Raw genomic sequence first — 72,089 nt, forward strand, 5'->3', positions numbered from 1 at the left:
AATTCTTACAATTTAGACTAAGTACCAGTCAGGGAAGAAGCAGGAAATTCATTAAGCATGCTGCACATAATTCACACAAACAATCAAGACACGTAGACATGTTGTATTAGACTAAACATGATAGCTACACATATTGGAATAATTCAATTAAGAATGGAAATGGATTAATATTCATTAAAATGGTATAACTCAAAATAACAGGAAAACATGTTGCTGCTCGGTAAGAAAATCGGATTTTATCACAACTAGCCCATGTACGTACTCGTCACCTCACGTACACGACTCTCACATAGCGCAATAGTTCAAAATCTTAAGGGGATTTCCCCCACGCAAAGTTAGGCAAGCCTCTTACCTCGAACCAAGCTCAATCAATCGATCACAATGCCTTTCCCACGAATATCCGGCTTCGAATGGACCAAATCTAGCCAAAAGCAATTACCTATCATAAATAAAACAATAATAGACTCATCTAATTAACGAAATTAACATTTTTACAAAAATTTCGAAATTAACTCAAAAATCACATGTGGGGACCACGTCTCGGAATTGGGTAAAAGTCATAAAATACGAAAGCCCGTTCACTCACGAGTCTAACCATATCAAATTTATTAAAATCCGACACCAAATAGTCCTCCAAATCCACAAATCAAACTTCCAAATCCTAGCCTCAAATTCCCAATTTCCACCTTAAATACACACTAAATAGGTGGGAAAATACACGGGGAAGCAAGATTATTGTTCAAAAATAAGCACAAGGGACTTACATCAAGAAATCTCTCGAAACGACCAGGCGGGTCGTTACATCCTCCCCCTCTTAAAACAATCATTCGTCCTCGAACAAGCATAGAGACATACCTGAAGTGGTGAAAATATGATGATAATGGTTGCGCATATCCTGCTCGGTCTCCTAAGTCGCCTCCTCGACCAGCTGTCCCCTCCAATGAACCTTCACGGAAGCAATGTTCTTTGATCTTAGCCTTCTGATCTGCCTGTCTAAAATAGCCACTGGCTCCTCAACATAGGATAGATCCTTGTCCAATTGAACTGAGCTGAAATCCAACACATGGGACGGATCGCCCATGTATTTGTCTGAAATCCAACACATGAAATACTGGATAAAATCCTACTAGAATGAGAGGAAAGGAAAGCTCATAAGCAACCTCCCCAACTCGACGCAACACCTCAAATAGACCAATGAACATTGGGCTCAGCTTGCCCTTCTTTCCAAACCTTATAACTTCCTTCATAGGATAAACCCGGAGCAGGACTCACTCTCCAACCATGAATGCCACATTGCGAACCTTCTGGTCCACATAACTCTTCTGGCTGGACTGGGCTGTGCGAAGTCTATCCTGAATCACCTTCACTTTTTCCAAGGCATCCTGAACCAAGTACGTAGCCAATAATCTAGCCTCACCGGGTTCGAACCAACCCACTGGGGACCTACACCGCCTACCGTACAGAGCTTCATACGGTGCTATCTGAATGCTGGACCGATAACTGTTACTGTAAGCAAACTACGCAAGTGGCAACAACTGGTCCCAAGCTCCACCAAAATCTATCACACACGCACAAAGCATATCCTCTAATATCTGAATAGTGCGCTCGTACTGCCAGTCCGTCTGAGGGTGAAATGTTGTGCTCAACTCAACCCCTAGTACCTAACTCATATTGTACAGCTCTATAGAACTATAATGTAAAATGCGTACCCCGGTCAGAGATAATAGATATCGATACGCCATGAAGCCTGACGATCTCACGGATGTAGATTCGAGCTAGTTGATCGGAAGAATAGGTAGGCATCACAGGAATGAAATGAGCCGACTTCGTTAACCTATCCATAATCACCCAAACTGCATCAAACCTCCGTTGAGTCCGTGGGAGTCCAACAATGAAATCCATAGTGATCCGCTCCCATTTCCACTCCGGACTAACTTCTGAAGCAATCCACCTAGTTGCTGATGCTCATATTTAACCTGTTGGAAATTTAGACATCGAGCCACATACTCTACTATGTTCTTCTTCATTCTCCTCCACCGGTAATGATATTTCAAGTCCTGATACATCTTTGCGACACCCGGATGAATAGAGTACCGTGGACTGTGAGCCTCCTGGAGAATCAACTCATGCAAACCATCCACATTAGGCACACATAGCCTGCCCTGCATCCTCAATGCACCATCATCTCCAATAGTGACCTCCTTAGAATCACCGTGCTGGATCGTGTCCTTAAGGATAAGCAGATGAGGGTTATCATACTGACACTCCCTGATACGACCATAAAGAGAAGACCAAGAGACCATACAAGCCAATACTCGATTCGGCTCAGAAATATCCAATCTCACAAATTGGTTGGCTAAGGCCTGAACATCCAATGCCAATGGCCTCTCTGTTGTTGGTAGATATGCTAAACTCCCAAAACTCTCTTCCCGGCGACTCAAAGCATCGGCCACCACATTGGCCTTCCCAGGGTGGTATAAAATAGTGATATCATAATCCTTAAGTAACTCCAACCACCTCCGCTGACGTAAGTTAAGATCTTTCTGCTTAAACAGATGCTGCAAACTCCGATGATCAGTGTAAATCTCATAAGGAACACCGTTCAAATAATGCCGCCATATCTTCAAGGCATGAACAATAGCTGCTAACTCACGGTCGTGGACATGATAGTTTTTTTCGTGCACCTTCAGCTGTCTAGACGCGTAGGAAATCACCCTACCGTCCTGCATCAACACCGTGTCGAGACCAATCCGTGATGCATCACAATATACAGTATAACACACCGAACCTGTAGGTAATACCAATACTAGGGTTGTAGTCAAAGCTGTCTTGAGCTTCTGAAAGCTCTCCTCACATTCCTCTGTCCACCTGAACGGAGCACCCTTCTGGGTCAGCCTGGTCATAGGTGCTGCAATAGATGAGAATCCCTCTACAAAGCGACAGTAATATCCCGCCAAACAAAGAAAACTCCGGATCTCTGTAACTAAGGACGGTCTGGGCCAACTCTGCACTGCTTCAATCTTCTTAGGATCTATCTAGATCCCCTCACTCGATACTATATGACCCAAGAATGCCATTGAGTCTAGCCAAAACTCACACTTTGAAAATTTTGCATATAACTTCTTTTCTCTCAAGGTCTGAAGTGCAGTCCTCAGGTGCTGATCATGATCATCCCGACTCCGGGAGTGTACCAGAATGTCATCAATAAATACAGTGACGAATGAGTCAATATAGGGCCGGAACACACTGTGCATCAAGTGCATAAAAGTTGCTGGGCATTGGTCAGCCCAAAAGACATCACAAGAAACTCATAGTGACCATATCTGGTCCTGAAAGCAGTCTTTGGGATATCCGACTCCCGAATCTTCAACTGATGATAACGTAAACGTAAGTCAATCTTGGAAAACACTCTGGCCCCCTGTAACTGATCAAATAAGTCCTCAATACGAGGCAATGGATACCTGTTCTTCACTGTGACTTTGTTCAACTGGCGGTAATCAATACACATCCGCATATCACTATCCTTCTTCTTCACAAATAAGACAGAAGCACCCCAAGGTGAATCACTGGGCCGAATGAGGCCTTTATCAAGCAATTCTTGTAACTGCTTTTTCAACTCCTTCAATTCAGGAGGAGCCATACGATATGGAGGAATAGAGATGGGCTGAGTGCCCGACAACAAATCAATGCCAAAATCAATATCTCTGTTGGGCGGCATGCCCGGAAGATCAGCTGGAAACACATCTGGAAAGTCCTTCACTACTGGAACTGACTCAACTGTAGGGATATCAATACTGACATCTCTCACATAAGCTAGATACGCGTCACACCCATTCTCAACTATTCGTTGAGCTTTAAAAAAAGAAATAACTTTGTTGGGAGTATACTCTAAGGTACCTCTCCACTCTAATCATGGTAAACCTGGCATAGCCAGTGTCACATTTTTAGCGTGATAAACAAGAATAGCATAATGGGGCGACAACCAGTTCATGCCCAAAATAATATCAAAGTCCACCATGCTGAGCAATAATAAATCGGCTCTGGTCTCAAAACCACTAAGAGCAATCAAACACAACCGATACACGCGGTTCACTACAAGAGAATCTCCCACATGAGTAGATACATAAATAGAGGAACTCAAAGAATCCTGAGATACGCCCAAATACAGGGCAAAATAAGAGGACACATAAGAATACGTAGAGCCTGGTCAAATAATATCGACGCATCTCTATAATAGACCGGAACAATACCTGTAATGATAGAATCAGAAGCAATTGCCTCTGTATGAGCAGGAAGTGCATAATATATGGCCTGGCCTCCTCCTCTAGGGTGACCTCTACCTCCCCGACCTCCACCTCGACCTGGTTGAGCAGGTGGGGTGGCAGCTGGTGCTATAATCATAGTCTGAGGACCCGGTGGAGCACGTTGTGGCTGAAAAGTCTGTAGAGGTGCACCCCTCATAATCCTGGGGCAATCTCTCACCATGTGGCGAGTTTCGCCACACTCAAAACAAGCTCTGGGAGGGCGTGGCTGCTGTGACTAGCCACTAGGAATACCCCGTGCAGGAGGCACGCTAGATACTGGCGGTGCATAATAAGGCTCTTGGGGTCTAGAAGGATCTGGAACACCGCTGGAGGCTGGAAGAGCTGAATGAATGGGGCGGCTCACATAACCCCTACCATGGCGAGCTGCTAGGGCACGAGCTCCAGAATAATAACCAGCCTCTCGAGACCTCTTGGCCTCCCTCTCATCTCTATCCCAGACAAACATGCCCTCGAATCTCCTGGCAATACCCACAACCTGTTGATAAGAAATATCCATCTCCAATTCCCTGGCCATACTACTCCGGATGTTAGGATGGAGACCCTCAATAAACCGTCAGACCCTCTCTCAAACTGTGGCAACTAAGGTTGGTGCATGTCGGGCCAAATCACTGAAACGAACTGCATACTCTGACACAGTCATAGCACCCTGGCGTAGCTGCTCAAACTCCGCGTGCCACGAGTCCCTGAGGCTCTGAGAGACATACTCTCTCAAAAACATGTCCGAGAACTGAGTCCATAGGTTGCTCCTCTAAGCTGGAATGTGGTAAAAGAAACCCCACTCGTCTCCGCTACGCCCATAGTTCGGAGAATATGATGACACTCCTCCAGAAAACCCTGAACATCATCTGTAGCCAATCCGCTGAAAGTAGGTGGGTGGTACTTTTTGTACCTCTCAAGTCTGAGCTGCACCGCCTTAGAAGCTCCTGCCCTAACCTCGGGCTGAGCTGGAGTTACCGGCTGCATTGGTACAATCTCTGGAATATGGTCAACCTGAACCCGCTGCTCTGGAGTACCGGCGACGGGATTCTGCGCTCCTCCCGCTGCCTAAGAAATGGCAGGAGCAAGTGGAATCAATCCAGCTTGAGCTAAGATGTTGAACATGCTTATAAACTAGGTTAAAGTCTCCTGGAGGGCTGGTGCAGCAACATGTATCTCAGATGTTTGCCCTCCAGCTTGAGCTACTGGGGGCTTCTCTGTAGCAGCTCGTGCGGGTGCTCTGGCTGCACCACGTGGACGTCCTCGGCCTCTACCCCGGCCCCGACCTCTCGCGGCTCTAGCAGGGGCACAGGTGCATGTTCATCAGATCCACTTGTACGTGTCCTCACCATCTGTGAGAGAATAGAATACACAAATTTAAAATCTCTGAAGTCAACAATTTTCGCACGACAAGGAATCAAAGTAGTGAAAGTTTCCTAACAGTTCCATAGCCTCCCGAAGATAAGTACAGACGTCTTCGTACCGATCCGTGAGACTCTAATAAATCAATTTGTGACTCACGACACCTACGAACCTAAGGCTCTGATACCAACTTGTCACGGTCCAATTTCCTCTCTGCGTGACGTCGTAATGGCACCTAGTCTCTACAACTAGGTAAGCCTAACACTTTGCGGAATAATGAAATAAAAATATAAATTTAGCCAACTATTTAAAAATACACAACAAATCCCAAAAATCCGGAACATCGTGAATCACAAACTACAGAAGGAAAAATCTAGTGTCTCTATACGTCAGAGTCTAACAAGGAAAAATACAGAAGATGATGGACATGAGAAAGAGTAGAAGGGGACTCCGAGGTCTGCGGCGGCAGATATACCTTAAAGTCTCCAAAGTTGTCCCGGCTCACCGATATTACGACTGATAAGGTGCACCTGGATGTGCACACGAAAAACATGTGTAGATAGTAGCATGAGTACACCATAATCAGTACCCACTAAGTGCCAAGCCTAACCTCGATCGAGTAGTGATGAGGTCAGGTCAGGGCCTTACTGGTAAATATATAATAAAAAAATATAGAGTGTAATACTGCAATAAAATAAAGTCTGAAATTTAACAACAATGGAATTATAGAAGGTAACAGCTCACTACACAGAAACACAACAGGGGAACTCCCGAGATACCGTCTTGTAGTCCCAAACATAAATGAGTAGGGGGATCTCCCGGAATTCCATTCCGTAGTCCCAAAGTAAATGTGCAGGGGGATCTCCCGGAATACCGTTCCATAGTACCAAAGTAAATGTGCAGGGGGATCTCCCGGAATACCGTTCCGTAGTCCCAAGGTAAATATGCAAGACAGGGGAATCTCCCGAAATACGGTTTCGCAGTCGTAAAGTAAATATGCAGTACAGGGGGATCTCCCGGAATACCATTCCGTAGTCCCAAAGTAAATATGCAGCGCGAATGATAGAAATACAACTATATCACGAAGTTCTTACAATTTACACTAAGTACCAGTCAGGGAAGAAGCATGAAATTCACTAAGCATGTTGCAGGTAATTCACATAAAACAATTAAGACATGTAGACATGTTGTATTAGACTAAACATAATAGTTACACATATTGGAATAACTCAATAAAGAATGAAAATAGATTAGTATTCATTAAAATAGTATAACTCAAAATAACAGGAAAACATGTTGTTGCTCGGTAAAAAAATCGGGTTTTATCACAACTAGCACGTGTACGTACTCGTCACCTCACGTACACGGCGCTCACATAGCACAATAGTTCCAAATCTTAAGGGGATTTTCTCACGCAAAGTTAGGCAAGCCACTTACCTCGAACCAAGCTCAATCAATTGGTCACAATGCCTTTCTTACGAATATCCGACTCTGAATGGCCCAAATCTAGCCAAAAGCAATTACATATCATAAATACAATGCCTTCCACTTCTGCGTACCTTGCGCACTTGCGAACAGCCTTGCGCATTTGCGGGCATCGCAGATGCGGCCTTTTTCCACGCACCTGCGACCCCTGACCAATCCACCCAACTCCGCTTCTGTGCCAATTTTCTCTCACCTACGGGCAACCTTACGCAAGTGTGATTACAGCAGAACTAGCGTAGCACCAGAAAAATCTTCCAAGTCCAAAATAGATCTGATAACCATCCGAAACTCACCCGAGGCCCCTGGGACATCAACAAAACATACCAACTAATCCTAAAAGACCATACGAACTTAGTCGAGCCTACATATCACATCAACTAACGCTAAAATCACAAATCACCCTTCAATTCAAACTTAAAGAACTTGAAACTTCATATTTCTACAACCGATGCTGAAACCTATCAAACCACATCCGAATGACCTCAAATTTTGCACACAAGTCATATTCAACATTACGGACCTACTCCAACTTCCGGAATCAGAGTCGGACAGGATATCAAAATTTCCACTACCGGTCCAAATCTCCAAAAAATTTATTTTCGCCATTTCAAGCCTAAATGAGCTACGGGCCCCAAAAACACATTCCGGACACACCCTAAGTCCAAAATCACCTAACGGAGCTAATGGAACCAATAAAATTCCATTCCAGAACCGTCTTCACACAGTTCCGACTACGGTCCAAATTCTAAGACTTAAGCTCTTATTTAGGGACTAAGTGTCCCAAAACACTCCAAAACTCAAAACCAATCATCCCGGCAAGTCACAATAGCAGAAATAGATATGTGGAAAGTAGTTAATAGGGGTTCAGGGTTCTAACTCTCAAAACGACTGGCCGGGTCATTACAATATATTGTGTGTGTGTATGTGTGTGTGTGTGTATATATATATATATATATATATATATATATTGGGTGTGGCAGCATAGTCACATTGTGTTGGTATTGGTATCATTGATGCATTTTCACCCGCATATATTGGGGTGAGGTAGTATAGCCGCTTTGTGTTGGTATTGGTATCGTTGATGCATTTTCACCCGCATACATTGGGGTGAGGTGGCATAGCCGCTTTGTGTTGGTATTGGTATCGTTGATGCATTTTCACCCGCATACATTGGGGCGAGGCGGCATAACCGCTTTATATAGGTTCTTGGTACTGTGGTTATACCTCCACCCACATACATTTGGGTGAGGCGGCATGGCCGCTTGAGTAGAGTTATGGTATTGTACTTACACCTCCACCTACATACATCGGGTGAGGCGGCGATGTCGCTTTGTGTGAAGAAGGTTACAGAGGATCTCATCTTAATTCCTATAAATGTTATTGATAGCTCTTATTAAGCTTGGTATTATTTAAACGGTTATCTATATTATTCTATTTCTGCCTTGATTCATCATATTCATATTGTATTTCTAAATTCTTAAATGGGTGTTTGGTTTTCATACTAGTACTATTCGACGGTACTAATGTAACGACCCAATCGATCGTTTTGATTGTTAGAACCATGTTCCCCTAAATAAAACTCCCTGAACATGCTTTTATTAATTTATGACACGCAGGGATGGTTGGTTCGGGATTTGAAAGTGTGTGAGTTGAAATCGGAACACTTGGTTCCTTAAGTTAGCTTTAAATTGACAAGTTTGACTTCGGTCAACATTTTCAGAAAACGACCTCGGAATCGGGATTTGATGATTCCAATAGGTTCGCATGATGATTTTGGACTTGGGCATATGTTCGGATCGGGTTTTGGGGGACCCGAGAGCGTTTCAGCGCCTAATAGTGAAAGTTGGTTCTTGAAGCGTTTTGAAGTTCTTTAAATTTGGTTTGGAGTAGGTTTTGGTGATACTGAGGTCCGAATGGAATTTTGAGACCGGGAATACTTCCGTAAGGCCATTTAAGACTTGCACGCAAAATTTGGTGTCATTCCATGTTGATTTGATAGGAATCGGACGAGCAGAAGTCTTTTTAGAAGTTTTTGAATTCATAAGTCAATTCATGCATTTTGGGGTCCGATTCTTGGTTTTTGATGTTATTTCCTGATTTTGATCACTCGAGAGAGTTTGTATGAGATTATTAGACTTGTGTGGATAGTTGGTGTGGAGACCCGAGGGCTCGGGTGAGTTTCGGACGTTCGGAAGGAATGAAAATACATCAGTTTTCTGGTGTTTCTTGGCAGCAGTTGCAGGTCTTGCAAATGCGAGAAATTGTTCACAAATGCGAACCTCGCATTTGCGATAAGGGCTTCGCAATTCTGAAGAAGCCCGACCGAGGCAGTGTTCGCATTTGCGACACATTTGGTCGTATTTGCGACCTCAGCAGCTGAAGGCCAAGCTTCACATTTGCGAGAGTTGTGTCGCATTTGCGAACCTGGTGTCACAAATGCGACACTAGAGGCCTGTGCCCAGCTCATTTAATGCGCGACTTAGGCCATTTATCTCACTTTTTTTTCATCTCTTGGGCGATTCTTGGAGCTTTTGGAAAAGGGTTTTCACCTAGCACTTTGAGGTAAGTAATTCCTACATGACATGAGTTACATACATAGATTATTGGTAGATTATAACATGTAAATTAGTGAAAACCTAGGTGTTTGACAAAAAATGAGATTTAACCACGAAATTTGTTATGGAACTTAGTAAAAATTATATATTTATGTTCCTAAGATTATGGGTAACGTTTCCATCCAAAAAGTTTCGGAATCCGGGCACGTGGGCCCAGGGTGAATTTTAAGAATTTTACCATTTTGGATAGGGTAATTTATTTAATAGATGAATTTTGAATTATTGAACATATATTAATTATTTTATATAACTTTTGGATAGTTTCGGATTTTTCGGCATCGAATCGAGAATTTTACGTGACGCGATAATCGGAAAGTGAACTTTGAGATGAGGTAAGTCTATTATCTAATCTTGTAAGGGGAAAATTACCCCATATGGATTAAATTGAATAATTGTTGCTAATTGTGGGAGCTACGTACGCATGAGGTAACGATAGTCCGTGCGTAGCTACTATTAATGCTAAAGTCCGGATAGTTTAGGACTCAAAGCATGAATTACTTGTGTACATTGTATTCCTTGTTTAATTAATATATATATATATATATATATATATATATATATATATATATATATATATATATATATATATATATATATATATATATTTTGAATTGTTAGATAAAGATATTAAAGGATGAAAATCTCATATGCTTGATTTTCTGTTCAAATCAATTAATTGTTAAAAGAAATTGTTCTCCTCCCGAATTCATCTCATAATAAATATACTTTCCTTCTGGAGGTACATAAGAAAATGTTCTCCTTTCTTGTGGAGCGGACCGAACGCCTCGGCAGGATAGATGCATCTATGGATCGCGCCGCACGTCCCTCGGCAGTATACACGACACTCTGGATCGGGTCGTACCTCCTCGGCAGAAATCGTGCTTAATAATAATAATAATCACACAATACCTTAATAGTTTATTGTAACTTGTGAAGCTAATTGATAAATTTGAAATCTTTGGAATTTATTGAATTATTATTCCTGCTTGTTAAGAATTATTGTTATTCCTGTAAATGAGACTAATTGATAAATTTGAAAATTTATTGGAATTGAAGAAATTTAATTAATATATTGAGAATTACTGCATTTGAAGGAATTTTATTATTTCTACTGGTCAATAAAATTACTGTTAACTCTGTGAATCACGTTGATATAAATATTTTTATTTCATGATTATTTAATATTATTGATCCATATTGAGTGTCAAAGTCGGTCATCTCGTCTCTACCTCTTCGAGATTAGGCTTGATACTTACTGGGTACACGTTATTTTTGTACTCATACTGCACTTGCTGCACATTTTATTGTGCACGTACATATATGTCTAGTGGCCTTGTGGGCCCAGAGATGTGGTTAAATATTGTGGGGACATATGTGAGCTGCATTCTGTATTACGATCTCCAGCCAACAGAGTCTCCTTCAAGGTTAATATATTTTTCCTGTCTAATTTGTATTCTAGACATATGTTGTATTTTATTTTTAATTCCCTAGTAAATGCTCGTGCACCTATGACACCGGGTTTTGGGAATGGTTGTGAATTGTTTAAAAATTTAGTTGTTAAAAAATATTTATCATTTACTCTATGAGTTTTATCTTTATTATTTCATTGAAGATATTTTGATTTCAAAAATACTAAAATGGGTAATTAAGTGAAGTTTGTATTGTTGGCTTGCCTGACAGCGGTGTCCGGCGCCATCACGACCTTAATGGATTTTGGGTCGTGACAACTAACGTCCCTTTTGCCGGGGGTGCTACATCTTTAAATGGATTCAGGTGGTTCCACAACAGGAGATATTGATTAGTGATAGCAGTGCACCTTCTTTCCAGCTGACTTGGTGAGCCCCACTTCATTCTGGGGTCATGTATCTTTTGTTCTTTGTGTATTCTGTTTGAGGTATATCCGTGGCCTTGTTGCCGACATTATCATTGTCACGACCTAATTTCACCTATAGGTCGTGATGACGCCCAACACTACAGCTAGGCAAGCCAACTTAATAAATTAGGCATATATTGACAAAATTTAAAACCAAGAAAATAATAAAACCCAAATTCTACCAATGTGTGTGCCAAGACCTGATGTCACAAGTGTAGAGCATCTAGTAGATTATACAAAACCTCAAATACTGTCTGAAATAAAAATAGAGAGAATGAAAAACAAATATAAGGAGAGACACTAGTAGTTGCAAAACGGCTCAGAAAGGCAGCTCACCACTATGACCCTGGATAACGTGGGTGTAAGACGATAGGTCCCTTACTAGTACTGGCCTCGGGTCCTGCACAAAAAGTACAACAAGTGTAGTATGAGTATGTAAATAACGTGTAGCCAGTAAGTATCAAGCCTAATCTTGAAGTGGTAGAGACGAGATGGCTGATTTTGACACTCACTATGGGTCAATAATAATAATTGAAATACGATTAGAATATTTAAATCATCATGATTCACAGAATTTACAATAATTTATTTAACGAGCAGAAATAATCAAATTCCTTCAAATGCAACAGTTCTCAATATATTAATTAAATTCCTTTAATTCAAATAATTTCCAATTTATCAATTAAATCTCATTTACAGGAATAACAATTAATTCCTTAACAAGCAGGCATAATAATTCATTAAATTCTAAGGATTCTCCATTTTATCAATTAGCTTCGCAAGCTGAAATAAGCTATTAAAGTATCGTGTAATTATTACTATTAAGAACGATTCTTGCCGAGGACGTACGACCCGATCCAGAGTGTCGTGTATACTGCCGAGGGACGTGCGGCACGATCCATAGATGCATCTATCCTGCCGAGGCGTTCGGCCCGCTCCACAAGAAGGGAAGACATTTTCTTATGTACCTCCAGAAGGAGAGTATATTTATTATGAGATGAATTCGGGAGGAGAACAATTTCTTTTGACAATTAATTGATTTGAACAGAAAATCAAGCATATGAGATTTCCATCCTTTAATATCTTTATCTAACAATTCACAATATATTCATATATATCAAATAATAGTAATTAAATAAAGAATACAATTTACACAAGTAATTCACGCATTGAGTCCTAAACTACCCGGACTTTAGCAGTAATAGTAGCTACGCACGGACTCTCGTCACCTCGTGCGTACGTAGCCCCCACAATTAGCAACAATTATTTAATTTTTAATCACCTATGAGGTAATTTTCACCTCACAAGATTAGATAAGAGACTTACCTTGTCTTGCTCCAATTTAATCTACTAGAAGGTCTTTTCCACGATTATCCAACTCTGTCTCGCTCGAATCTAACCAAAAATATTTCGATACAATCACTAACAATTATATGAATCAATTCTATAAGAAAATACTATATTTTTAATAAAAATTCCGAAATTAATTAAAAATTAATCTGTGGGACCCACGGTTCGAAATCCGGCGAAAGTTACGAAATATGAACACCCACTCAAACACGAGTCTACCCATACCAAAATCACTAAATTTCGATAACAATTCGGCCCTCAAATCCTCAAATCTATCCAAGAGGGTTTTCAAACTTTTCCAACTCAATTCACCAATTAAATGATAAAAATAGTGATGGATTCGGGTAATTTAACCAATATTGAGTTAAGAACACTTACCCCGTTGTTTTCTTTGTAAATCTCCCAAAAATCGCCTAAATCCGAGCTCCAAATCATTAAAAATGGATTTTCAGAACTTATACACTCTGCCCAGTGATTTCTACTACGCGATCGCGTAGCACACATTTTCTGCCCAAACATTAACCCTACGCGATCGCATCAAGTCCCACACGGTCGCGATGCACCAGGTTCTGACTCTACGCGATCACATCCCTCTTCACACGATCACGTAGCACAAACGCGCGGCCCAGCTTCCTTTCAAATTTCCCCTACGCGACCTCAAACAATGACACACGATCGCGATACACACACTGGCCAATCCTGCGCGATCGCGGACGTGTCCACGCGATCGCAGTAAACAAATTCCCAGTTGCCCAAATTAACCCTACGCGATCGCAACCTCATTCACGCGATCACGTAGAACAAATCCTCCTCTGCCTAAATTACTCTACGCGATCGCAAACTATCCTTATACGCGATCGCGTATAAGGATACCAGAAGAAAATACCAGCAGTTATCAGTAGTGTTCCAAAGGCCAAAAGTGATTCGTTAGTCGTCTGAAACTCACCCGAGCCCCTCGGGACCTCGACCAATTATACCAACAAGTACCAAAACATTATACGAACTTAGTCGAACCCTCAAATCACACCAAACAAAGCTAAAACCACGAATCATCCCCCAATACAAGCTTAATGAAACTTAAGATTTCCAACTTCTTCATTCGGTACCGAAACCTATCAAATCAAGTCTGATTGACCTCAAATTTTGCACACAAGTCATAAATGACATAACAGAGCAATAAAAATTTTCAGAACTGGATTCCGACTCTGATATCAAAAAGTCAACTCCCTGGTCAAACTTCCAAACTTAAATTCCTATTTTAGCCATTTCAAGCCTAATTTAATTATGAACTTCCAAATAAAATTCCGAACACGCTCCTAAGTCCAAAATCACCATACGGAGCTAATGGAATCGTCAAAATTCTATTCTAGGATCGTTTTCTCAAAATGTTGACCGAAGTCAAACTTAGTACTTTAAGGCCAACTTAAGGAACCAAGTGTTCCGGTTTCAACCCAAACACTTCCAAATCCCGAACCAACCATCCCCGCAAGTCATAAATTATTAAAAGCACATACGAGAAGTTTTATTTTAGGGAACGGGGTTCTAAAAGTTAAAATGATCGGTTGGGTCATTACGATCGTTGTACACTTCTTTATCTATAGAGGCTCCGTAGACATAGTCTGGGTTGTGTATTGGTGCTGGAAAAGACAAACTATGTTATGTTGTGGTTGTGTTACTTGTCCCATTTGAGACTTTAAAAATGATGAAAACTATTGGTAATGAATTGGTATTGTAGACATGATCACGTTTTTGTCTAAGTAATGAAATTATGCATTATCTTCATTCGTGGATGAGTTTGGGTAAAAGGAAATCTAACATGCTTTCTCGGTCGGGTTCACTCGGTTGAGTGCCAGTTGCGCTCTTCGGTTTTGGGGCGTGACAACGACGGTTTTGGAAGATGACAGAGTAACCTTTTTTTATGTTTTGATTTAAGTGGAACTCTTTTATATACTAAAATACTTTAAAATATACAAAACTATTTCCCACTCATTTGATTTTCTTACAATTTGACAAAAAAAAAATTTTATTCGATAAAATAGAATTATAATCGAATATTTATAATTTAGTATGAGCTAATATTAAGAATTTATCATAAAATATAATTTATATCTTTTATTGCTGAAAATAAATAATTAAGTATTTGGAATAGCTAATTAGATATTTTTTTAAATTCATCACACAAGTAAAAGTATCTTTAGGTTGACGAAAATCTTGGCTTAAATAGATATATTTCAATAAAAATGATCACCGATGATGAAAGAAATTAGAAAATAAAGTCGAATCAATTATAATACAATATTAAAAATTAACTTGGTTAAAATTCAAAATAGAAGAAATAAGAATGAAATAATAAGTTGACATTTATTATTATTTTTATTATTCATCTATTCCAATAAATGACCCTCTATAGTTTTTTGTATACGTAATAAGTTATTGGTTGTAAAATACACATTCAATATTAGTGAGTTTTAGACCTTACATTGTTACTTAATTATTCATTTTTTCTTATAAACTATATAACCTAGTCGTTCATTCAAATAGCTCTAAAAGAAAGATACAATTTTTTAATTAGTGTTAATTTGATAACTGTTTGAGGAATTATAATAAAAATATATAATGATTTCGATCATGTTAGATTTAATATTATGTCACAAAAATGACTACAATTTTTGTAAGCTTACCCCCAAAGGATATTCCCTTCAAATTAATATAAAATATATGTGCTCAAATGTTTTACGTGTGAACCAATTTCTTCTAAAAACTATATAACGACCATCTTAATTCCAAATCGCTAAAAAATATAATTATTTTTATTGATGGCCTTTTGAAGAATCATAATAAAAATATATAATAAATATCAAAATTTAATTACCAAAAAATAGATATATCAACCAATTTAGATTCAATATCATGTTACATGAATTACTACAATTTTCGTAAGATTTTTTCCAAAGATATGCCCTTCAAATGTCACTACCCCAAATTTCCTCCGTAGGATGTCGCGATGGCACCTAATCTCTAACACTAGGTAAGCCTATCAATGCGGAATAAAAATAGAAATTTGAAACTTTAAATAATTGCAACTCCCAAAACCTGATAAAAATAAGTCACAAGCTTCTAAGAATTTTATCCTCAATGTCTGTATATATATATCAAGGTATAAAGAAAATAAGGAAGTAACATAATAATGATATAAGGGGACTCCGGAGTCTGTGGACGCTGGCAAATATACCTCGAAGTCTCCGTGTACAGGTAACTCACTGATGTCGGGGCTGGTAAGGAGTACCTGAATCTGCACAAAAAGATGTGCAGAAGCGTAGTATGAGTACACCACAACAGTACCCAGTAAGTGTCAAGCCTAACCTCGGTAGAGTAGTGACGAGGTCAGGTCAGGCCCTACCGGAAGATAATAATTGCATGGTAAAATGTTTAACAATATAATAAAATAAAATGACAATGAAAATGAATCAAGTATAATGTCACCATTTAATTACACAAAATAATGGCAATAATATCTCGTGAAATCAAAACAGAATTCCTTTCAACTTTAAGAAATCACAACAAATAATCAAAGGCAACTGCGGCCATAAATCAATATCAACAAGGGCACTCCCGAGGCACCGCCTTGTAGTCTCAAATCATAAATAAATTTATAATATTTCATTTCCTTATATCACAGCGGGAGCCTTCACAATTTATTTTAAAGAAAATATTTTTCCCGAAATAGCATCCCGCGTTCTAGCCATCCTTATCACACTGCATGCTTTCTAGTAGTTTCCCCTACTAGTCACGCGTATCAAGCCATCTTTATCTCACCGCATGAATTTCAACACCCAGACCTTATACCACCGCATGCGTATTAATATCACAATATATCACAATTTGCACCTCAAGTGCTCAAATAATTTAACTTGCCAAAATTATTCAACAACAATATTTTTCACAATAAATAGCTCACGACTCATGCCAAAATAAATCATCAATAATATTTTTCCACAATAAAGAGCTCACGGCTATATCACAATGAGTACGAAAATCTTACAAAAATATTCAGGAATAAATATTTCAACAAAATAATATTTCAAAATCTTTAATACGTTACATCAATACCAAATTTAAAATATCAATTACTTCATATTAATAATATTTATTTTAAAGAAAATCAACCTTCAAATAATGCACAAAATAAAATAAACCAAGTTCCAACTAAACAAGTAAAATAATTAGTAGGAAAAAGGTCAAGCAAATTTAAAGTATATAAATCAAATCAATGATGGAGAATATAACAAGATTTAATAATTTAATTAATATGCAACAGTGATCTACACAATTTAAAAATATAATCCTTTACATTTAGCTCGTGTACACACTCGTCACCTCGTGTACACGACTTTCATCACATTACAATTAATACCAATCCTAGGGGAAATTCCCCCCATACCCCTCCCCCCCCCACAAGGTTAGACAAATCACTTACCTTGGCTTGCTCCAATTTAACCAAGTAGTATGTCTTTTCCTTGATTTTTCGACTCCGATCGACTCGTATCTAGTCATAATTAATTCGATACAGTCAACAAAAATTATAGGAATCAATTTCATAAGAAAATACTACACTTTTCAATAAAATCCGAAATTAGCTTAAAAACTGTCACATCTCGGAATCCGGCGAAACTTACAAAATCCGATAACCCATTCAATTATGAGTCCAACCATACCAGTTTCACTCAAATACGACTCCGAAATCTCAAAAATTCATTTTTATTAGATTTCTAAAATTTTCCCAAATTTCCATCTCAATACACTGATTAAATGGTGAAAACAATAATATATTCGTGTATATTAACCAAATCCGAGTTAGAATCACTTACCCAAATATTTTTCCTTGAAAATCTGTCAAAAATCGCTTCTGCTCAAGCTTAAGTTCGTCAAAATTGGCAAATGGGACGAAATCCCTAGTTTTATAAACTTACAGATCTGTCCAAGCTGCCTTCGATCCTAGACCTCGATTATGCACCTCTATCCTGGACCTCGATTATGGGGCTCGATCATGGCCCTCGATCCTGGACCCCGATCATGGACCCCGATTTTGACAGATAAAGGAAAAAACCAGATCAACCAAAAATCAGCACACTCACTTCAACACTCTCCCAACTTTAATTCTTGATCTGTTAACCATCCGAAACTCACCCGAGGCACTCAAGACCTCAACCAAATACACCCACAAGTCCTTAAACATCATACGAACTTATTTGAAATCTCAAATGATATCAAACAACACTAATATCATAAATCACACCCCAATTTAAGCTTAATGAAACTTAAGAATTTTCAATTTCCACATTTGATATCAAAACCTATCAAATCAAGTTCGATTGACCTCAAATTTTGCACACAAGTCATAAATGACATAACGGAGTTGTGAAAATTTTCAGAACTGGATTCCGACCCCAATATTAAAAAAGTCAACTCCCAAGTCAAACTTCCAAACTTAAATTCCTACTTTAGCCATTTGAAGCCTAATTTCTCTACGGACTTCCAAATAAAATTCTGACCACGCTCCTAAGTCCAAAATCATCATACAGAGCTGTTGGAATCATCAAAATTCTATTCCAGGGTCGTTTGCATATAATTCAACATCCGGTCACTATTTGACTTAAGCTTTTAAAAGGCGTTTCTGGGGCGAGGCATACCAAAAATGCCCCGGGACGATAGTGTGGGGCTAAAGTCTTAAGAGGCATATGCCCCGCAATTTGAGGCGTACGCCCGAGCGTTCGCGACGTACACCCGGGCGTTCGCGGCGCATTTTTTTAGTAAGGAGTAAGCCCTAGAGACTTTTTTCAAATTAAAACAAAATTTGTTGAATTAGTCCTTCATATATAATCCAAATTCTCAAAAGTCAGTTTGGTAATTACTCAAAAGCTTTAAAAAGGAACTCAAAAGAATTAAATTTAAAAGTAAAGACCTTTTTTATTGATTTAAGCTCTAATTCATGATTTTTCCAATTTTTTATCTTGTCCGTTAGTCTGCTAATATCTTCCAAAAGCAACGAATATTTAATTTTTTTTTACAAATACAATGAGAACTATATTTTTCTTCATAGCAGCAAATCCAAAGTTCAAATTGCAGGTTAATCGTCCTTTTTATTCCTCTATATGGACTGTGCATGCAAGTCGAGTAATGATAAATAATATTTTTTGAGGTCTTAGAACACATAATTAATTATTAACTTTAAAGATGACATTTTGGGTCATCACATCAAATTAAGAAGAAATACGTGTTCTCCAATCGAAATGTGTATCGATCATTTTACCTTTTAAAACTTAATTTCAGAATTGTTATAAAACTAATTATTTTTAGATATAACGACAAATGAAGTTAATCAATTGTGATGACCCAAAGGGTCATCTTGTGAATTAAGACTCTACTCCGGGACCGTTAGCCTTAAAAACCTTATTTATACTCACCTCGATTTGCGTGCATAATCAGGGCGTAAATTCGGAAAGACTTTATGTGGAAATTTATGAAGTAATACTTTTTGGGATTTAAAATTGATTTTAGTTGACTTTGGTCAATATTTTGAGTAAACGAACTCGGTCCATGTTCCGACGTTCCCGGAAGGTCCGTAGTAAAATATGGGACTTGAGTGTATGCCCGAAATCGAATTTCGACGTCTCTAGCTCGAGAAATAAAATTTTTGATGAAAGTTGTTAGACTGAAATTCTATGGATTTAAAGAAATTGATTAATGTTTGATCTCGTTGGTATCGGGGCCGTATTTTGGTTCTGGAGCCTGGTACATGTTTAATATAATATATAAGTCATGTCTGTGAAATTTGGTAGAAATCGGAGTTGATTTGACGTGATTTGGACGTCCGGCTGAGAAAATGGTAGTTTTGAAATGTTCTTGAGGAATTCATGAGTTATGGTGCTAAACCCATAGTTTTAGGTGTTATTTGTGTGATTTGATCGTACAAGCAAGTTCGTATGATATTTTTAGACTTGCGTGCATGTTTGGTTTGGAGCCCCGAGGGCTCGGGTGAGTTTCGGATATGCCACGGGATGTTTTGAACTTAGAAAATTTTGCCCATATAACTGAACCTGTTGCAGGCCACTGATCTCGCAATTGCGAGATCATGCATCGCAAATGCGAACCAAGCAGGTATGGAAATTGTGAGGTTTTTATCGCAATTGCGAAGAAAGCCAAGTCGAGCAGTTCTCGCAATTGCGAGTTTATCTTCGCAAATGCGAAGGGCCAATTGTCGCAAATGCGACATAATCTTCGCATTTGCGAAGTCAGCGAAAATGTGAAGGTTCTCGCATTTGCGATGAACCCTTCGCATTTGCGAGCTTCGCAATTGCGAAGCTCAGGTCGCAAATGCGACATCCACAGCTGATAACTTTGGACTTAGACGGGATTTTTCATTCATTCTTCAATTTTTCGAACCCTAAACCTCAATAGGCGGTTTTGGGCGATTTTCACGGAAAAAATTGGGATAAGTGTTCCTTATCCTATATTGATTATATTTCATGATTTCATACTCATTTATATCATGAATCCGTGAATTTTTGGAGGAAAATCAGTTTTTATAAATTCTTTCAAAAACAAAAATTTAAGATTTGAAGGTCCATTTGATATCGGAATTGGATAATTTTTATATGGTTGGACTCATCTCGGAATGGGTGTTCGGATTTCGTAAGTTTTTCTGAGATTTGAGACGTGGGTCCTACTGCTGAATGTTTTAATGAATTTTAGATTTTATCCGGGAAATTAGTAAATTCATATGGAATTAATTCCTATGATTCGTAGTGAGTATATTGAATTATTTGTGAATATATTTGAAGCTTTCGGAGACAAATTTAAAAGGAAACGTTGTGGTTGAGTAATCGATTGGAATTTGCAAAGTGAGCTAAGTATTGTGGTTAACCTTGACTTGAGGAAATAGAACCCTTAAATTATTTGTAATGTGAAATGCATGTGAACGACGTATAGGCGAGGTGATGAGCGTCTATACGTCGTCAAATTAATTATTTGCGTATTTACTTGAGAAATCATAAATTATTTTAAATCATGAATTAATTATTATAATAATTATTTCTCTCCTATTCTTTGTCAAATATTAATTCTTGAATTCTTGCATTAATTGTTACATGCTATTTGAATTATGTGCCTTAATTGATATTTGATATTTAGAATATTAAATATTAAATTGCATATTTTCTCTCTGATTTCCAAAATAATTTGCTACTTGCCTTGTTTGTTTCATAATTAAATCATAATTATTGTATGCTTGTTGTCTTATAAATTTATATTAATTATTGCATTTATTGGGGAAATTTCTTCTATAAGAATTGGTAAATGAATATGTTGGAGGATCGGGTTGCACGCCGCAACAGAATTGATTATAATGAATTTATTGGAGGATCGGGTTACACGCCGCAACAGACTTATTAAAAAGTCCATATTGGAGGATCGGGTTGCACGCCGCAATAGACTTATTAAAAAGTCCATATTGGAGGATCGGGCTGCACGCCGCAACAAACTTATTAAAAGTCCATATTGGAGGGTCGGGATGCACGCCGCAACAGACTTGTTTAAAAGACACACATATATATATATATATATATATATATATATATATATATATATATATTGGGGGATCGGGTTTCATGCCATAACAGACTTGATTAAAATGAATATATTGTGAGAGCGGGTTGCACGCTGCAACAGAACTGAATGTGAATATATTGTGAGAGCGGGTTGCACGCTACAACAGAATTGAATGTGAATTTATTGTGAGAGCGGGTTGCACGCTGCAACAGAATTGATGGAAATGATAATTGGTTATGACTGCTGAGTTAGCTTTAATTATTATAAACAAGTTACCTGATTTATTTCTATTATTGTTATTGTTACTAATATTGCGTACAGGTAATGTAAGTGACCCGCCTTAGCCTCGTCACTACTTTGTCGATGTTAGGCTCAACACTTACCAGTACATGGGGTCGGTTGTACTGATACTACGCTCTGCACTTCTTGTGCAGATTTCGGAGTTGGTCTCAGCGGCGTGCCATAGACTTGCTCGGATTTCAGCTACTCGGAGGAGACTTGAGGTATAACTGCATGGCGTTCGCAGTTCTGAAGTCCCCATCTACTTTATTTTAGCTGTGTGTTTGTTTCCAGACAGCTTTATTTTATTCAGACCTTTATTTGTATTTATTCTATAAGCTCGTGCACTTGTGACACCAATTCTGGGATGATATTTAGACACCGTTGTCTTTATGGATTAATCACTATATTTCAGACCTTACTTCCGCGTTTATATATTTGTTATTAATAAATTTAAAGATTGTTTAAAAATTGGTTAATATCATTCTAACGTTGGCTTGCCTAGCAAGTGAAATGTTAGGCGCCATCACGGCCCGAAGGTGGGAATTTCGGGTCATGACAGTCGGTATCAGAGCACTAGGTTACATAGGTCTCACGAGTCACGAGCAATCTTAGTAGAGTCTGAAGGATTGGTACGGAGCCGTCTGTACTTGTCTCTTAGAGGCTATGGCGTTTAGGAACAATATCACTTCTTTCTTATTCTGTCGTGCGGTTTTATTCTATCATCGATGATTGAACCATTCTACTCTTATTCTCTCACAGATGATGAGAACACGTAATACCTCTACCGATGGTCAGGGACTAGAACCCCCGGTGGCAACTATGGCCAGGGGTAGAGGTCGAGGCCGAGGTCGTGCTAGAGGCTGAGGTAGAGCTCAGTACATAGCTGGAGCAGCTGCACCTATTGAAGAACCTCAGGTGAACCTTCAGGAGGGGGTTCCGGTTCAGAATGTACCAGTTGGACCAGTTCAGGCCTCGGAAGGATTCATAGCCACTCCAGTACTTCAGGACGCTCTAGTCCGTTTGGTAAGTCTTATGTAGGGCGTGTCCCAGAATGGTACATTTCCAGTGGCACCAGCCGTCCCACAGGATCGGGAGGAGCACAAACTCCGACTACTCCCGCTCCGGAGCAGATGGCTCCCCAGAATCAGGCTCCAACAGCCCCACAAGTTGGGGTAGTTCAACCAGTTATTGCGGCACAGATCGGTGATAGGCCCGCCATGTCTTTTGAGACCTTATTAAGAGTCGATAAGTTTATCAAGCTCTTTCCAGTTCACTTCAGTGGTACACCTTCTGAGTACACACAAGATTATCTTGAACACTGCCATGAGGTGCTGTGGAACATGGGTATAGTTGAGACCAATGTAGTTGATTTTGCTGTATTTCAGATGATGGGTTCCGCCAAGAGGTGGTGGAGAGGTTATACATTAACCCGACCAGTCAGATCGCCTGCACTTACATGGGAGCAGTTCTCTCAGCTATTTTTGGAAAAGTTCCTCCCTATCACACTGAGAGAGGAATTCCGCAAGCAATTTAAGCGTCTACAGCAGGGCAGTATGACTGTCACTCAGTATGAGTCCCGTTTTGTGGATTTGGCCCGTCATGCTCTCTTTTTACTACCTACGGAGGGAGAGAGAGTGAGGAGGTTTATTGAGGGACTCACTTACCCTATCAGACTTCATATGGCCAAGGAGACCGGAAGTGAGATTTCTTTTTAGGCGACTGCTAATGTCGCAAGGAGGATTGAGATGGTTTTTGCACAAGATAGAGGGAAGAGGTCCGATAAGAGGCCTCGTCAGTTCGGTGGTTTCAGTGGTGCCTCGTCTGGAGGTAGAGTTAATTTTGGTAGGGGTCATCCTCCCAGACCATTTTATTCAGCACTTCATGTATCTCCCAATGCTTCAGGGAGTCACGGTCCTATTATGCATTACTATGGGCATCCAGCATTTAGTGCACATTCAGCTCCTATCAGTGCACCACTACTCTAGAGTTACTACAGTGGTTATCCGGCCCATCTGGGTCAGCTTCAGCTTCAGCATCCACGACATCAGGATGGGTGTTATGAGTGTGGAAACATTGGTCACATCAGGAGGTATTGCCATAGATTGGCGAGTAACAGATCTCGGCAAGACTCTCGTGCCATCATACCGGCACCAGTTGTTTCACCGCCTGCTCAGGCAGCTAGAGGTAGGGGTCAGGCAGCTAGAGGGGGAGGTCAAGCCATTAGAGGTAGAGGCCAGCCAGTTAGAGGCCGTCCCAGAGACGTTGTTCAGAGTGGTGGAGCCCAGCTCCTATTTTATGCTTTTCCAGCTAGGCTTGAGGCCGAGTCATCTGATGCTATGATCACAGGTATTATTCCAGTTTTCTATAGAGATGCTTCAGTTCTAATTGATCTAAGATCTACTTATTCCTATGTGTCATCCTATTTGGTTGTGCCTTGTGATTCTCTGAGTGCTTCTGTTTTTGTATCTACACCGGTGGGAGACTCTGTTGTAGATCATGTCTATCGTTTGGGTGTGGTTACTATTGGTAATCTTGAGACTAGTGTGGATCTTCTACTTCTTGATATGGTAGATTTTGATGTCATCTTGGGTATGGATTGGCTGCCACATTATCATGCTCTATTGGATTGTCATGCCATGACAGTTACCCTAGCTATGCCGGGGTTACCTCGGTTAGAGTGGAAAGGAACTCCTGGTCATTCTGCCAGCAGGGTTATTTATTATATGAAAGCTCAGCGTATGGTAGAGAAAGGGTGTCTAGCCTATTTGGCTTATATTCGCGATCCCAGTGCGGATGCTCCTTCTATGGACTCAGTACCAGTTGTTCATGAATTTCCAGAAGTATTTCCTGCAGATTTATCGGGGATGCCACCCGACAGAGATATTGAATTCTGTATTGATTTGGCTCCGGGCACTCAGCCCATTTCTATTCCACCATACCGTATGACCCCACCAGAGTTGAAAGAATTGAAAGAGCAGTTACAAGACTTGATTGATCAGGGATTCATTAGACCTAGTGTCTCGCCCTGGGGTGCACCAGTAATATTTGTAAAGAATAAAGATGGCTCTATGCGGATGTGTATAGATTATCGGCAGTTGAACAAAGCCACTATCAAAAACAAATATCTGCTGCCAAGAATTGATGACTTATTTGATCAGCTTCAGGGTGCCAAGGTATTTTCGAAGATCGATTTGAGGTCTGGTTACTATCAGTTGAAGATTAGGGCATTTGATGTCCCTAAAACAACTTTTCGAACTCGGTATGGGCATTACGAATTCCTAGTGATGTCATTTGGGTTGACAAATGCCCCAGTAGCATTTATGGATTTGATGAATCGGGTGTTAAAGCCTTATTTAGATTATTTTATGGTTGTATTTATTGATGGTGTCTTGATTTACTCCAGAATTCGAGAGGAACATAAGCAGCATCTTCGAAGTGTGCTTCACACCTTGAAGAATAATCAGTTATATGCCAAGTTTTCAAAATGTGAGTTTTTGGTTAGACTCAGTTGCTTTTCTAGTGCATGTTGTATCAGCGGAAGGCATAGAGGCGGATCCTAAAAAGATTGAGGCTGTTCAGAATTGGCCTAGACCTACTTCAGTTACAGAGATACGGAGTTTCCTGGGTGTAGCAGGTTATTATCGTTGGTTCGTGGAAGGGTTTTCATCTATAGCAAGCCTATTGACCAGATTGACCCAAAAAGGTATCCCATTCAGATGGTCAGACGAGTGTGAGTTGAGATTTCAGAAGCTCAAGACCGCTTTGACTACGGCGCCAATGTTGGTATTAACCACAGGTTCAGGATCTTATACAATATATTGTGACGCATCTCACATTGGGCTTGGTGCAGTATTAATGCAAGATGGCAAGGTAATTGCATATGCGTCGCGGAAATTGAAATTTCACAAGAAGAATTATCCTGTTCATGACTTAGAATTGGCAGCCATTGTTCATGCGCTGAAGATTTGGAGGCATTACCTCTACGGTGTCTCGTGTGAGGTATTTACTGATCATCGTAGCCTTCAGTATATGTTCAAACAAAAGGATCTTAATTTGAGGCAGAGAAGATGGTTGGAGTTGTTGAAAGACTATGATATTACCATTTTGTATCACCCTGGAAAGGCCAATGTGGTGGCCGATGCTTTGAGTAGGAATGCAGTGAGTATAGGTAGCCTTGCGTATATTCCGGTTGGTGAGAGGCCATTAGCTGCAGATGTTCAGACTTTGTCTAATCACTTCGTGAGGTTAGATGTTTCGAAACCCACTCAGGTTCTATCTTGCACAGTCGCTCGGTCTTCTTTATATGAGCGTATCAGAAAGAGGCAGTATGATGATCTTCAATTACTTGTACTTAAGGACACGGTGTGGCACGGTGATGCCAAACAGGTTGCTGTGGGGGAAGATGGGTTTCTGCCAATGCAGGGTCGTATTTGTGTGCCTAATGTGGATGGGCTTCGTGAATTAATTCTTGAAGAAGCACATAGTTCCAGGTATTCTATTCATCCAGGTACCGCCAAAATATATCAAGATTTGTAGCAACACTATTGGTGGAGGAGAATGAAAAAGGATATAGTTGCATATGTAGCTCGGTGTCTGAATTGTTAGCAAGTTAAGTACGAGCATCAGAGACCTGGTGGTTTGCTTCAGAAGTTAGAAATTCCTGAATGGAAATGGGAGCGTATCATAGTGGATTTTGTTGTTGGACTCCCGCGGACTCAGAGCAAATTTGACGCAGTTTGGGTCATTGTGGACAGGTTGACCAAGTTAGCACATTTCATTCCAATAGCAGTTACCTATTCTTCAGAGATGTTACCTGAAATTTACATTTGTGAGATTGTCCGCCTTCACGGGGTGCCCGTGTCTATTAATTCAAATCGAGGTACGCAATTTACCTCACATTTCTGGAGGGCTATACAGCGTGAGTTAGGCACGCGGGTGGAGTTGAGTACAACATTTTATTCACAGACAGACGGACAATCAGAGCGCACTATTCAAATATTGGAAGATATGCTCCGCGCTTGTGTTATAGACTTTGGAGGTTCTTGGGATCATTTCTTGCCACTTGCGGAGTTTGCTTATTATAATATCTACCAGCCGAGCATTCAGATGGCTCCATATGAGGCATTATACGGAAGGCGATGCCAATCGCCAATTGGTTGGTTTGTACCGGGAGAGGCTCAGTTGTTGGGTACCGATTTGGTACATGATGCCTTGGATAAGGTCAAGATTATTCAGAATAGACTTCGCACAACTCAATCTAGGCAAAAAAGTTATGCCGACCGTAAAGTTCGTGATATTACATTCATGGTTGGAGAAAGAATATTGCTCCGGGTTTCACCTATGAAAGGTGAAATGAGGTTCGAAAAGAAGGGAAAGTTGATCCCTAGGTATATCGGACCCTTTGAAATTCTTGAAAGGGTGGGTGAAGTAGCCTACATGCTTGCATTACCACCTAGTTTATCAGCAGTTCATCCGGTGTTCCATGTGTCTATGCTCCAATTGGACAAGGATTTGACTTATTAGGAGGAGCCGGTAGCCATTCTAGACCGACAGGTTCGTCAGTTGAGGTCAAAGAGTTAAACCCTTCAGTTCGAGTGCAGTGGAAGGTCAGCATGTTGAGGCAGCTACTTGGGAGTCCGAGTCGGACATGCGGAGTAGATATCCCCACTTGTTAGCCAGTTCAAGTACTTTTCTATGTCCGTTCGAGGACGAACAGTTATTTTAGAGGTGGAGATTGTGATGATCCAAAGGGTCATCTTGTGAATTAAGACTCTATTCTGGACCCGTTAGCCTTAAAAACCTTATTTTTACTCACCCCTATTTTCGTGCACAGTCAGGGCATAAATCCGGGAAGCCTTTATGTGGAAATTTATGAAGTAATAATTTTTGGGATTTAAAATTATTTTTAGTTGACTTTGGTCAACATTTTGAGTAAACAGACTCGGATTCGTGTTCCGTCGTTCCTGGAAGGTCGGTAGTAAAATATGGGACTTGGGCGTATGTCCGAAATCGAATTCCGAGGTCCCTAACTCGAGAAATAATTTTTTGATAAAAATTGTAAGACTGAAATTCTATGGATTTAAAGAAATTTATTAATGTTTGATCACGTTGGTATCAGGACCGTATTTTGGTTCCGGAGCCCGGTACAGATATAATATAATATATAAGTCATGTCTGTGAAATTTGATAGAAATCGGAGTTGATTTGACGTGATTCGGATGTCTGGTTGAGAAGATAGTAGTTTTGAAATGTTCTTGAGGAATTCATGAGTTTTGGTGCTAAATCCATAGTTTTAGGTATTATTTTTGTGATTTGATCGTACGAGCAAGTTCATATGATGTTTTTAGACTTGCGTACATATTTGGTTTGGAGCCCCAAAGGCTCGGGTGAGTTTCGGATAGGCCACAGGATGTTTTGAACTTAGAAAATTTTGCTGGTATAATTGAACCTGTTGCAGGCCTCTGCGAGATTAGGCATCGCAAATGCGAACCAACTAGGTATGGAAATTGCGAGGATTTTATCGCAATTGCGAAGAAAGCCTAGTCCAGCAATTCTCGCAATTGCGAGTTTATCTTCGCAATTGCGAAGGGCCAATTGTCGCAAATGCGACATAATCTTCGCATTTGCGAAGGCACCGGAAATGTGAAGGTTCTCGCATTTGCGAGCTTCGCAATTGCGAAGCTCAGGTCGCAAATGCGACATCCGCAGCTAATAACTTTGGACTTAGACGGGATTTTTCATTCATTCTTCAATTTTTCGAACCCTAAACCTCAAGAGGTGATTTTGGGGCAATTTTTACGAAAAAATATTGGGATAAGTGTTCCTTATCCTATATTGGTTTTATTTCATGATTTCATACTCATTTATATCATGAATCCGTAAATTTAAGGAGGAAAAATCAGTTTTTTTATAAATTCTTTCAAAAACAAAAATTTAAGATTTGAAGGTCCATTTGATATCGGAGTTGGATAATTTTTGTATGGTTGGACTCGTCTCAGAATGTGTGTTCGGATTTCGTAAGTTTTTCCGAGCTTTGAGACGTGGGTCTCACTGCCGAATATTTTAATAAATTTTGGATTTTATTCGGAAAATTAGTAAATTCATATGAAATTAATTCATATGATTCGTATTGAGTATATTGAATTGTTTGTGAATAGATTTGAAGCTTTCGGAGACAAATTTAAAAGAAAAAGTTATGGTTGAGTAATCGATTGTAATTTGCAAAGCGAGGTAAGTGTTGTGGTTAATCTTGACTTGAGAAAATAGAACCCTTAAATTATTTGTAATGTGAAATGTATGTGAACGACGTATAGGCGAGGTGACGAGTGTGTATACGTCGTCATATTAATCGTTTGCGTATTTACTTGAAAATCATAAATTATTTTAAATCATGATTTAATTGTTATAATAAGTGTTTCTCTCATATTCTTTGTCAAATATTAATTCTTAAATTTCTGCATTAATTATTACATGTTATTTGAATTATATGCCTTAATTGTTATTTTACATTCAACATATTAAATATTAAACTGCATATTTTCTCTCTGATTTCCAAAATAATTTGCTACTTGCCTTGTTTGTTTCATAATTAAATCATAATTATTGTATGCTTGTTGTCTTATAAATTTATATTAATTGTTGCATTTATTGGGGAAATTTCTTCTATAAGAATTGGTAAATGAATATGTTGGAGGATCGGGTTGCACGCCGCAACAGAATTGATTATAATGAATATATTGGAGGATCGGGTTGCACGCCGCAATATACTTATTAAAAAGTCCATATTGGAGGATCGGGTTGCACGCCGCAACAGACTTATTAAAAAGTCTATATTGGAGGATCGGGTTGCACGCCGCAACAGACTTATTAAAAGTCCATATTGGAGGATCGGGTTGCACGACGCAACGGACTTGTTTAAAGCCGACACACATACACACACACACACACACACACACACACACACACACACACACACTATATATATATATATATATATATATATATATTGGGGGATCGGGTTTCACGCCGCAACAGACTTGATTAAAATGAATATATTGTGAGAGCGGGTTGCACGCTGCAACACAACCAAATGTGAATATATTGTGAGAGCGGGTTGCACGCTGCAACAGAACTGAATGTGAATATATTGTGAGAGCGGGTTGCACGCTGCAACAGAATTGAATGCGAATATATTGTGAGAGTGGGTTGCACGCTGCAACAGAATTGATGGAAATGATAATTGGTTATGACTGCTAAGTTGGTTTTAATTATTATAAACAAGTTACCTGATTTATTTCTATTATTGTTGTTATTACTAATATTGTGTACAGGCAATGTAAGTGACCCGCCTTAGCCTCGTCACTACTTCGTCGATGTTAGGCTCAGCACTTACCAGTACATGGGGTCGGTTGTACTGATACTACGCTCTGCACTTCTTGTGCAGATTTCGGAGTTGGTCTCAGCGGCGTGCCATAGACTTGCTCGGATTTCAGCTACTCGGAGGAGACTTGAGGTATAACTGCACGACGTTCGCTGTTCTGAAGTCCCCATCTACTTTATTTTAGCTGTGTGTTTATTTCCAGACAGCTTTATTTTATTCAGACCTTTATTTGTATTTATTCTATAAGCTCGTGCACTTGTGACACCAATTCTGGGATGATATTTAGACACCGTTGTCTTTATGGATTAATCACTATATTTCAGACCTTACTTCCGTGTTTATTTATTTGTTATTAATAAATTTAAAGATTGTTTAAAAATTAGTTAATATCATTCTAACGCTGGCTTGCCTAGTAAGTGAAATGTTAGGCGCCATCACGGTCCGAAGGTGAGAATTTCGGGTCGTGACATCAATATTAGAATTATTTAAATACTAATTCCACTTGAATAATAATATATCAAAACTAAATATACTCTTTCAGATATAATTCCGAGTCATTTTTTGATGTATTTTACTAGCTTGCTTTAGTATTCTTTATTAATGTCTTTTCTCATTTTCAGGGCACTTTGATTTTGTGTTCATCTGAAATTCATGGATTATTAGTTGTTTGCTATATGTGTGAAGTTCTGTCCACTATTTATGTGTTCAATGACTATGTGTACTACTGAAAATGAAAAGGAAGCATGCTAACTTTATTTATTACAAAAGTGGCATGAATTTTAAATTGAATTATTAACTCATGATTGAGGATTTGTATGAGACATTTTTTTCTCAATTGAGTTAGTTATACGTATAATGTCAATACTAATGACTAATGTCACGAACTTATACTTTAATTTCATAACTCAAACACTCATTGAGATAGGATACACGCGCGATGCGCGTACCCTGGACGGTTTTTTAATTATACTGAATATTTAAAAATTATAACTATAATTAAATATTTAAAACTTGGGATGAGCTATTATTAATATTTAAATCAACAACAAAAAAATCTCTTTAATTTTAAGGACAATCCTATTTAACCAAAAAAGTCTTTGATTTAACTAATTTGCGAAAAATCCAAGTCATTCTTTTCGAAATCTATAATAAAATAGATTATAATATAGTAGTAAGAGTCAAACTGTTAAAAATACATACGTTAAAAACAATAAGAATGAAATATTAGAAGACAAAATATATTCTAAGTTAGTTGCCATTAATTAATTTTCTTTCTGGTATTCGTTCAAATAAATGACAACTCCCTATACTTTTTTGTGTACAAAGTTACTTATTTTAAAATATTAACTTAATGTAGACATTTTTAAAACTTAGCATTTGATAACTTGATTTACATGTTATTCATATACATATATTTTAATGATTGACGCTAACCACACATGTATCGCACATACACTAAAGCTAGTCAAACAAAAAAAGGTAAAGATCATTTTTAGCCCGAGGCCAAATCTATTTATATTTGGTAGTCGCAAAGTAGATAAAACTTATATATTTTATGTATATAACATACAAAAATGTATATATGCAAAAAATATATATTTTCGGCTATACAATGTAATTTTTCCAAAAAAACAAAGTTTTCTTTTATGAAATCTTTTGATAAGTTTCTCATGATGCGCTGAATTGGGCGGGTCAAACACTTCTTGGGCTGATTTTGCCACGAAGCCCAACAAGCCTTATTCAACATTTGGGCTAAAAGTCCAATGTTTAGATCCAGAGAAAATCCCAGTCCAGGTCCACAAAGCTACCCGTAAATGCCACTCTTCCGCCGCAAACCACCACTAATACTACCACCAATCACCACCACCGCCGTTAACAACCACGGCGATAAACCATGCTGACCCAACTCTTCTCTAAACTAAACCATAAACCACCCACCATAACCACCATCCTCCTCCTCCTCCGCCGGAAAACCACCTCAGCTGAATACGTAGCCTCGAGAAACCGAGACCCCACTTTCGAAAAACTCATGGACAAATACAAAAACCTCTTCAAAGTCATCTCAATTCAAAACCTCATCCTCGGTTCTACCACCAACACCGCCGCCGCACCCCCCGCCGTGTCCGTTGACATCCTCAACCGCTTATCTCAGCGCCTCCATCTCAACCGCGGCGCCACCCATTTCCTCCGTAAGTACCCCCACATCTTCCACATTTTCCACCACCCCACCAAATTACAACCCTTTTGTACACTCACTGAATCCGCCCTCAAAATCACCCAACAAGAAGCTGCAACTACCAATGCTTCTTTACCACTTGTAATCAACCGTTTAGTGCGTATGTTGTCTATGTCAGTGACTAAAACACTGCCCCTTAGAGCCATTTTCAAGGTATTTAGGGAACTTGGTTTGCCTGATGATTTTGAGGACAGTGTAATCTTGAAAAAGTCTAATCTTTTTGCACTCGTTGATAGTGGGATTGAACCAAACACTCATTTGTTGAAACTTGTTGGGGATGTAATACCAAAAAGTGAGTTAGTTGCAGCTGTTGATAATTGGAGGGTAATGGAGTGTTGTAAAGAGGATCGTGGGGTTGATAGGAATGAGATTTTGTATAGTTTTAAGCATAGTTATCCACCAGGGATGAAGTTGAGGAGGAGTTTTAAGGCAAAGGTTAAGGAATGGGAAAAGTTGAAGTACGTGGGGCCGTACGAAGCGGTGGAGATTGGGGAGAAGAGGAAGAGTAAGATTGGGATGATGGAGATGGAGAAAAGAGCAGTTGGGATTGTTCATGAGTTTTTGAGTTTGACAGTTGAGAAAATGGTTGAGGTAGAGAAGATTAGTCATTTTAGGAAGTGGTTTGGGATTGATTTGAATATAAGGGACTTGTTTTTGGATCATCCGGGGATATTTTATTTGTCGACAAAAGGGTATAGGCATACAGTTTTTTTGAGGGAGGCTTATGAAAGGGGATGCTTGATTGAACCGAACCCGGTGTATGAGGCTAGGAGGAAGCTTCTTGATCTTGTTATTTTGGGACGGCGTGGATTGTCTAGAGGTCACTCTGAGCCAACGAGCGTGAGACAGGGTGACGATGGTATTGAAGAGTTGAAGACTGATTCAGATGAAGATTGAATGCAGGGATGCTTTGCAATTGCTAAAGGATCATAGAAAGTCAAGAAGCATTGAACAAAATGCTTAGCGTGAAAATGGAGGTAAGAATAGAGAACACGAGTGCTATATTGTTCATTTACTCTGAGGTGGATTTCAAATCTTTTGATTCAAACACACAAGAGTTGTTTTCGTTTAATTTCAGTTGGATGACAGCATTCTAGTCCGCGGCATTTCAGCATATTCGTGTAACTATGCCTCAAATACCTAGCGAGTTAGGGACGGCTATATCAATCCTTTATATCCATTCGACTCTACTCGGGCTCATTTCATTCTTTTTTGGCTCATTTCATTACAACATATCCTTTTATACTATCATAAAAATTTAAATTCCCTCTTTTCATGGCTCCCTGTCATGTCTTTTAGAAGCAGAAACAAGTTAAATATATCTCACTTGTTCTACACTGTATGAACATTTTCTTCTTTTATGTCTTATGATCAAGAAAACCAGTCTTATCACTTGAGGTCAGTCTAACTTAACTAAGTGAAACCCGACAGAACGCATAAAATCTTATGCACATGAAACTCACGCACCAGACATGAATGCATGTCTGAGGAATGAAATGAAGGACTTCAGTGTTTAGCGACCTTTTAACTAATATGATAGGATGGTATGATGTTTGGGAGTTTGCATATATAGCTTTGAACTAGTTGAAAGATAGATGCAACTATGCGAGTATTATTTGAATACATTATATCCACGTGCCTCCATGTTTCATTGAGAAAACAGTCCACAGCAATCATGTCGTGATCTTTCCCTGTTGGAAAAGAAGCTATAAGCTGCATATCTGGTCCATTGATTTTGTTCTATTTGTTATCTTCCAGGGAGATGAGTTACATCCACAGTAGCAGAGACCAACTTCAGCGAGTGAGATGAATTATCCTCCACATCAGCATAGAGGTCTGCGTTTGAGAAAAAAAGGCCGAGTTTCAATTACTGATTACATGTAACAAGGCTGCAAAACTTGCTGCTGTATAAAGGATGATGTGGTAGCTGCAAGTGAATGTTGAGTATCACTGATACTTTAAGAGAGTTACTCGATTTAGAACTTGTGGTCTTTGGGTGAAGCACACATAGGCCGTAATGTTTGCAGTGCCTGCTTTTTGAACAATGCACGACTCTTTTCGATTGTTGCAAATCCATCTAGCCAAGCTGTTTTGGAACTTCTACAATTTCGTGAAGGATGGGGAAGCAAGTAAATGGAATCGGAGCATTCACTGTATCATCTTGGAAAAAGAAGTCCAAATCCTGCATGATTTGGGACTTGGAGCAATTCAGACGGAAGCTTGATTTCTATTTCTAACGTAGACAGACCAAGTGAAATTATGTATCTTACTTGCTGACTAATTATTTTGGTTTCTTAGGCATTAACTGCAAGTTGAGTTGTATATTGCTCACAAGTTTTCTGGGTCCTTGGTTTCTCCTTTTTTATGAATGAGTTAAGAGTTCTAAGCTGATATTAGTTGAAGAAGAATGTAAATTAAATTTTGAAATTTGGTTTGGAAATTGGAATAATGCACCATATGGTATAACCCAAGGAGTTATTTGGATTTAGTCTTTCTGCTTTCAGTCTCACATTCAGGCATTCAGCTTTCTTATCAACCTTAAAAAGTAGCAGAATTAAATTAAACAATCACAAATTGCATACTGTTTCTTAGGGTGCCAGTTATAATTAAAGCTTTTTGGGCCATATAACAGCTTAGTTTCCACCTCAAAATCAAAAAGTAGAGAAACGTGCTAATTTCTTAGTTGAATTTTTGTAGCGGAGGTGTATGCAACAGGTATTTTTACCTGAGCACTTAATGCAAGATCTCACCTTAAAGTAAAAGATATAGTGAAGTGACAGTTGAATGAGCCAGTCCGGATTAATGCTTCTTTGGCATCAGATAAGTTTCACTAAAACCCAAGGTAATAAATAATGACTGGCATACAAGCCCAACGGCAATTTAGGTGTCCATGCACATGTAGAACCAGGAAATAAATGGCAGATTATACTTTCATCTTTTGTTCTCTCTCTATATACAAGTTCCATCATTAACCAGTGTTTGTTTCTTTATGGTATGTGGTTATAATCCAATAAACCCTCTACTAAGCTGGAACAATGGCAATCACATATGTGTCAACTTTGTTTAGTAATACATATACATATACAAAACAGTAAGCATTCAGGAAGTTATAAAATCACTTGTTACTGGTTTTGAAGTTTGAACCGTTGAATTTTCTGAAGACACGCCTGAGCTCTTTCCAAGACAACATCAATCCTACTCCTCTTAGTACAACTCACAGGATCCAGCACTACTTTTTGCAGTTTCTTCTTGGGTTCTTGATTTCCCTGACTACCATAGCTTTCATTTTTCCTCTTCCTGTTGCTTGATGACTCTATTCAGACACCCAACACACAAACTCAAACATCAGCAGCAGAGCAAACTGACTAAACTAGTGAATGAAGATTACCATTACATGCACCCACAATCAATGACATTGATTATTAAAAATCTAACCATGAGTATTTTTAAAAGTGCAAGAATGCCACAAGAATCAAGATTTGCAACCTAAAAACAATTTTTGAGCCACCTTCGCCCCTACTCAATGTTATCTTTGACACGATTTATATATATACGAAAAAAGAACTGGTTTAAATTACCATAGTTATACTGGATAATTTTCTGACAAAAGGAATTCTATTATTTGAACCCCAGTTGGACCATGTATCTTCGGCCGTGCCCACAATTTTTGGTGGAAAAGTGTGCATACATGGTCAAACTATATAAATTTTAAATATTTACAACAATATACATTAAGTTCGAGCTAAACGCAACGGGTTAAGTAGAGAATTCACTATCAAAGGAACATATGATAGCAAAAACATAAAGAAGAAATAACCTTGAGTAGCAGCAGAGGTTGAAGGAACAGAATCAGAGTTGTTGGATTCAAGAAAAGAGATGAAGGATCTGAGCTCCAACTTCAGATACTCAAAGTTGTTTGGGTGCTGATCTTCCAAAATTTCCAGTTCTTGTTTTGCTTGCTCTATCATATTAATGTTCGTTTTTGCTGAACCAAACACATTCCATGATGTTGATGGCCATTCCATTTTTGCTTAGAACTTCCAGGGAAATGAAAAGACAAAAGAAGAGCAAAAGCCGGAAAGTTCGAATTCATTAATAAATGAGTTTGTTCCTTTTGTTTAAAAATCCAACTCCTCGTACAGTGTCAACTAGCCATAAAGCGCGACATGAAAAGGTTTTATGTCCGTTTCTCGATATTATAAACGCTTCGTTCCTGTACCCACTATAAAGTGGAGTGTACATGCTACATTTTCTAATTTAATACCTTGGTTATTCATTAATTTATATATTAATTAGAAATTAAAATTAATACTCATTCTGTTTCATTGTTTGATACACCATTAGTAATTCTTTTTTATACTATTAGGTTATCCAATGATATCTACATGTAAGTTTGCATAAAATAAGTTATTTGTTACTACAGATAAAAGTGTAAAATTTTCTTATGCTACGGATGTGGTCAAAGTCTAATAGGAGCAATTAGAATAAAGTGACTAGGCTGAGACAAAGTTAGAATTTGAAGTTTATGGGTTTGAAATTCTAAATATTTTAAATTAATGAGTTCTAAATTAATAGTCTGTGAATATTTAATGAATTTCTTAAGATAAATGTATATGATTTCATCAAAGCTATTGGGCTCGGCGAAACCCGTAGTTTCTTCCTTCCCTCTGCCCATGTGACTAGGAATATATTGCAATATTAGGGGCAATTGACTCTTTAATACCAATTGCATAAAGTTCCAATTTAGACGAATAACCTAACAACCTCTAAACATGCACCATTTTTTAAAGTCAGGTATCAAATTTACGAGTTCTTTTTTACTTTAACATCTATATTTCATAAACTTAATATGAATAAACACCTTTAACCATAGATATGTATGATTGCATATCGGTGTTCATAACACGCAGCGGAAGACAATAACAATTCTAGGCAGAACTTTTCGTGTTTAAAATTTATTTACATATCAAAGATCGGATCTAAGACGTACCTGGTGAAGAGAGTCTCGTTTTAAATTTTTTCGATAATGCGAAGACGTTATGCGTATCCACACCGAGACTGATCCTTGCTATCAATATTTTAATCAATAAAATCCCGCGAACAAATTGAATGAAAATATTGTGTTGAAATTTTTCTCAAAAATCTCAACTCAGAGGTAGAAGAACAAGAAATAATTTTCTTGTATAGTATTTTCTATCTTGGCTTTGTATTGCACTATTACTTTCTCAAAGCAATTTTCTTCTCAAGAATAACTCTCTTGGTTTTTGCATGACTTTACAATATGTATAAGATCTATATCTCCCTCATTCTTAATTAGGACTCTCTCTCTCTCTCTCTCTCTCTCTCTCTCTCTCTCTCACACACACACACACACACACACACACACACACATATATATATATATATATATATATATATATATATATATATATATACATAATTTCCATTAAAAAATACAAATCACATGTCTTATGGTAAATATAAAAAAATATACAACTCATTTATGGAATTCAATTCTAAATTGAATTCTACAACTTAGTCAATATTTTAAAATAAAAACATGTAACTCATTTATGGAATTCAATTCTAAATTGAATTTTACAATTTAGTCATACTTTTAAAATAAAAACATGTAACTCCTTTATGGAATTCATATACACAAATATTAATTATAATTATCAAGTGTGTGTGTGTGTGTGTGTGTATATATATATATATATATATATATATATATATATATATATATATATATATATATATATCAACCAAGAGATGTAATTTAATTTTCTTATTTAAAATAGAAAACTTCAACTTGTCCACAATATTAATTATATCCTCTGTGCTAGCAAAGAATATAATAATATTTTATTTGGACTAATAACTAAATTTATTTGACTAATTAAATTCTTTAATTTAATTATCAAATAATAAAGTAATTAATCCTTTAGCAAAGATCAGAACACTCGTTAGAGTGCGACCCCATAGGTTCAATACTAAACCGGTAGTAAATTGATCACATCAATATACTAATCAAGGGTGACGTCTAGAAATACTCCTTAATGACCGGATAGCATGAAGTATACAATTTACTCCCAAGAACTTGTAGAAGAATAATGTATTAATTCCTTCTGTCCTTATAGATCTGGGTCACCCTAGGATATGGTTCAACTGTGAAATCCTAATAGGCGAGCGACTATGTGTTCATGTCAAAAATAATCGACCATTGAATGACCTAAGAAACTCTTTTCTTCTTTCATTCAATCGCCCTGGCCAAGGTCTTAATTTGGTCGGTTATAATTTATGATAACATGGAGCTTAAACTCTGTACCAAGAGTTGACATATTCCATCTTAATCAATCACTAATTCTACAAGTATTTAATCGTACCAAATATCCTTTCAACTATCGCCCTAGGGCCATAGGTGTCTAGTATCAAAGCACAATAAATAACTTGTCAATTACTATGATGATATCAAGTCAAAGAAAACTCTTACATCACATTCTTCAAGAGAATATCCTATTGACAGTTTATGGTAATTCTAACCATTAGGAATTATCCAATTAATCGGTTCAATTATCATATCTCTATACGCATCATCTATTTATGTTATTTAGTTAATGAGATCAACTAATCTTTATCCCATAAAGACGATCACATAAATATTGATCTAACCAGATTACTAATGTCCAAATTAATAATCTTATGATCAAGAACAAAATTTAGGTTAAATTGTAAGAGACTTTACTCTCATTATCATGATTCCATCATGATGACAAATCTCAAAATTTAATCAAGGACCTTATTAAATTAATCAAGCAATTAATAATAATTATGATAAATGAATATCAAATGCCATATATTTTTATATCAAATAACATTCACAAACATATGTTTATGTTATCAAATATGAGATTGGATATAGGGCATATCTAATATATCCCAAACGTTTATGTGTCGAAGATGTAGCTAATATGACAAAAGTGCATGTCAATTGCGCCTGTGAAGCGCCTGTATACGATGATTTTGATAAAAATAAATTACTAAAATTACAATAATTACATAAATGTAAATGACAAGGAAGAGGCAAAAAAAAAAATAATTCCTTCCCGGGTACTTTTGGAGAAGTTTGGGATAGAAGTGAACATTAGAACCAGGCCAAAGAAAATACAACCTTAAACTAAAAAATTTACCTTCAATAAAATCATTCCAAAAAATAATGTCTCCGTCTTTAAATTACAACTTACTTGCTCCTAGTAAACCTATCGCTAAACCACTAAGATTATAGTATCACTAATTTGTTAAAATTTTATGTGTAAGATCAAACTACAACGATATAACTTATTCTTGTTCTTTATGGTTTGTTTTAGCTCATCTTAACTAGAAAAGCTAATTACATCAGCAATTCATTCATCAAATCAAGTGCTTAGTAATAGTCGAAGATCGAAGGTTTAAAATTTTCTTCGTCATTAAACTTTTTTGTTGTTCTTAATAGTACTAAAACTTTAAAACTCTAAATTACTTCCCTTTTCTTTGTGAGAGAAATAAGTTTAGTTCTATCTTGCTGTGATTTCCTCTAAAATGATAATCTGCTATTTTATATATATATATATATATATATATATATATATATATATATATATATATATATATATATATATATATATATATATATATATAAATATATTAGATCTCATGTAAAGACTTTTAGAGTTCTTTTTTCTTTTTTGAAGCGTATGTCTCACAAGTTTTTTTGGCAGCATCAACATTTCCAAGACGTATGTTAGTAGGCGTTTGGACATAAGAATTGTAAAATTCGAAAAAATGGTGAAAATATTTTTCAATGGAAAATGGTATTTGAAATTTAGAGTTGTGTTTGGATATAAATTTTAATTTGGGTTATTTTTGAAGTTTTGTGAGTGAATTTTGAAAAATAGTTTTTTAGAGTTTTTTAAATTTTCGAAAATTTCCAAAATGTATCTTCAAGGGAAATTTGAAAATTTTATAAACAAACACTGATTTCGAAAAAAGTAATTATTTTTTGGAAAAAACTTCCATCAAATTTTATGTCCAAACGGGCCCTTATTACTGTCACGGTGTTTGATTGAATAACAAATATCTTTTTTTCTTCACCAAATAACATATTTTATATTTAGATAACATTGGAATTTCATGTCAAAATATTTGAACTTCTACAAAAGAAAGTTGTTGAGGACAAGATAAAGATCCCAGGGCCCGGAATATACAAGGCATACTCCTGAACTGAAATAAGGTAAAAATTGCTTCGTTGGACTTCAACTTTTTTGGAAGAAAGAGAGGAGCAAGTGCACAAATAGCCATTCTGGAAAATATTTTTAGAGATTAACCAATACTTATTTTATTCTGAAATTTAAACTAAAAATCTTAACTTCAACACAATTCATGATATTTTAGTCTTGAAAAAATGAACTGAAAAATAGAAATTTAGAATGCAACTAATTCCTAAATAATAGCCCTGTAGAATGACCCGTGCCATTTCTTCAGAAAAGAAAAGTCAATCTAAAATTGCCTACCAGATTTTGTCCAAACAAGAGCCCACAATCTCTCCAAGTGTATGGTTAAACTCCAGACTTATTATATAATTGTCTGCTAATTATAAACATGAGCTATTAGAACTTCTTTCTAATTTCCATCACATCATATACTAATAGCCATAAGTCATTTACTCTGGAGCCTTCAAGAATGACCAAGTACATACTAACAAAAATATCACATACATAATTCCAAACAAAGTAGTTCTAGAAACATCTCCTTCAAATCCTATATAAACAAACTATATTATAACATTCTTACCATCTTTCCCTCCAAAAGCAGTCAACTGCCATTAACTTCCCTAAGTGCACAATACATACATAAACACAAAAATCTGAGCTGAGAAAATGAAAATGTCCCCTGCCCTTTCTTTGTCTGTCATTCAATTTCCCCTATGCAAATCCCAAGATCTTTCTAAGGATACTGACAATCCTAAAATCTTTAGTAAAGAAACCCCATGTCAAAAATCATATTCAGACACCAGAATAAATAGGAGGAAGCTGTTGAGTGGTAGTGGTTTGAGCCTTGTAGCAGGGACTTTGGCTAAACCAGCAAGAGCAGAAACTGAAGCACCAATTGAAGCAACTTCAAGTAGAATGTCATATTCAAGATTCTTGGAATACTTGAATGAAGGTGCTGTGAAAAAAGTTGATTTTTTTGAGAGTAGTGCTGTTGCTGAGATATTCAATCCTGCTCTTAACAAAGTCCAGAGAGTTAAAGTTCAGTTGCCAGGATTGCCACCAGAATTGGTGAGAAAACTTAGAGAGAAGGATGTAGATTTTGCTGCTCATCTCCCTGAGATGAATGTCATAGGACCACTTCTTGATTTACTTGGGAATTTAGCTTTTCCATTGATATTGCTTGGCTCTTTGCTGTTGGGAAGCTCTTCTTCAAATACTCCTGGAGGGCCAAACTTGCCTTTTGGATTAGGAAGGTATGTGTTGAATATAGCTTATGTTACTGCTGATTTACTTGAAAAATAATATTACCAGGAGGTCACGGGTTCGAGCCGTGAAGACAGCCTCTTGTAGAAATGCAGGGTAAGGCTGCGTAAAACAGATCCTTTGTGGTCTGGCCCTTTCCCGGACCCCGCGCATAATAGAAACTTAGTGCACCGGGATGCCTTTTGTTTTAGTGGTAAGAGTAGTCTACTTTGTTTGAACTTAAATTTCGGTTAGATATTGTAGGTTGTTGGTATATTTTAGGTTTTACAATATTTTATAAATCTGTGTATTTTATTTTCAAGTTGGCTATTTAAATCGCACTATAGTTTAAAAAAAACTAGGAGAGACAATTTCAATCATTCTTTTAATCTTTTTGCTGCTCCATCTCTTTAAGAAACCCAACAGTATGCTATAATAGAAATTTCATAAACATGATCAAGATTGAACATTATGTCTGGTGAAGTGATCTTCAACAACTACTAATAACTAGTAGTACTTGTTTGTGAATAATGCAGGAGCAAAGCAAAATTCCAGATGGAACCAAATACAGGAGTAACATTTGATGATGTGGCTGGGGTAGATGATGCAAAGCAAGATTTTCAAGAGATTGTTGAGTTCTTGAAAACCCCAGAAAAGTTTGCAGCAGTTGGGGCAAAGATACCAAAGGGAGTTCTCTTAGTAGGGCCACCAGGGACAGGGAAGACATTGCTAGCTAAGGCGATCGCCGGAGAAGCAGAGGTTCCATTCTTATCTCTCTCTGGTTCAGAGTTTGTTGAGATGTTTGTTGGTGTGGGAGCTTCTAGAGTTAGGGACTTATTCAACAAGGCAAAGGAAAATTCACCTTGTTTAGTCTTTATTGATGAGATTGATGCTGTTGGGAGGCAAAGAGGAACTGGTATTGGCGGTGGAAATGATGAAAGAGAGCAGACACTTAATCAACTTCTCACTGAAATGGATGGTTTCACTGGAAACACTGGAGTCATTGTCATTGCTGCCACTAATAGGCCTGAAATTCTTGATCAAGCTTTGCTTCGACCTGGAAGATTTGATAGACAGGTATAAAATGAGATTTTGATTGTAAAATTCCAATAAAATGAGGTGTATTATACAGTTTCCAGAATACACTTCACTTATATTGATATTTCATTTTATTAGGTAAGTGTTGGACTGCCTGATATAAGAGGAAGGGAAGAAATATTGAAGGTTCATAGTAACAACAAGAAGCTTGGTAAAGATGTGTCTCCAAGTGTTATTGCAATGAGAACTCCAGGATTCAGTGGTGCAGATCTTGCAAACCTCATGAATGAAGCTGCTATTCTAGCTGGAAGAAGAGGAAAAGATAAGATTACCTCGAAAGAGATTGATGATTCCATCGATAGAATTGTTGCTGGAATGGAAGGAACCAAGATGACAGATGGCAAAAACAAGATTTTGGTAGCATATCATGAAGTTGGACATGGTGTCTGCGCGTACGTTAACATTCATTTCTTTCCTCTCATTATTTTCATTTATACTAGATTATACATGAAGCAAAAAAAGGGAGTAATTTGCTCCCTATTGAATTTTCAACTAACATCAAGTGTTCAATATATCAGGCCCTTAGACAAGGTGTTTAGATGAAAAAACCGGACAAATTTAAGAAGCTGTCTAAGTATTCAGTCTTTTCAGTTTGTTATTTGTAATCAAAAGACACAGTACTAAAGAATGAGTCCTTGTGCTTATAGGACATTGACCCCTGGCCATGATGCAGTACAGAAAGTTACATTGATCCCAAGAGGGCAAGCTCGCGGTCTTACATGGTTTATTCCTGGTGAAGATCCAACCTTGATATCTAAGCAGCAACTTTTTGCTAGAATAGTTGGAGGCTTAGGAGGTAGAGCAGCAGAGGAAATAATTTTTGGTGAAGCAGAAATCACTACTGGTGCAGCCGGAGACTTGCAACAAATAACTCAAATAGCAAGACAGGTATTTACTTAACACATCATCTTGTTGCACCACATTAAAAGAGAACAACATATTCGAATACACACAAGTATTAACTTGCCAATGTTTATATCATGAGCAGATGGTGACAATGTTCGGGATGTCTGAGATAGGACCATGGGCGTTAACAGATCCAGCAACACAGAGTGGTGATGTGGTGCTGAGAATGCTGGCGAGGAATCAAATGTCAGAGAAACTAGCAGAAGACATTGATGTATCGGTAAGGCACATAATTGAGAGAGCATATGAAATTGCAAAGAACCACATAAGGAACAACAGGGAGGCAATCGACAAATTAGTGGACGTGCTGCTAGAAAAGGAGACTCTTACAGGAGATGAATTCAGAGCTATACTCTCTGAATTCACTAATATCCCATCAGCTAACATAAACAGCAAACCAATTAGAGAACTGATTGAGGCCTAAGCAAAATTACTTCCAATGTACAGCTGCAGAAACTAAAAACTTTCCCCAGATTGTACATGTATAGTGTAGTGCAGAAAGCTTGATCAATGTAATATAATCTTCATTAACTTTGTGTATCAAGATCTAACCGGAAATGCTTTATTAAGCTTAATTTTTTTTTTTTTTTTTAATATGTAAGAATACTCTATAAGGATTCGAAAAGGAAAATGGAAAAGGGAATACTTCTAGCAACTAAATGCTCTAACCAAATTAAATCATTTTCCACAAGATTCTTTATGACGCTCAATCTTAAAAATGCGTAAAAATTATTTAAACTCTTTACCACTTACAAGTTACAAGTATCATTAATCACAACTTCCCCAGCTCCACGCTCGCCCTTCAGAAAAATTATATTCACCAAGTTTAACTCAAGTAAAATAGTTAAACAAGTTTTTCAAGATTATCTTGAGATGTCCTCTATTTGGATTACTTTAGTGGTAGTTTCTGTACCTTTAGCTGCTTCTAATTTCGGCTTAACATCTTGGTTCAATTTCATAAAACAATTTGATATAGCAAGAACAGCTGCTTAGTTGCACCAGAACAATCTTGAGCTACCAACATCCAGTTGATTCATCATTTCATTAAACAAACTTATAGAACATAGATAACATATACTGTACACACCCTTTATACCTGAAAAGCCAAAGGATTCTACATCTTTATTTTCTTGGAAGTTCAAGAACACAAGATAATTAAAAAAAAGAAGGCTATAACCTATAATCATATGATAGGGAAAATTATTGGATGATGAGACGCCTGGTGCAAAGGGTACAATAATATCTGCGCTTAGTCTTGAAATAAAGAGGGACAAAGCAGAATCTCCACTGGCTCTCCATGTCTAAGGCTTGAACCAACCCTCCACAGTAAGGACATGCTCCTGGAGCTGCCTGTCTTTGTAATACCCTCTCATCTTCATCACATACAAACACCAAACACATCTTCAACTTCTTTATATACCTTCCTTTCTCTATGAAGAAGGAAGCAGGAGCGCAAATTACCCAATCCTAACACGGGGAGGTAGTGAGTAGTGACAATAAATAATAATACCGACCAGTGAGTACAATCAAATGACTTAACAAGGACCATAGGAGGGCACGTCGTGTGTCAGGACCATCTTAATTCCAGCTCCAACAGGGTACATTCAAGTTGTTGCATATATACAAGATTTACAGCAAAACTTGTTTTTTTTCTCTAGTATATATAAGGTGTCTATTAACTTGCAGGTTGGTAATAAAGAAGCTTAGATCACTAGGAATAACTAAGATATGGCAGAACAGAATACCCAAGAAAGAGTCACAATGGTGGGGTTGTTGGGTCAAGGAAAAGGGAGATATATATTCACAAAGATATAGTAAGAATCTGGAAAAAGCTAGTGATATCTCGAATAAAAGGACTCAAGTACAAAACGCGGTGACGTCATCAAGCTTTTATTTATGCTTCTGGATAACATTCTTTTTTCCTTTGTGCCAAAATACATATGTTAACCCGAACCAAATCACTGTTATACATTTTTTGCCGACAAAAATTATCCTACACACTTAATTTTTTTGAAATGTAGCTGAAACACTATTTTTTTTTCTTAGCCAGTTCGTCAAAATTTGTGTGATGTCAAGCACCAATAAAGTCGTGACACATGTTATCCTAAAAAAAAAAACTTAATTTCCACCTTAATTAATATATTTTCTTAAAAAACAAAAAAGAAAAAGTCAAACGATACCCCTCACCCAACCCATCTCTCATCTTCCAAGACCACTTTTGGTCATCTTCTCCAATTAAGCTTTTTCCTCCATTAAAATCTACCTGTATAACCCCTCCAAATCACGGATATTCCGTTTTCCTCCCTTCTTCTCTCATTTCACACCCAACAATCGCCCAAACTTTCTCATCACTACTGGTCGCCGAAAAACTCTACGCCGCTCGGAGTTTCCGACTGGCCGGCCAAAATTGCCCCTTGCTGTTACCAGACAATCGGATCTGGAGGAACCTCGTCGAGGAATGGTCGGATCTTGGCCGGATTTTCCGATTTTATTTTGTATATGTTCTTCTCACCTTTTTGTTTCATCTGAAAGATTGGCCAGACAATTAAAGACTCTAGCAACCCATAGTTTTGCTGTCATCTGTTCGTTTCTCGGTTGCCTTACCACCCCAGCTCCGGCGATTGCCACCATTGTAGCGACAATTTTATTCTATTGTTTATTGGCTTTGATGGATTCTATGTTTGGAGTTGTTTTTCACTGTTATTGTGTCTACATTAAAGTTATTGCTACAATTGTTCTCTGTTGGAGTTTGATTGATTATTGTGTGGAGGAGGGGCAAATTATTTGGAGATATAATAATTAAAAATAGTAAAAATAAGAAATGACTCAAAAAAAAAGTTAAAAATAAAAAATGCTTAAAATGTGGCACTTAGATTTTAACTTAGGCATTTTGCCTCTTTTAAACAATAAAGAAATCAGATTATTCCGAAACAACAAATAACAAAAGCTGATACAGAAATAAGGGAAAATTGTATTTTATCTTTTCTTTTTCTTCCATACTTTTCAGTTTTAAGTAACATATATTTAGAGTATGCCCTTTTAGAACTTGTACTTCTAACATGGAGATCAACATATTTCTTTCACATTGATCTCTGGTTGGATATATGCTAGTCAATGCACCAAAATTAAAAAATAAAAAAATAAAAATTCTGTACTTGTAATTTTAAGGGACACCTTGACTCAGCATAGCAATCCCTGTTTCAGTTGCTGAAATGATTTATGACAATTGTAGCACCCAGATATGTACATGAATGATTTAAGCGGACATGTGGCAATACTAACAGAATAATAGAGAATGATAAAACACCTACTAGAAGAAGAGAGTTCAAGAATTTAAGAAACTATCGACCCTGGTGTTATCCTTCCTAGATAGAAACTTCATGCAAATGGGTGGTTTCACTCCTGCCAAAGCTAGTATTGAACTGGGTAAAGTCCAGACCCCGTCACCACAAATCAATCCAGAAGCCACGGCAGGTCCAAATGCATCAGCCTTGGCCTTGTTTATCTTTGACCAAACGAACAATATCAAGCTCCCGAGACACATATCAATAGTAAAGTAGGAGCCAAGATAGAAGGGAATGGCCATGGCCATTGGGAGAGGAATGTATTTTGCCTTGTTCTTTCCCACGAGATCTCTGATGCCATTGATCACGATAGCTCCAACGAAGAATATATAGCAAAGGGTGAGGCAGTGCTTTGGCAGAGCTGAGAAACCTTCAACTCCTATGATAGACATGCTACGAAACACCAGCGCATAAGGGGCAGGGTATGCTGAACCTGGGGTACCTAAGCTGTGGAATGCCTTAAGGAAGAGCCAAAATACACATGGGGAGATGACACAACCCATTGCTGTGCCAATGATCTGGCTTATGAACATGGACCGAGGGGAAGCCAATGTCATATAACCAGTCTTGAAGTCCTGTGATAGGTCGGATGCAGTGGAAACTATGTTCATCATGACACCACAAGCAGCAAGTCCAGCAAGAACCCCTCCGTGAGCAGCCCCGGCCCATGCACCAATTGTGAAGATTGCCAGCTTCCCATAAGTGGACGCCAATGACCAGTCCGTGAGACCACAACCGTAAGCATTGCAGAAAGCTAGTACTGGTGCAAAAATATAAATCACTATGATGTGGTACCACTTAAGTTGATGGAAAATGTGTGGAAGTGTTATAATGGAGATGACCGCAATGCCAACATAACCCACTATGGCAACCCATGTCGGGATTTGATCCTTGAGGAAAAGCTCTGTTCGCCGCTGGTCATCAAAAGACATGGAAGGCTCCGGAGGAGATGGACGAGCGCCAACTGGCAAAACCGCACCTTCATTTTTAATGCGCAATTGCATATACAAACCATATAATGTTCGTCCAAGTACCTTACAGAAATTGTAGAGACCATCACCAAGGATCATGGCTATTGCTATGAAGACCTGCAATAGAAGAGAATTATGGAAAAGATATCTTAAGAATTGAAAATTTTGCCTCATTTTGGTCCTTATTTCTGGTCTAAAAGAAAAAGGAGGAGATTACCTTATAGCCCTGCAAGCCGTGAAAGCTGGCGGGACTCTCATCTGCAGGGTACCAATGACCCTTTCTGTCCTGAATTAGAGGCCACATTATACCCCAAGAAAGGATAGATCCAAGTAGCAAAGAGATGTTAATTAGATAAGGACATATCATCCCTACACCAACATATGTTGCTGAAAAGTCAAAGTAGAACCTGGTTGATTGGAAACAATTAAAATGTTAAATAAAAGTAAACAAAAGTTGAAAGGAGATATTAAGATGTTATTGATCCCCACACCTCAAACAACCAGACACTAATTTTGTAAATAGTTTCAATGAATCTCAATTCATCTCTTTCGATGTAGGTCATTTGGAATTAGAACCTACCTGTTCTCATAGGCTTTAAGACCAAACGTGGGAAAACTTGCAAATCCACAGTCATCCCCAGCAGTGAAAAACCATTGGAAGAAACCCCATAGGAAGCTGAAGGTGAAGAACTTTCCCAGAGCTTTAACTTGTTTCCTGTAGTGATCGATTAGAAAGAAACAATAAAATTGTAATCATACCATCTGTACTAATGCTGACAGAATTTACTAAAATGTATAATATTCTTACTTTGCTAACTTTGCTCCTTGTGGGGTGTGGAAACTGTTGATAAGGTGAGCAGTTGCGGTGCCACTTGGATAAGTCAGTTTGAAGTCTATGATCATAATCTGAAACATAGTTTTTTGCATTATCAAGATACAGTGTAGAAGAATAAAATAAGGATGACTAGTTCAAGTGTTAACATGTCATTCCAAGTACTATGTAGAGCATAAAGCTCTAGTGTCTCGATCTGTGTTCTAAAAAATATTAAGGTTGATTACGCTCTAGAGAAGTGTCATAACAAAAAAAAAATCAACTTGTAGAGGAAAAAGTAAAAGTGACAGCTGCAGAATACTAAATCTTGCGAACAGCTTTTAACTTTTTGTGAGGAAATTTGTGATGCATATACATTACACATATCCTGAGATATAGTAATATACCTTACGAAGAGGAACCACTGAGAAAAGCCCAAGAAAGCTAACAACAAAAAGAAACCCTATCATCCATCCCAAAGAGGGGTTCTTAATATTAGCTGCATTATTAGCTTCAACTGCTTGTTTGGCAACAACTTCACTCATGCCAAACAGATAGCTTCCAAAACCTCCTGCTCATCCAAAGTAACATAAACAAAAATTGAGTAAGAGTCATTGAATTTGAGATGCTCCTATCATTCTTGAGAAGAAATATAAGAAACATTTACACATCTTTTCAAATAAAGGCATGGAGGAAAAATAAACGGCTGCTGCTAACTCAATGAGCTAGCATTGTTGCAAGATAATGTGGGATTTATCAAGGGAAATTCGATTACAACAAAGTTGTGTGGAAGAACAGGCTCAATATTGGCAAATTGTTCCAGTTTGTTTGATGCTTCAATAGACTTAAAAACAAAAAAGGAAGAGTAGAGGACTTCAGTTTGCATTACTTCCCATTCTTAATTGAATATAGCCAAACAAAGCTGCATACAGTTTGTCTTGTATAAACTCCCCCCCAAAAAAGCTAGCAGATTTCTTATACTACTATATTAAGCATCCCACTGAGAAAATAGTCGACTAGATTCTGTAGAACTTCTTAAGATTGTGGTCTGTTTCACCTTAGACTAATATCATCCTTTCAGTCAAAGTTCCCTAAATCAACTCTTCAAATAACTTTTCAATTTGTTAGCAGTATATGCTATCATCTATCTAACAATTTCGTCTGCCAAATTCATTGCAATAAATTCAAGTTAACTCGAAAGCAAATTCAACGAAAACCATCTTGACTAAGAGGTCAGCCAAACATTATATACGTGGCAACATTGATTTTAAAATGGCATATATCATAAATTTATTAATTTGGTACAAATACCGAATAGAAATATTTTTCCATGTTGATAGTCTGCAAAATGGGAAAAGGAACAATTAAGTCTGAATCTGCGGATTTTGTATAGTGACTTGTGGAAAATGATAGGAGTAGCGGTAGTTGCCTCTCTTATTTTTTACTATTGTTATTGATCACTTATTATAGATAGTTACACATAAATTCACTAATTATTATGACACATAATTAGTGGAATCAATAACATAAAAATAACGTAGGCAACGTGTTATGACATGTTAAATAATAAAAATTCTTTACATTATCGGTGTATATAAATTAAATTCAATAAACCTCACAATTTCTCAATTTTAAGTCAACCTAACACTAGAAATCAAGTAAATGACACTCCATTTTGCCGAGATAAGTGGATAGACTTTCAGTTAGTCGTGGGTTCACATTCTTGAGTCTCCACCAAACTCATACATTCCATTCCCAATCTTCCTAGTTGTACGACTAGTAGATCTGAGACACAACTACTTTTATATATATATATATATATATATATTACTCCATCCACTTAAGATTTGTTCTTTAGTTTAGTTCGACTCATCTACTTTCCAACGCCTCAAATTAAGTTTTTGAAATAGTGTCATAGACAGTACTTCTCATACTCTACATGTTAGAAACCACCAACTTGGCTAAATTGATTACTACATTTCTCTATTCTCTCATGTCTATTTTAATTAATTTTTTAATCTTTTTTTTGGTATACACTATTTGATTTTTCCAAATTTCAAGAAAAATTAATTTTTTTTTTTAAAAGTTGTCCTTGAAATATTTGTTATATTTTGAATGAACAAATTAAGATTAATATGATCAATTATATTGTTAATTAATATTAAAATATGAATCCCGTAAAAATAACAAAAAAATAAAATAAAAAAAGTGGACCAAAAGGAGAAATAATCATAAAACCGTAGAATTTGTACGGTAGGAGTTGCATTTATAGCTATTCTAGAAATTCACAAACCTTTGAGCCTAACTAGATGGGACCACCACTTCCAAAAGGGCCCACACAACCTTTCACCCGTGTATGGTCAAGCTGCTATTATATTCAATGTAGACCCTACTCAACCCACAAAGGCTTGAGACCAAAAAGGGCACATGAGAAATATCCCATGGCCCAATTTAATGATTTAACATGCATGCTTTCTAATCTACTTTTACTACTTTTGGCTTATCCAAGTTTCTTAACAAACTGCGATATTATATACAAAAATTACACTTTAACCTCTAGAGTTTAACCTAATTCTCCTTTAACCCCTACCACTTCTGGCTTTTGGGTCAATTCTGCAAGCCGAGATATCCACAATATCTTAAATATGAAAAAATTAAATTGCGATAAATGCATGAAAAAATTGTTCCAAGTTTGCAGCTTAACTGTTTGACAAAAAGCCTATGAGAGAATATAGTTACCGCTAAAGGCAATGCCGGAAGTAGCAACAACACAGGTCTGAATGACAGTGTTTTCTTGGCGAGTGAAAGGTTGCTTGAGAAACCCAGATTTCTCAAGAAGTCTAGTCCAAGTCTTGACGAAAAAGAACCCCAAAAGACCCGCAGAAACATTGAGGGAAGGGATAATACCAGTGGTGAGATTCAGCTTCATGACAATGAAAGTGAAAAGAACTCCCAATATGAAACTCACAACAAATGCCCTCAAAGTTAACTGGCTTTGCCATGAAGGCACTTCTTTGGACTCAAAGATCCTTTCTACAGAGTCTAAAGCCTCTCCTTCTATTTGGGTGTCATCATTTTTCTTTCTGTTTACACTGTTGGATCTATCCATAGCCATACAAAGAAACCTTTTTTGGGTTTCTACGACTCTGTTTTTCTTTGTTTTCTTGAAGTTGAGATGGGTATTTAACTATATAGTGAAAAAGTTGATCATAATAGAAAGTTTCAAATGAAAAAGGAACCTTATTTTTTTCTTAGTTTTCTTGAGGTTTATATTGTGAGGAAGTTGACCAGAAAAAGGATACTATGGGGTTTGTCAAAATCAAAGGAGGGTATGGTAGTTCTTATCAGATGGTGAGTTGGCCTCGGTGTTATATAATCAATTTCTAAGTGCTTAAATGGGAGTTCCGATTTGGACGCTTTATTGGGTAGAAAAAGAAGGAACAATGAATTTTTCTGAAATTAAAGTCAGCAAAAACTTGGGGATTCTGTGATGACTGAGACTGAAGATGGAAATGGTACAGTGAGTAGTGAATACAGTCTATAAAACGGCTTTGCACATTGGTTGGTTGACGAATTGGTTTTGGAGGCCAGCTTGCAATTATTTATGAGGTTTAACTTCTAACTGTGTAGTACTGATTAACAAAAAAAAAATGCAACAATGTAATTTTTATTTGACGTATAATAAATGAAAATACTAACTTGAAAAATAAGACAAATAAATTGTATTTGTTGTGTTAATTAAATTTCATTTATACTATCCGTGGATTTAAATTAAATCTTTATTAATTATGTCTATACCAGATTTTCCTGCATGCTCCATTTAGCAAAATACAAAGTTCTTTACAAGAAATACGTTCTTGGGAGTACGGTCTTTTTTCTTTTTATGTTTTGGAGATTGCTTAATAAGTATAAAGATTTGTTTGATAAATATGAAAACGAAAAGTGAAGAAGTCTCATTGACGGATTTAGGATTTGACTAATTAAGTGTAATCGCAACCATAAGTTTCAACATAGACCAAGCATATGCGCATGTGAGACTTTTTATTAAAAAAAACTTATAACACTAAGGAGCAAGAGCACTTGAAGTCAACTTTGGAGATTCTTGGCAAAATTAATATAGAAATTGGGTATGCAGCATCCTAATTAAGTCTATATCAAGTGATTTCTTTTCATTCGGCCTAAATTTTTGCGTTTGACATACAATAATAATTAGAATATACTCGATAAACAAAGTTGAGATGTGCAAGTCGATCTGACACTATTATCATAAAAACAAATTCGTGAGTGCCATATGGTGCCATAAAATGAAAAGCGTTGACTGAGATCCTAAAATTGGGCAATGTGAAGTGAAACACAAGACACTGGAAGGTATATAGAATCATGTTATATGAGTGTAACATGAATTTGGTTCATTCTTCGGAGTGGGACAGCTCTTGTGAGTACGTAAATATATTAGTGTAGGAGAAGGAAGATGATAGAAATATTACAATAGATTGTGTGAGGTGTCTTCTTATATACGAATCTGGTTATTTTTCTTGCTTTAGCTATGTGGAAATATTTTGTTGATGCTCTACTTTCACTGAATCACGTCAAAGCATGTGAAATACTGCTTCTAAAGTTTTAAAACTATTTAAACTTTGAAGTCTAATTAACATAATAAAAAATGAATACAAAGTTTATGGCAGTAGGCAACACAGTCGCTAAATGACTTTTTGAAAGCATGAATTTTTAATATCAAATCAGTAAACAGGTATCTAAATTGTAATGACAGAAAAGTATGTCAAATAACAAAACATAAGAAAAATTACTATCACTATCAATTACGTTTAAGCAACTTTAACATGAACGTGGCCTATGTAACAAAATATCTCGGAAGAAAATATTTTTGAGTCTCAAATGCAATTCTAAACTTTGTAAACGTAGACCTAAGCAAAACCAAAAATGTATTATCGACCGACCTCACCCTCCAAACTGATGTATGACAAATATTTGACTTAAAGGTCCATTACTCCATTATGTAGAGTGATTACCAGATTGGACACTGCATTAATGATGTGATTGAACATCAACATATGGGCCGATCATTTAACAGCAGAAAAAAAGAGATTTTGGCATGGTGTGACAACCCACTCACTGTATGAGACGATTGCTACTCCCGTGGTTGCTTATATTTATATATTAAGTTTGAATTAATTGTCGGCAAAAACTAATTATAGTCTGTTTGAAAACTATTTGACCCAAAATTTAGAACCGGATTCAATCAATTAGAGTTAAATAAAGTAGAGTTAATCTTAGCTAATATTAATATTTAGAAGATAAGATAATTGATTTTGTAATAATACACTACGTGTATGTTTGGTCAAATGGCAATAAATGTGGACAACACTACCAATATTTAATGACTCAAAAGGAGGGAGATAACATTACTAAAAATAAATAGCAATTGATGGTATTTAAGTAAATAAGAATATATGAGTCACCCGAAAAGGGATGAGATTTGTGGATATTTCTTCAGACAATGATGAATGATTGATGAGCCTTCGAACACTCAGGTTGTTCTTGGATCAAGTGAAAAAGTTGGACAAGAATCTTAGTAAAAAGATATTTTTCGTATGTTTGCGATAATACCAGATTCTCTCTCTAAAATCAATGTGTTTTCTTACAAGCGAATATCTACCCCCTATCATTGTATCTCTTTCTATTTATAGGGAACATATACCTAAAAATCCTAACAGTACATGTACAGAGAATATCCACTAGAATATTCTCTTTTGTGTCTTATCCTAAAGCTAACCATTATCACTTTGTCTAAGATGCTCGACCACGACCTTGGTCTTTGCTGACTCTTCGATCGCACCCTTCATCTCTTAAGGGACCACTTCAATCTTGGGCAAGTCTTTGTTGAAGTCGTACTGATAATACGTGGCAGTCGATGAAGGCTATCTTGATGTTGACGTGGCTTGCTTATATCAAAGATGTTTTTTTGGCCCACACAATTAGTCCCTCCGCTTGTTGAGGTTGTCCTCGCGGGCGAGTTCGACGAGCAGATAATGTCGTTTATGGACGAGCTTATCGAGCAGACTATACGGGTCGTGATCATTGTAGCAATCAAGCAACGTGACTCTCTGTGGATTGCGTATTTCAAATTCCTTGAATTTTCCCGGGTAGTTTATTGAATCCATCTGGTCCAAGATAAAGAGTGATGTCATGACGTCATGCGTCATGATAACGTTATTTTTCGACGCGTTACGTGGATTCTCGTATGGCCCTTGATTGGTTCTCCCGTTTCGATCTTTGTGCTATTCATGACTAGCCGTTTCGATTCTGGTGCCCCCAAACCTTATAAATATCGGGGTTCGTTGATGTTGAAATTTTTTCACACTCCTTCTATTTCCTAAGCAGAACTCCACCTTCTCCTTCGTAGAACTTTATCACTTCTCTATTGCTTTTTGTGCTTCTTTATCTCCCTCTACAATAATGTCGAACCTCCCATCAAATATCCACATGGAATATCATTTTATCCCTTTAGATGTCATTTTTCCTGATCAGGGGGAAGACGACGGAGTTGCTGTTGAGGAGGAAACTCTCCTTACTGTATAAGAGATTATATGTTGGTTCCCTGATGCTAAACCCGATTTCCACAAGGCGCCGGAAGTGGTGACTAAGAGGTTTTGATCTACAATGACGGTTGAGCGTTTTGCCAAATTTAAGGCTAGAGTCGGCCTCCCTGGTCAAGTGGAGTTGGTCCCCACGGGTGACGATGAAGTGCAGGTTCATTGTCCTGGATTCTGCTCCCTTTACACATATTCGTTCATAATCAGCTATTCGTTCCCTTTGTCGCCGCCAATAAAAAAGTTGTGCCGCTAGTACAATGTATGCCCCGCGCAGCTCGCCCCTTACATCTTCAAGGTGGTCAAAATATTGGCAAAGTTCACTGAATTGGCCGACGTCTAGATTACGGTATGCCACCTGATTCACCTCTTCGCCCCCCATTTTTATCGAGGGACGTTACTGAATCTTCACCACCGTGGGGAAAATGTTTGGTGGTGAGGATGGATGACAAGGCTAGTCAACACTTTTGGCTTGACTATTTCTTTGTTAGGAAAAAAATTGTAATATCCGCCGTCGCCGGCTTCCCTGAGGCCTGGAACCCCACTCGTAAGTGCTAGTGTTTGTTTACGTTTTCTGTTTAACATTTTTCTCCTTGTGGGTTGGTTAATTAGCTCTTCCTTTTCTGCATCTACTAGTCGACCTCTCCAAATGGTGACCCGTATTTCTAATTAGGCCAGACAAATCTTTCCTCATGCGGCAGGGATACGTGACTTGTCGAGTTTCTCTCAGAAATTCAAGTCGTCACTTTCTTCGGCATGTAGTCTCTTCCCTATCGTCGACGATGTTGTTCTTCCGTCTATGTCTGTCCCTTATGCTGATTCCTTTATTTTCAATTTTTCTCTAAGTTCGGTCAAAGGGGGTGCGAGGAGGTTGAGTTCCCCCATACCCTCATTCCGGAGGAGTAGGGCCACTACGCCTTCGGTCTCTGCCCATGTCTCAGCCATTGCCGCTCCTGCCTTCATCCCAATTCTAGTCGTTGCTGCTTCTGTCCCCATCCATGTTCTGGTGATTATGACTTCCACTCATCCCCTATTTTCACTTATTGATGAGGACGATGAACACTCGCCCAACGACATGGATCTTTAACCTCAAAAAAGGAGGTTCGTGGACGTATGTGACAGAGTCCCCTTAGCCGTTGATGTTGCGGAAGAGGTTTCACGTTACACGAGACATCGACAACGCGAGACAACGACAATATTTGTAAATGATGATGTTGAACTAGGTCTTGACGCCCCAAGGCCAATAGAAGTTTATGTAGGCTTGTCCCTACATTCCGAAGGGATATAGACCGAGAAGGTGGCTGCTGGTGGTGGCCATGCACTTTTGCGACAAGAGGAGGCTTCAACCTCCCGAACAGCCGTGGACGCTTCGTCGCCTACTGATGATAGAGGGAAGAATATTGTTGAAGATAGCGATGAGTCAGGTTCTAATAGAGACTTGGACGACCTGAGAATGAGCGACAAGGAACTCACCCAGCTCGAGGTGAGGTCGGGGGGGGGGTGGAAGGACTATTACGATCCCGATGGATCGTGACTTGTTGGTGAACACCGAGGAAGTAGTCCCTGCCCTCAGCCCTCTTTGTTCCGATATCGAGGGTAAGACCCTTAAGGCGATAGATGACACTGCCATGTCGAAGAGTATTGTCGGTCTCGCTCTCAGGGTAATTACTGTTGTACGACCCTTTTCTAACTCTTTAAAACATTCTAAGTTCTAACTTTTTTCCTTTGATGTGCAGACGGTGATTCTGAAAATTCAGAGCGCCCAGAGGGAGAAAAGGCACAAAGAGATCTTTGTGAAGCTGAAAGGGAAATACACTAAGTATCGCGGTAAGTATCAGGATCTCCGAAGTTGACTTTGCGAGGGCGGTGATTTGTGGGCCCTAAGAGAAGACTTGAAGAAGAGGGATGAGGACCTGGTGCAGGCCATAGAGAAGTGCAACGTCCTCTAAGGGACGTTGAGAAGTAAATATGAGGAGCTTGAGGTTAGCATAGGCGTAGAGGCCCAATGCAATGATCTGCATGCCCAAGTGGTCGAGTTGCGAGGACAACTTGAAGAGTGCTGGTTCCAGGCAGAGGCCCTCAGCGGCGAGATTGTCGAAAAATAGGAAGAACTTGAGAAGACGGAGTTCTCCCAGTTGGACGCTCGGAGGAAGGCAGAAATCCTCGAGTTGGCGAATAAGACTCTTCGGGCCGAGCGGGAAAATGATCAATCAACAGCGAGAGCTAAGGAAGACCGACTCAAGGACAGGAGCAGGGAGCTGGAAAAGGAGAGCTCTGACCTTCATTACCGAGTGACCGCCCTGGAGGCTGAGAGGGCTAAACTACTTGTCCGGAACTTGCACGCAACGTGCTCTGTTTCTGAGGTTGCCTTTGAGGATGCCCGAGTTAAGGCTCGCGAAGCTCGGGTCACTTATAGGTATGATCCTACCATGCCTTGACCTGACGAGGAGGATGGGGAAGAGGGCATGGATGATGAGCGCAAAACACACACTTAAGTATGCTCGCTAGTCGAATATAGTATAATATAATATTGTATCCACAAGGATTGGAGTTAAATAGTATTATCGTAGAATGTAGCTAGATTTCTATCCAAGATGATCAACAATTTAGATTTATGTGGTTGATACTAAAATTAGTTAAGAATCTAGAGCTAATTGGCTAAATGACAATCGAAGCAAGGACTAAGCAAAGGAAGATTTCAATGGGAGAAAATGGGGGTTTGATAGGATATGTGCAAGATAATTGTCTGTGATTTAACTCTAGATAATTAACTTCTAATGTTCAAATGAATCTCTCAAATTCACTTAATTATCAGTACAATTGTTTAGTAGAAACTACTCTCTCGATTAAGTCTCAACCTCTCAATTTGAACCAATTTAAGCTCTGTGAATATATGCAAGAATGCGTAATGGATTGGTCTTTAGGAGAACCTCTCCCGATTATCCTCTTAACTAGGTTTAATCAATGATTCAACTAGCCTCTTTCGATTACTTAGAAGAATCTATGAACTCAACCAACAATATAATGCAAAGATATCACAAGTTATGCCTCTTTCGATTACAAGAACAAATGAATATAGATGCAACAATTAAATCTTCCAAAAACGATTCAAATACATAAAAACAGAGTTATAATCCACAAACAATCATCAATACACCAAATCCATCAAATCCCAAAAAGATCTACTCCATAGTCATGGAGAAGTTCTTCACAAATATAACTAAAGTATAGGAAAACATAAATTCAATCCAAACCCGGATCTTGAGTGAGGAAGGAATGATGAAATCCTTGTGCTTGTTTTCCTCCAACTCCTCCTTAGCCTCCTTGACCTCCTTAGATCGAAATTGTATAGAAAGTGCTGAAACTGGTGTTTTCCAGTGTATTTAAACCATCCCCCAATAAACCCCGGACGAAAATACCCTTTTTAGCGGAAATGGAACGATACTCTAACATTTTTGCACTACCGCGCCGTGATATGCGACGCACTTGTGGATATTTCCAGTACGATCTGCAAATCACTTTCTGGGCATAATTTACACAGTCGCCCGCCTTATCTGGCACGACAGTGTAGTTTTCTTAGAGTAATTCATTTTTCCAAATTTTGACATCCGGACGTGGTCCTTGACCCCCGAACGCGATCCTAGTTTAATCCCTTGGGCATCTACTCAGACTTCAAAGCTCCAATTAGCTCGAATTTTCTCCGCAATATCTAAATAACTCGGAATCACTCATACACGGCATAAAACACACAATAAGTGTAAAACACTACTAATTAAAACTCAACATAAGTAAAGTGCAGCGAATTAGAGTGCGATAAGTGACTAAAACACGAGATTATAGTCTAGCATCAATACCCCACACTTAAAGCATTGCTCGCCCTCGAGCAATCAAACTACACTTCACATAGACACGACCTCTTTAAACAACTTTCCTAACTCATCACACCAAGAATAATCGAAACAGATTAAGCACAATACTGTAACATCCTCGCCTCAAGATTTGACTCAAAAGCACCACATATTTTTCACAACCTGCTCACTTACTCAAACACAGAGGTCAATGACATTACCTTCCCTTCATGAATCAAGTGCCCTCACACAACTATAGAGAGTAGTTCCACACACAATAAAATTCAAGAACACATAGGAACTCAGGATATAAAGAATTAACTCTCTCAGAAATAAAATTCATGCGCCACAAAGAATGTACCATAAGCTTGCCCGTAGTGTAATACTCTACTAATTGAGCAAATTCAGTCAAGGATCAAGTAGGACTCTATTTGGTTGTAATGTAAGCTGCGGGATAGGTAAGATATATTTAGATATAAGCATGACTACACCTCCTTACGCACTTTAATACATACAGTTTAACCATTTAAAACTCCATACTTATGTCAAACAATAATTCCACTTTCACATCAATATATGTCAACTCACAACTTCTTTAAGCACAAATACATCAAGAGTTACCACTATCAATGAATAATTGCATAAAAATGCAACTATAATTTTTTTTCAATTCAAGTGGATCTTATTTATTTATTTTAAAAATAATGCACCTTTCTCCTTATTTCATAGTTCCACTCAAAAGCCAAACCAACATCCCACACTTTAACTTTTACAAAGTTCATAACAATTTCAAGTGCTCATGAGAGGTAACATGGGTAAGGCTTGTAATGTGGTTGTCAAAGAAATAAGATTATAGGCTCAAAGGAGTTAACTAAGATACATAACAATTAGGTGGGTGCAACATATATAAATAGCTCAATAAAGAAATGCCTATATCACTTCCAGCACTGAATAAAACTACTATTTCGTTTTGCAAACACACGTGGCAAGTTCTAGGCATCAAATGCAATGCACAGAATACACGAAACCTTACACACACATGGCACATAACTCACTCAGGATCAGACTCATCGAGACACTCTAGTCAAAGCAGTAAAGCAAAGTTAAGATCATACAATTTAAGGTACTTATACAAGAGTCAAACATTGAGCATAAGCGTCACAACTAAAGCATTTACTATTATTCTCAAGGCATAATAAAGTCAAGAGATATTGCTTTCATTTAAAATCACAGCACAAGATCTCCTACTCCTAAAATAAAATAACTACACCCGATTCAAGCAAAACCCTTGGAAAAGAACCGTTGCACAAAGAAAAATCAAGGGGAAATTATTATACTACCTAAAGAATATAATTTTTTTTCTTTGACTTTAAAAATTTCAATCAAAAGAAACGAAAACACACAAAAGAAATGAAAACAAATAGTTATTTACATATTTACATCCCCACACCACACTTTAAATTGTGGCATGTCCCCATGACACACAAATAAAAAGCAAGAGGTAAAGAAAACTCCCCTGAACTTTTTCCGTTTCTGAGAACTTGTGAACTCCAACCCTAATTCTGAATGCATTTTTCGCTTTCGCTCCTCGGGATTCTTTATGGAGATCATCAGGCTAAAGTCCTTTAAGGGTATTTGCAATACCCGCTCTTTTCTTTCTTTCTTGGCCTCATTTTGAGTGATGGATTGTACTTGTAGGATTATCCTCAACTTGTTTCTGTATTCATTCACAAGATAAATCCCTGCATATTCCTGTAAATTCCCAAAAATAAAATTCACATGATCAAAGTTAGAATAATAAAATGAAGAAGAAAGGTGATGTGAATATTCCTGTGGTATGTCCAAGACCAATGCTTCTTCATTATCTTATACTAAAATTGTAAATGTGGATACGTGGATGAGGTTTTGAACTCTTCTTTTATTGCTTCGTAATCCTCCAAAGACTTATTTTCAATCATCTCAGTTGAAACAGAGTTCTCTTGTAGAGTGAAAAACTCTCTCTGTAGATGTTCATCATCTCGGGTAGACTCATTCTCACCATGTCACGACCCAATTTCACCTATAGGTCGTGATGGCGTCGGACACCGCTGTCAGACAAGCCAACAATAAATACTAAATAAATTCTTATTTTAATATTTTTGAAGTCATAGTTGTTTCCCCCAATTAAATAGCAAAAGATGTCATTTACCAAATACATACTAATATCTTTAAAAATTTTCAATACAGTGCAACCCATAATCATCCCAAAACCCGGTGTCACAAGTATATGAGCATTTACTAGGGAATTAAAATAAAATATAGCATCTGTCTAGAATACAAATTAGAAAGGAAAATATAATAACTCTGAAGGAGACTCTGTTAGCTGCGGATCGTAATATAGAATGCGGCTCACCTATGTCCCCACAATTATTAATCACACCTCTGCGCCCACAATGCCGCTATACATATATGTACCTGCACAATAAAATGTGCAGCAAGTGCAGTATGAGTACGAAAACAACGTGTACCCAGTAAGTATCAAGCCTAATCTCGAAGAGGTAGAGACGAGATGGCCGACTATGACACTCACTATGGGTCAATAATATTAAATAATCATAAAAATAGAAATTATTTATATCAACGTGATTCACAGAGTTAACAATAATTTTATTGAACCAGCAGAAGTAATTAAATTCCTTCAATTCCAATAAATCTCCATATATTAATTAAATTCCTTCAATTCAAATAAAAATTCCAATTTGTCAAAATAGCTTTACAAGCTGCAATTCAATTTCAATAAATTTCCAATTTATCAAATAGCTTTACAAGCTGTAATAAACTGTCCAAGTATTGTGTAATTATTATTATTATTAAGCACGATTTCTGCCGAGGTCGTACGGCCCGATCCAGAGTTTCGTGTACACTGCCGAGGGACGTGCGGCACGATCCATAAATGCATCTATCATGCCGAGGCGTTCGGCCCGCTCCACAAAAAAGGAGGACATTTTCTTATGTACCTCCGGAAGGAGAGTATATTTATTATGAGATAAATTCGGGAGGAAGAATAATTTCTTTTAACAATTAATAATTTAAGCAGAAAATCAAGCATCTGAGGTTTTCATCCTTTAATATCTTTATCTAGCAATTCACAATATATTCATAAATATCAATTAATATTAGTTAATCAAAGAATACAATTTACACAAGTAATGTATGCTTTGAGTCCTAATCTACCCGGACTTTAGCATTAATAGTAGTTACGCACGGACTCTCGTCATCTCGTGCGTATGTAGCCCCCACAATTAGAAATAATTATTTAATTTTTAATCACCTATGAGGTAATTTCCCCCTCACAAGATTAGACAAGAGACTTACCTTGTCTTGCTCCAATTTAACCCACTAGAAGGCCTTTTCCACGATTATCCAACCCTGTCCGGCTCGAATCTAGCCAAAATAATTCGATATAATTACTAAAAATTATAGGAATCAATTCTATAAGAAAATACTACAATTTTAATACAAATCACGAAATTAAATAAATATTCGTCCGTGGGGCCCACATCTCGGAATCCGGCGAAAGTTATGAAATCAGACAACCCATTCAATTACGAGTCCAACCATACCAGTTTCACTCAAATCCCACTCCGAATCGATACTGAAATCTCAAAAATTCGCTTCTATGAGATTTCTAAATTTTTCCAAGTTTCAATCTCAAAACACTAATTAGATGGTGAAAACAATGATATATTTGTGCATATTCCAAATCCGAGTTGGAATCACTTACCCCAAATGTCTTTCCTTGACACTCTGCCAAAATCGCCTCTGCTCCAGCTCCAATTTGTCAAAAATGGCGAATGGGACGAATGCCCTCTATTTATAAAACTGCCCAGACAGCACTTCGGAACTGGGCCTCGAGCAGGGCCTCGATCGAGGCTTCGATTATGGCCCTCGAACCTAGGCCTTGATCGTGGCTCGATCACACGATCGAGCCTGGACCTCGGATCATGGCCTCGATTATGGCATCGAGTCCGCTCCTTCGATCATAGCCTCGATCATGGCATCGAGCTTGAGCCTTCGATTGTGACCCTTGATCTTGGGTCTCGATCCTGGCCCTCATGTCTTGCCTTCGATCATGGCCCTCGAGATGGACCTTCGATCATGGCTTCGATACACAAGCTCGAGTCTGAGCCTCGTCAACACTGGCTCGATACCTGGGCTCGATGTCTGGGTCGATACCTGGGCTCGATACACAAGCTCGAGCCTGAGCCTCGTCATCTCTGGCTCGATATTTGGGCTCGATGCCTGGGCTCGATGTCTGGATCGATGCCTGGGCTCGATGTCTGGCTCGATGCCTGGCTCGATATCTGGGCTCGACCACAGCCCAGAATGCCCAACAGAAGAGGAAAAATTGCAGCAGCTTTTTAAGTCCAACTTTTGATCCGTTAACTATCTGAAACTCACCCGAGGCCCTCGGGACCTCAACCAAATATACCAACAAATCCTAAAACATCATACGAACCTGGTCGAACCTCTAAATCACATCAAACAACGCTAAAACCACGAATTATACCCCAATTCAAGCTTAATGAAACTAAGAATTTTCAACTTCTACATTCGATGCTGGAACCTATCAAATCAAGTCCGATTGACCTCAAATTTTGTACACAAGTCATACATGACATAACGGAGCTGTGAAGATTTTCAGAACTAGATTCCGACCCCGATATCAAAAAGTCAACTCCCCGGTCAAACTTCCAAACTTTAAATTCATATTTTAACCATTTCAAGCCTAATTTTACTACGGACTTCCAAATAAAATTCCGATCGTGCTCCTAAGTCCAAAATCAACATACGGAGCTGTTGGAATCATCAAAATTCTATTCCGGGGTCTTTTTCACATAATTAGACATCCAGTCACTATTTAAACTTAAAACATTTTAAATTGTTTTCATCAAAATCCCATGTCTCGGGCTAGGGACCTCAGAATTTGATTCCGGGCATACTCCCAAGTCCCAAATCACGATACGGACCTACCAAAACTTTCAAAACACTGATCCGAGTCTGTTTGCTCATAATGTTGACCAAAGTCAAACTTGGCCTTTTAAAGCCAACTTAAGGAACCAAGTGTTCCGATTTCAACCCAAACACTTCTAAATCCCGAACCAACTATCCCGACAAGTCATAAATCATTTAAAGCACATACGAGAAGTTTTATTTAGGGTAACGGGGTTCTAAAAGTCAAAACGACCGGTTGGGTCGTTACATTCTCTCCCACTTAAATATACGTTCGTCCTCGAACGTGCTAAGGAGTGTTCCAGAGTTATCCAAAATTATTGTTTAGCACCTCGTGCACCTACCCGTGCTACCACACCCAGTTGAGCACATTAACTCGAGCCAATCTGAAAATTCTCCTCTTTATTTAGGCAAATAAGCCTTAGAGCCCAATTCTAACATCCAGAATTCTCCACCCTACCTGTTCCAACCTATGAATGTCGTATCTATCACTACACGATGCACCAATACAGGGTTGCATACCTTTGTTGAATTTAGACCATGCACCGCATCATTCACATGACTATAATAACATCCTCCGATAATAATAGCTAAAATTCCACGAATCTGATGTTCACAATACACCTCATGATACATATAAGTCCTGTTCCAACTCTTGAAATGCTTTCACGATGGAAGAAATGTGTAGAAATTCATAACCAACTGCCGAATCAACAATTATTGAGTTTCTCCTTCTGACAAGAATCATTGCCTCATTATAACCAAATAATGGTATTTGCTCTTTATTACACTTCATATAATCCGATCGCACTGATCCGAAATCCAATAATCTCGTCTAACCAAGTATAAGCTACTCAGGCAATAAACCACCTCAGACATGATCAAAAAGCCTCATATGATGCCACAATGAGCTAATAAGCTACGGACTCGATTGAGATACATAAGAAAAAGGAACTCTGGAAAGGATTTCTCAACCCACGTGACTAATTAGACAATTGAAAATGTGTCATCAACCTTCCTCAGAAAATAGGACACAAACACACAAAATAGAATATAGGGGACTGTACTCAACATCACACTGTTGCGGCGTGCAACCCGATCCACACATGATACCGTTGCGGCGTGCAACCCGATCCAAACAACATACCCGTGGCGGCGTGCCACCCGATCCGCACAAAAAGAACCTATAAGAAAATACTTATCGAGCTAAAATTCTCATTACTACAAAATATCCGAATATCGGACACAAGCACGCTTAGTGCATAATATCATCCCTGGAAGGACCGACAACGCCATACGCTACAAAACCCAAGCACAACTAAGGTGCGATATATGATCTGAACCTCGAGAGCCATCCTACTCACATAACACCATCGCTACGCGGAACCTCATCACATAAGAAATTTATCAAGCCGTTTCATAACTCACACATCACAATATAGTATTACATGAAATAACCGATGACGAAACGACATCCAACGTCCGAATACTACTCCATAGGGAGCTTTTATGCTGAAATGAACACAGTCGGCCTGATATAGAGCCCGTATTCATATTTAAATCCATCCACAGACCTCAAGCCGATTCTGATCGCACCGTACTAGGCTAATAACCTTTCAAGGATCCATAATACCCTTTTTCCCATAACACACAAGAATAGCCATCATAATCGAAAAAAACTTCCACAGTCCACAACCAAATGAACCGAGCGCCCTCCAGGCATAAATTCTCAAATCAGCGATATTACCACAATCTTCATACTTGGTTTCAATCTTCACTCAATCAAGTGACTACATGTCACTCTTACACAATCTTTCCGTGAGACACGCTCCCATGACCTTTCGCACCAGATAACAAGTCTGCACATACATGCTACCGGTTACACTAACGTTGTAAAGCATATCAAGAATCCACAAATTAATACGCAAGGTCTTGTACACCTGACATCGACCTTAGATGATGCCAAAAATAATACCATTTTACTTTAAACATCTAAATACCTTTCCTGCTCATCCGAGCTCATGACATCCTTGTCAACACCGAACCGAAATCTTAAGTCCTCAACTTTCGAATCCCATGCTACTTAGTGCACTTAACCACGCCAATGCGCAGGAGTACAAGAATTCCATCATAACTCCCGAACCACTAATAGGGTAAACACTTCATCATATAGAAACCTTCTTATTAACTCATTTCAAGAGAACCATTGCAACACGTGACTGAATTCCCATATCCGTTGAAAATATCGGCCTCAAGTAGTGGTCCAAACCACTATAAATCTTCTGGGATCCCTCTACGCATAACATGTCATAATATTTGAATTCCTCCAAATAAGATCAATTACGGAGGCCATCAAGCCTTACACGTACCGCCACAAATCACATGCATAATTCAATGCGCTGAAGGAACTGATCATTGCCACCATCGTGCTGATTCAACCATTGTTAGACGATCTGTCTTTTCTCAATTTACTCTCAACTTGACTTAGAATATAATATTAGTTCCATTCATTACATCACAAACTCAAATCCGCACTCATCCCAAGTGACCTTATTTCACGAGACCACTCTATTTCAAAACCCACTAATTATCTCATATCCCTTCTTGTGCGCATTTTTTTTTACATCTTCAACTGGTACACCCATTCTGATACTTCTTTTATGAATCCAAAGTTATTTTCTTCTGTTTCTCTAATGCTACACCACAATCTGAAGATAACGCAGAGTACTCCAAGCCCCGTTTCATAATCTAGTGTAAAAGCTCGATACTCAACCATACTATAGACTCGAGATCCTTAGACACCACACTTTAAATTTTTGAATCCACTAGGAACGTTATTGAGAGTCACTTGCTCTGACTTGTTCCCAAACATGATCAATTCCAAGGCCCTGCTAGCACATGGACACTTTATCAAGGAAACATCCGACTGTTTCACTTTCATGTGCATTACATCTACACGAATCATAAACTCTAAGTCTTCCAAAAACCTGAATGTGAATTGATAAGGCCAAATATGGCACACATTCCCCAAATACTTTGCTCAAATTACCACTGATGTTTTCTTTACTTAGTTGCAATGACCCACCAATACACCGATAACCAGAAACCGCACAAGTTGACACTACGCAATCCAATCATAGACGGTGGGGCTCTCCCACTTATCGTGAAGCTACAATTTACAAAATTCTGGAATCCACCTAGATTATTTGTTCATTGTTGACATGATCCTGCACACGCAACTCGCCAAATTTTCTCAAAATCCTTCTATTAACCTTTAATAAACACTCCGAACCACTAGCCACATTTACATATTAAATATCTTACCGGGTAGCCAGAAAAATTCTTCGCAGAAGCTTCGTCAACACCATGCGACCGCTAACCTGCTCACAGGAGATAACCCACTTATGGAAATTACATGCCGAAATATTCCAACGTCGTTGCACTGGGTGCAATTACTACGAAATCAAGAGATCATCCTGGGTTCAAGCTCATTCACCAGCTGCACCAATCCGTTCACTCCTCATGGACGTCAACTAAAGGTGCGACAATACATTCCAATCCAAAGTCATGCTGTACTCTTCTTCATATCAAGCAACTCCCTCCTGTTGTATCCAATCTTCCTCAATATAGAAGCTAATATTCTAAATTAAGTCCGTATACCTAGTCACTGTCCACCATGAATCCCAAATCACTCAATTTTCCCCCCAAGGCGTGTGGCTATCCTACTACAGAACCCGTATGCTACCTTGCCACTCTCCCGCTTTGGTCAACCATCTCCTTTAAGCAACTACTATGCTTCTGTTTTCTTACACTTGGCCTTTTCAGAACCTAACCACCGCAAGGCACCTTCCATATGTCCTTCCTCATCCTTCGCTGCCCAGTTGTTTCCCTAACTCAAAATCCATCTCTATAGCACTTGAACCAATAGCTCGTTACCAGTTTAAAACCTTTCTGACAATCATCCTTCTCGAGACATCAATACTAGGAACGCTGCTTCGATCCTGAATCACTGCACACCACGATCTCTAACGACTGCTTCCCTTATACCAATTTCTAACACCCTGTCGTAAAGGCGAGTTGAAGAAAACCATAACACCGGTGAACCTTAATGCATTTTACAAGGCGATGACACCACATCAAAATTGAGAACTCTACCACGCTCGAAAATATCAGGCTTTGTTACTCTATCAACCCCAAACATGAACATTCATAGCCCGATTGCCCTTTTTCTCTGCTGGAAATAAAACATGGAGCCTCTGAATCATGTATTGAGAAAAACCTTCTTTCAAGTCGTTTACTGCCCTGACACATAGACGGGCATTTTACCATTTCATAAACACTGTGCGATAACAACACATGAATCATCATAACGATCAATGTCAAATCTCAAAACCTTAGGTAGTACTGATACTTAATTTGAAATGACAGAGCGGAATATTTTTCAAGGTGATGACAATAGCCCAATTAATTACACAGGGAGAAGCATCATGTAATACATCTGTAGTACCATTAAAATTTTCCTCGATCCCCAATTTATAACAAGCGCTTCACGTCGCATAAGATTGAGTAGGAAGGAAATGAAAGCATAAGCCTCAAAGGAATAAAATTGCACGAAGAGGAATCAAAAAGAGAAGTATTCCTAACAGCCATGTAGCCTCTCAAAGATAAGCACAACCATCTCTGTACCGATCCGCAAGACTCTACTAGACTTGCTCATGACTCGTGAGACCTACGTGAACCTAGTGCTCTGATACCATGTTGTCACGACCCAATTTCACCTATAGGTCGTGATGGCGTCGGACACCGCTGTCAGATAAGCCAACAATAAATACTAAATAAATTCTCATTTTAATATTTTTGAAGTCATAGTTGTTTCCCCCAATTAAATAGCAGAAGATGACATTTACCAAATACGTACTAATATCTTTAAATATTTCCAATACAGTGCAACCCGTAATCATCCCAAAACCCGGTGTCACAAGTACATGAGCATTTACTAGGAATTAAAATAAAATATAGCATCTGTCTAGAATACAAATTAGACAGGAAAATATAATAACTCTGAAGGAGACTCTGTTAGCTGCGGATCGTAATATAGAATGCGGCTCACCTATGTCCCCACAATTATTAACCACACCTCTGCGCCCACAAGGCCGCTATACATATATGTACCTGCACAATAAAATGTGCAGCAAGTGCAGTATGAGTACGAAAACAACGTGTACTCAGTAAGTATCAAGCCTAATCTCGAAGAGGTAGAGACGAGATGGCCGACTATGACACTCACTATGGGTCAATAATATTAAATAATCATGAAAATAGAAATTATTTATATCAACGTGATTTACAGAGTTAACAATAATTTTATTGAACCAGCAGAAGTAATTAAATTTCTTCAATTCCAATAAATCTCCATATATTAATTAAATTCCTTCAATTCAAATAAAAATTCCAATTTGTCAAAATAGCTTTACAAGCTGCAATTCAATTTCAATAAATTTCTAATTTATCAAATAGCTTTACAAGCTGCAATTCAATTTTAATAAATTTTCAATTTATCAAATAGCTTTACAAGCTGTAATAAACTGTCCAAGTATTGTGTAATTATTATTATTATTAAGCATGATTTCTGTCGAGGTCGTACGGCCCGATCCAGAGTTTCGTGTACACGGCCGAGGGACGTGCGACACGATCCATAAATGCATCTATCCTGCCGAGGCGTTCGGCCCGCTCCACAAGAAAGGAGGACATTTTCTTATGTACCTCCGGAAGGAGAGTATATTTATTATGAGATAAATCCGGGAGGAAGAATAATTTCTTTTAACAATTAATAATTTAAGCAGAAAATCAAGCATCTGAGGTTTTCATCATTTAATATCTTTATCTAGCAATTTACAATATATTCATAAATATCAATTAATATTAGTTAATCAAAGAATACAATTTACACAAGTAATGCATGCTTTGAGTCCTAATCTACCCGGACTTTAGCATTAATAGTAGTTACGCATGGACTCTCGTCACCTCGTGCGTATGTAGCCCCCACAATTAGCAACAATTATTTAATTTTTAATCACCTATGAGGTAATTTCCCCCTCACAAGATTAGACAAGAGACTTACCTTGTCTTGCTCCAATTTAACCCACTAGAAGGCCTTTTCCACGATTATCCAACCCTGTCCGGCTCGAATCTAGCCAAAATAATTCGATATAATTACTAAAAATTACAGGAATCAATTCTATAAGAAAATACTATAATTTTAATACAAATCACGAAATTAATTAAATATTCGTCCGTGGGGCCCACATCTCGGAGTCAGGAGAAAGTTATGAAATCCGACAACCCATTCAATTACGAGTCCAACCATTCCAGTTTCACTCAAATCCGACTCCGAATCGATGCCGAAATCTCAAAAATTCGCTTATGTGAGATTTCTAAATTTTTTCAAGTTTCAATCTCAAAACACTAATTAGATGGTGAAAACAATGATATATTTGTGCATATAGTCCAAATCCGAGTTGGAATCACTTACCCCAAATGTCTTTCCTTGACACTCTGCCAAAATCGCCTCTGCTCCAGCTCCAATTTGTTAAAAATGGCGAATGGGACGAATGCCCTCTATTTATAAAACTGCCCAGACAGCACTTCGGAACTGGGCCTCGAGCAGGGCCTCGATCGAGGCTTCGATTATGGCCCTCGAACCTAGGCCTCGATCGTGGCTCGATCACAGGATCGAGCCTGGACCTCGGATCATGGCCTCGATTATGGCATCGAGTCCGGTCCTTCGATCATAGCCTCGATCATGGCATCGAGCTTGAGCCTTCGATCATGGCTTCGATACACAAGCTCGAGTCTGAGCCTCGTCAACACTGGCTCGATACCTGGGCTCGATGTCTGGCTCGATACCTGGGCTCGATACACAAGCTCGGGCCTGAGCCTCGTTATCTCTGGCTCGATATCTGGGCTCGATGCCTTGGTTCGATGTATGGCTCGATGCCTGGGCTCGATGTATGGCTCGATATCTGGGCTCGATCACAGCCTAGAATGCCCAACAGAAGAGGAAAAATTACAGCAGCTTTTTAAGTCCAACTTTTGATCCGTTAACCATTTGAAACTCACCCGAGGCCCTCGGGACCTCAACCAAATATACCAACAAATCCTAAAACATCATACGAACCTGGTCGAACCTCTAAATCACATCAAACAATGCTAAAACCACGAATTATACCCCAATTCAAGCTTAATGAAACTAAGAATTTTCAACTTCTACATTCGATGCCGGAACCTATCAAATCAAGTCCGATTGACCTCAAATTTTGCACACAAGTCATACATGACATAACAGAGCTGTGAAGATTTTCAGAATTGGATTCCGACCCCAATATCAAAAAGTCAACTCCCCGGTCAAACTTTCAAACTTTAAATTCATATTTTAACCATTTCAAGCCTAATTTTACTACGGACTTCCAAATAAAATTCTGATCGCGCTCCTAAGTCCAAAATCAACATACGGAGCTTTTGGAATC

The 72,089-nt window shown here is 38.1% G+C and overlaps 5 protein-coding genes across 8 annotated transcripts; 2 read left to right on the forward strand and 3 right to left on the reverse strand.

Moving 5' to 3' along the window:
• The first annotated feature begins 31,988 nt into the window (after positions 1–31,988).
• Positions 31,989–34,986, forward strand: LOC104085395 (protein ROOT PRIMORDIUM DEFECTIVE 1). Of its 2 annotated transcripts, none has more exons than XM_070196000.1 (2): positions 31,989–33,513; positions 34,250–34,986. In XM_070196000.1, the coding sequence occupies exon 1, from the start codon at positions 32,150–32,152 to the stop codon at positions 33,386–33,388; it is 1,239 nt and encodes a 412-aa protein (XP_070052101.1). In that variant the 5' UTR covers positions 31,989–32,149; the 3' UTR covers positions 33,389–33,513; positions 34,250–34,986. The 2 variants fall into 2 exon arrangements, with proteins under 2 accessions (XP_070052101.1, XP_070052100.1); XM_070195999.1 differs by having other exon boundaries at positions 31,990–33,468.
• Positions 34,987–35,459: 473 nt separating this feature from the next.
• LOC104085394 (uncharacterized) lies at positions 35,460–36,553 on the reverse strand. The gene is made up of 2 exons (XM_009589406.4): positions 36,309–36,553; positions 35,460–35,804 (listed from the first exon to the last, which is right to left on the reverse strand). The coding sequence occupies exons 1-2, from the start codon at positions 36,514–36,516 to the stop codon at positions 35,614–35,616; spliced, it is 399 nt and encodes a 132-aa protein (XP_009587701.1). The 5' UTR covers positions 36,517–36,553; the 3' UTR covers positions 35,460–35,613.
• A 4,752-nt stretch (positions 36,554–41,305) lies between these two features.
• Positions 41,306–44,517, forward strand: LOC104107807 (ATP-dependent zinc metalloprotease FTSH 6, chloroplastic). Its single transcript, XM_009616709.3, has 5 exons — positions 41,306–41,993; positions 42,519–43,059; positions 43,159–43,472; positions 43,728–43,968; positions 44,069–44,517. The coding sequence occupies exons 1-5, from the start codon at positions 41,407–41,409 to the stop codon at positions 44,408–44,410; spliced, it is 2,025 nt and encodes a 674-aa protein (XP_009615004.1). The 5' UTR covers positions 41,306–41,406; the 3' UTR covers positions 44,411–44,517.
• Positions 44,518–44,995: 478 nt separating this feature from the next.
• Positions 44,996–46,759, reverse strand: LOC104107808 (uncharacterized). Its single transcript, XM_018774692.3, has one exon. The coding sequence runs from the start codon at positions 45,385–45,387 to the stop codon at positions 45,187–45,189; it is 201 nt and encodes a 66-aa protein (XP_018630208.1). The 5' UTR covers positions 45,388–46,759; the 3' UTR covers positions 44,996–45,186.
• A 407-nt stretch (positions 46,760–47,166) lies between these two features.
• LOC104107809 (probable metal-nicotianamine transporter YSL7) lies at positions 47,167–52,677 on the reverse strand. 3 transcript variants are annotated; one of them, XM_009616712.4, is made up of 6 exons: positions 51,852–52,677; positions 49,520–49,683; positions 49,110–49,207; positions 48,882–49,016; positions 48,519–48,708; positions 47,167–48,418 (listed from the first exon to the last, which is right to left on the reverse strand). In XM_009616712.4, exons 1-6 carry the CDS (start codon positions 52,225–52,227, stop codon positions 47,312–47,314), a joined length of 2,070 nt encoding a protein of 689 aa, XP_009615007.1. In that variant the 5' UTR covers positions 52,228–52,677; the 3' UTR covers positions 47,167–47,311. The 3 variants fall into 3 exon arrangements, with proteins under 3 accessions (XP_009615007.1, XP_018630206.1, XP_009615008.1); XM_018774690.3 differs by lacking the exon at positions 51,852–52,677 and adding an exon at positions 50,002–50,023; XM_009616713.4 differs by lacking the exon at positions 51,852–52,677 and adding an exon at positions 49,780–49,934.
• Positions 52,678–72,089: the final 19,412 nt, after the last annotated feature.

Source organism: Nicotiana tomentosiformis, chromosome 2 (genome assembly GCF_000390325.3).
Source record: "Nicotiana tomentosiformis chromosome 2, ASM39032v3, whole genome shotgun sequence".
Taxonomy (NCBI): Eukaryota; Viridiplantae; Streptophyta; class Magnoliopsida; order Solanales; family Solanaceae; genus Nicotiana; species Nicotiana tomentosiformis.

What these genes read in the sequence shown, in the direction of transcription:
- LOC104085395 (XM_070196000.1), top strand. Translation starts at nt 32,150, where the DNA reads ATGCTGACCCAACTCTTCTCTAAACTAAACCATAAACCACCCACCATA.
- LOC104085394 (XM_009589406.4), bottom strand. Translation starts at nt 36,516, where the DNA reads ATGGAATGGCCATCAACATCATGGAATGTGTTTGGTTCAGCAAAAACG. An exon ending in AACCTCTGCTGCTACTCAAG is followed by an intron (nt 35,805 to 36,308) that starts GTTATTTCTTCT and finishes GTGTCTGAATAG; the next exon opens with AGTCATCAAGCAACAGGAAG.
- LOC104107807 (XM_009616709.3), top strand. Translation starts at nt 41,407, where the DNA reads ATGAAAATGTCCCCTGCCCTTTCTTTGTCTGTCATTCAATTTCCCCTA. An exon ending in GTTGGACATGGTGTCTGCGC is followed by an intron (nt 43,473 to 43,727) that starts GTACGTTAACAT and finishes TTGTGCTTATAG; the next exon opens with GACATTGACCCCTGGCCATG. An exon ending in TAACTCAAATAGCAAGACAG is followed by an intron (nt 43,969 to 44,068) that starts GTATTTACTTAA and finishes TATCATGAGCAG; the next exon opens with ATGGTGACAATGTTCGGGAT.
- LOC104107808 (XM_018774692.3), bottom strand. Translation starts at nt 45,387, where the DNA reads ATGTGTTTGGTGTTTGTATGTGATGAAGATGAGAGGGTATTACAAAGA.
- LOC104107809 (XM_009616712.4), bottom strand. Translation starts at nt 52,227, where the DNA reads ATGGCTATGGATAGATCCAACAGTGTAAACAGAAAGAAAAATGATGAC. An exon ending in TTCCGGCATTGCCTTTAGCG is followed by an intron (nt 49,684 to 51,851) that starts GTAACTATATTC and finishes TTGGATGAGCAG; the next exon opens with GAGGTTTTGGAAGCTATCTG. An exon ending in CAGTGGTTCCTCTTCGTAAG is followed by an intron (nt 49,208 to 49,519) that starts GTATATTACTAT and finishes ACTATGTTTCAG; the next exon opens with ATTATGATCATAGACTTCAA.